The sequence below is a fragment of the Pinus tabuliformis genome, chromosome J (genome assembly GCF_031772625.1).
Source record: "Pinus tabuliformis cultivar Carrire ecotype Pingquan chromosome J, CPIR1, whole genome shotgun sequence".
Classification (NCBI taxonomy): domain Eukaryota; kingdom Viridiplantae; phylum Streptophyta; class Pinopsida; order Pinales; family Pinaceae; genus Pinus; species Pinus tabuliformis.
Genome location: NC_142295.1, coordinates 361986526 through 362058614, shown reverse-complemented (window position 1 = coordinate 362058614; position 72089 = coordinate 361986526). Strand labels below are relative to the sequence as shown.

At 39.6% G+C, this 72089-nt stretch overlaps 1 protein-coding gene across 1 annotated transcript; it reads left to right on the top strand.

The window, feature by feature from the left end:
* Nucleotides 1-28852: 28852 nt before the first annotated feature.
* On the top strand, nt 28853-29978 carry LOC149227241 (uncharacterized). Its single transcript, XM_089380439.1, has 2 exons — nt 28853-28869; nt 29012-29978. The coding sequence occupies exons 1-2, from the start codon at nt 28853-28855 to the stop codon at nt 29976-29978; spliced, it is 984 nt and encodes a 327-aa protein (XP_089236565.1).
* Nucleotides 29979-72089: the final 42111 nt, after the last annotated feature.

Below are 72089 nucleotides of genomic sequence, written 5' to 3'. Positions count from 1 at the left end.
ATAACTATGAAGTTATTATGTGTTTATTAATGAAATTTAAATATTTTTACAAAATTATCATTTTAATGTATATGGTAAAATGCATCTTAATTTATAGCAATTATTTATATCTTATATTTTAATGTGATAGAAGTGTGGATATATGTCAAAAGTAATTATAATATTTTTTTATTCTAGTTTTAATAATAAAAAAAATATTATAAAATTGAATTCAAATAAAATATTTATAAAATATTTTAATTGTAAAATGAGATATGGTTTTTGGCATATTGTGGTGATGAGCCATGGTATTGGCCTATGGTATGGTAACTAAGAGTATTTACAAGTTAATAATATCTATAGCAAAGTGGACATGGATATCCATGGTTAAACATATTGTTATATTGTAAGTTTATTGTAAGTATTAAAGTTTTTATGTGCTTCTTAATTAAATTTAAACATGGTTACAACATTATTATCATATTTTATAAGGTTAAATGGATCTCAACTTATTTTTGTTACTTATATGTTATATATTTTAAGGTAATATGTATATTATGAATTTTTTTATCTAAAAAGTTATTCATAATTTTACTAATAAAAAAATTACAATGTAAAAATTCGATTTTTTATTTTATTTTTATTACTTATAATATTTTATGGACACTACAACATCTTCCCATATTGGGCCCTATATTACTTTTAACCAGCATGTAAATGTTTACCAATCCTTTACTTATTATAAATTAGACATACTAATGTAAATTCAATATATTAAGTCGACATGTATAAATGTTGACAAACTTTCTAACATTACACCAACACATCACCCCTATATACTGAATATTAAGTTATGGAGGGTCTGTCGGTGCAATAATGATGAAGTGAAAGTAAGGTTTTCTATATGTTTCAATATTTGGTTCTATTTAATTTCAATTCTCGCAGCATAGAATTTGAATTGGAATTCAAATAGATTTGTTATATTGACCACATTACCATTATTCAAAATATAAAATATTTAAAATTGAGAATCCATACGTTACCAGTTTCTATTTTTTCTTTTCCAAATAGGTGTCTACCTTAGATGAACCATTGTTTCTAGAGGTGTCTAAAGCATTATCCATTATCCATGCATCTTTCGTTAAACTAAAAGGCAACGGAATGATATAACGACTCATGACTACCTAAAATGAACCATTGTTTCTGGAGGCGTCCAAAGTATTATCCATGCATCTTCCATTAAACTAAAAGGAAACAAAATGATTTAACAACTCATGACTGAGGTGCATAGCTACAAAGCTATTTTGGTTATGTGGAGCTTCACACCAACGAATTCATGGAGTTAAGCTTTGCACCTTTGTGTACGGCATTTTCATTGTCATGGGACCATTATATAATTGGAGGCTTCATCATATTCTTAAACCCACACATCCACTCCCTCAACCTCTACTTTCATGCAAACAACACCAAAGGACCATTGTAAGATCTATGTTTGTGATTCCCCTTTACCATCTCCTCTTCCTCATAAAGAAAACAAACAAAATGCAAGGAACACTCATTAAAAATAAAAGGAAAATAACATAAATTACTCCTTCTAATTTAGAATCTTCATTCAAAACAAAAAGATAAAAAAATAACAAAAATTCCTCTTGCTAATTTGTAATTTCAGGAATCATTACATTGTTTTCCAATAGATTAATTGGAAAATCCACATCTCTATATGCGGTCATTTCAGTTTGATTTCAACTTGACTCGCTACGATGGTTGTTGGAGCTCATGATGGTTCTTAATTTTCACAGATTTTGTGTCACTTTAATATGTGGAGATCACTGAACAAATATGCAGTGACTTGAACATTGTGTGATGTGCAAAAATGATTGTGAAAATAGAGCGTTCTCAAATAATGAGAAAATGCAAATCGAAAGCGATTGTCATTGTGATATGTCATTATGTGGAGTGCAGAAGAAGAAATGATTGCAGAATCGAAGCATTCTCAAATAACGAGAAAACAAGGATCGAAAATAATTTTCATTGCGATATGTCATTGTGCGAAGTGTGGAAGAAGAAACGATTGTGGAAACAGAGCATTCTCAAATAATGAGAAAACATGGATTGAAAATGCTTATCATTGCAATGTCATTGTGCAGAGTGTGGAAGTGCGGAGGAAGCTTTCATTGTGCTTTTTATGCACTCCACACATCCTTAAACAATTAATTAGCAGTAGAGGTAAAGACTATGCTACATTGCAACTATTAATCTTGTTGAACTTCAATGTCATATCTAATTAATAAAATTTAGGTGATTGTCAATTTCATTCTAGAAAGGAATATTTTAGTCATAAATGTGATGGCTCCTTTTTTTTATATTTCTACATTTTAAAATTCTAAAGCCTTCCCCAAATAATATTGTGCACATGGTTATAAGTGCTTACATTCTATACCAATTTTTTATACTTATCTAACAAATGGTCCTTCAAATCTAACTTATCATTAGTCAAGTTGTATATTTTGTACAAACTTGTACATCGTCACCGCACCAGGCCACCACCACATTGTGTTGGGAAGGGTTCCAAGTGTGTTTGTAGACTTCAGATTTGCTTTAGGATCATCAAAATCTATTCGCAGTGTCTGGTGGTTATGAGCAGCTAATTTTATGGATGGTCAAAGCCATTTGGGATGATTTTGTAAGGAGGAATGTGGCTTCCCTTCTTTTTTCTTCTAGGTTATCTAATGTTGAGATTGTGTTTTCCTCCTTCCATGTTGGTTTACTTGAGGTTGTTAAGTTTTCCTTATTGAAGTGTGGCGCTACTCAGTAGGGGATTCTCTATTTTTCTTGCACTATCATATGTCAATGCTTTCTTGCTAGTCCCCAAGATGCTATGTTTGTTGTTCCCGTCTCTCTTACATTTCAGTCTCTCTTGGCTTAAAGGGGTTAGTTTTTTAGTGGGTTTGTTGTATTGTTAATCTTGGTTGATTTCGTGGTAATGTAGCACATAGGATTTGGTTAGCCTATTCTTTCTCTTCTATATGAGAGTCGATCGGAACATCCTCATGGATGTTTGGGATTTTGACAGTTTGTATTGTGGGGGTTCAAAGATGTCTTTCTATTCAATTCTCGGTTTCGGTTACGTATGAGGTCTCGTATTTTTTTTTATGGTTAATTCTAGAGGTGGATTGATTTCAATTGGGGCTCCCTCCATAGGTGTTGGATGATCTTCAATTGGTTTCAACAAGGTTTCGATCTGGTGTTGGTGGTCCACTTCATCTCTTAGGTTAAGATATAGTTATGATTGTAGCTAGGGTTGGTGATATTTTAACTTTAAATTTCCACCTGTATCGGGTTGGTGGAGGAGTTATTGTATATTTATATCATTGGATTTTATTTTTATGGGACTGGATATGTTTATCAGGGAGATCTTTTCACATTGATGTGAATATTTTTCGTCCTTGGGTTGGCTTGTATCTTTGTCACTTTGCCTTTATGCCACATGTACTTGGTCATGTTGGAAGGGATGTGCTAGGAAGGTTAGTATTGGTAGTCGATATGCCCCTTAGTCTCTTTGTTATGATGCCCACATGTATTGATTCTATTGGGTTTTTATATTCTGGGTTGAGTTTTGTCCCTTTCGAACTTCTCCTACAATTGTCTCTCTTGGTGGCTTTATTGGTGATCACTATGGACTACGTGCCTATTGGTTGGGGTGTCGTTGTGTTATGTGTGTCAATTGACATCTAGAGGCAATGGTAGAAAGCTAGCCCTTGGTTGTGGTGTTGGTGTCGTGTCTTCATTTCCTTTTGGAGGGTGCTTCTTCCCTTCTTTTTATTGGCGTTTTTTGGTTATTTTTGTGATTTAGCAGTCCGTTCAGATCGGTTGCTCCATCTCTGGGATCAAGAATTTTGTGGTTATTCTTTTTCATACAGAGGATGTCTAATATGGATACCATCTATGATCTCTCTATAGATTTGGAGAAACTTATTGAGGTGACCATGGATGTAGAGAACGATGTGATATTTAGGGCGGGCCATTGAGTTGAGTTGTTTGTATAGTCAGTCGATGATGATGGAGTTTTTGTGGGTGTTTTTTCTAATGTCGATAATCAACAAGGGCTTTCTAATCTAAAACATCTAGTCTCCACTGAGAGGAAGAAGAAGAAGAAGCTGATTAAATTGAGCGATCAAATACATAGACTCATTTTGGGGATGGATGATTATTGGGACTGAGTGGAAAGGTTGAAACAGAGGGTTTTTTTAGGATGATAGGAGTTCTCCTAGATGTTTGGCCAACAAATGAAGTCCTAGGTTGGAAAGCATTGGTCCTATTTATTGGGCTATAGGCCAAGGGTTAGTATGTTTTTCAATGGTTGGTTCAGTTTCCAATTCTTGAAATTGGAAGATGCATAGAAGATTGGATGAGGAAAGGTTTCTTCACTTTACAGAAGTGGATGGTGGGTTTCGATCCTCTTAAAGAGGTTCCATTGCGGAAACTCTTTTGGGTGAATCTTTTGGGGCTTTCGCTAAAACTCTGGTCCATACCAGCAATCAAGGAGATTGCTAACAAGATTGGTTATTTTTTTTCCTAGAGGAGTGCATCCTGGGTGCTTTAGACAAGAGGATTTCCTGGGTATTGGTTGAGGTTGAATTTACTAGTGGGTTTTCAGATTAGATGGACATTTTATGGGGGAAATTATCATTTTTCCAACAAATTCTTAGGTTGTCATTCGACCGGCCATCTAATTGCTAATTGCCCCCATCGGTTCATGGGCGGTAGGAGTAGGATGAATCGTCATAAGAAAAGTGAGGGATTTTCCCATGCATGCACACATCAAGGAGGTGGTTCTATTAGGACCCCAAGTATGATCATTGATGGCCCCAAAATTACTGGTGCTGACACCTGATGATCACTCTTTATCGACACTTTTCCATATGCATCCTCTATCCCCAGTATTTTCCCCCTTCTGGTGTAATTTGGATGAAGCTAGAGAGCCCTCTTCTAAAGCTATTTTTTCCCTCCCCCATTTATCATCCCTCCATCAATTCCCAACTTGTTTTCTCCTTCATATCAGCATCAACATTGGGACATTAAGGGCATCAAGTAGTTGGCATGTGAGGACTCTCATCTTATATTTGGGTCATTCAAAGGTCTTCCAACTTCACCAATCATAGAGGATTTGGACCTAGAATATTTTTCCTATGATGCGTTGGTGGGTATGGCTCCACTAACCATAAATAAATAAATAAATAAATAAAAATCGATGAAGCAGAAATATTGGCGAGTCCTAATTCAAAGAAGAATATAAGGACTAGGAAAAAGAAGGCCTTTGAATATAAGAAGGTGTCACTTTGTACTAAGCTTTCCTCTAAACTTCAATCAATGTTAATGAGTGATATGGCCTAAGCTCAAACATCCTCATCGGTCCCCTTTCCTAATTTTGGTTCCATCGTCTTTGTGGAAGATGATGATTTGTGGGTCCTTAGAGAACATTTACTCGTAGATATGCATCCCTTATGATTATCATGCCTATCAACATCACGGGCCTGGGGTTGACCCATAAAAGGAGATCCTTGGGGAACATCATAAATCTAAATAAACCTTGTGTTGTACTAGTTTAAGATACTATGGTAGAAAAAGAGAAAGTCATGGATTTTTTATCCTTAATTTTGTACAAATTCCTTGTAGTTTCAAATAGCATATTATAATATGCTAAAACAATTGACTTGAATATACTCTACTCATCAATGGAAACAATAAACAATCGATGAAATCATTAATCATACAAGAGAAAGAATTCAATCACACTTAACGCAATTATTTCTCGGGGAAAACCATAGCTAAAAACCCCTCCTATTTGTATATTGCATTAATAAAAAAATATGAGGAGATTACAATGCTTTTCTCAAACCTGAGCAACCTCTGCACTATATCTATCTATCTCACTGCTTGCCAAACAAGCTCAAGCCAATTCTGCTGCCTAGAAAACTCTTATTTCCTTGCGCAGTTCCCTTGGGAATTATCCCATATTTAATTGGGAGATTCCACAATTATGATTTGTGTAATACTCATAGGCCTTCCTCTGATTTCATGCACCGCTTGTATAATTCGGATGATTATGAAACTGATAGTACATTGTCTTTGAACTCCAATATCAACTAGGTAACTCTCATATATAACATGCATGAGTTATTGATGAGTGAATCATCAGTTAATTGGTTCAACACATGAAGCAACACCCCACTGTCTGACCTCCTACTAGTTCCTCAATCAATTGGACTAGTTTAACTGACTTTAATTCAGTTAAATTGAATTAATTAATCACAACTTAAAATAAACTCAATTAGGGATCCTATAATGTAGGAGACACTCTACATGACTCAAGTTAGATCCTCAACTAAATTTGACTCAGCCAATTAATTCAAATTAACTTAGTTAACTATTACAAGTTGTCATGAGATGTGGAATTACATTTTAATTCCTAATTTAATTCAAGCGAAAAATTAAATTAGGATTTTCTTGTTGCGTTTTCAACACTCCCTCTCAACAAGAAAGGGATTATCTTTTACCCCAACCCTGCCTCTCTGAAATTTAAATTTGCATCTTGACAATTCTTTTATCAAAATATCTACATCTTTCTCCTATGTAGGAATGTACTCCAGCAACATGATTCTCCTCTGCACACAATATCCTATATGGTGATACCGGATGTCAATATGCTTTGACCAATCATGAAAACTTAGATTCTCAGAGAGTTTGATACAACTCGTATTGTAATAGTAAATCATTGTAGGATCCATCTGATAACAAAATAACCCAACAAGGATCTTCCTCATCTAGACAACCTCACAAGTTTCTTGACTAACAACCATGTATTATGCTTCTGTTGAACTCAGTGCAACCGATCTCTTCTTCTTGTTGTAACAAGAAAAAATTATTGACCTAATACTAAATATTCCCCCTGATGTGTTATTCTTGTCGAATGGACTCCCTACCCAATCTGCATATGTGAAGCCTTGAAGCTTCACTCCATCTATCTGTTTATTCCAAAGACCAAATTGAGTGGTGCCTCTGAGGTATCTCAACACATGTTTAGTTTCCTTCCAATAAAGTTTGGTTGGCTTAACCATGGCTTAACTAAGTTGGTGTACTTCAAAACACATATCAGTCGTGTGTTCACCAAATACATAAGTGAACCCATAAGATGTCTATAATTAGTAGCCTCCACTACTTCACCTGAAGTACCATCTTCCTTCCTCCAATTACTTGTTAAAGGAGCCTCTATGGGTTTGTTTCTCTCCATGTGGAACTTCTTTAGTATCTCATTGGCATACTTTCCCTGAGAGACAAACAATTCCTCATCTCCTTGCCATACATCCATACCAAGAAAGTAATGCATAATCCCCAGGTCCTTCATCTTGAATTCTCTTGTAAGATCCTCTTTTCAAGATTTTATCATCTTCTCATCACCTGTTAGAATCAAATCATTGACATATAATACTATAATCAACAATTTTCCTTCAACCACAATATTGTAAAGGTTTGCATCTACTTCATTTTTGGTGAAGCCCTACCCGATGAAATAGCTATCAATTATGGTGTACGAAGCACGAGATGCTTGTTTTAGTCCATACAACACTCGCTTGAGTCTGCACACATGTGACTCTCAATTAAAGGTCTAAAATACTTTCAGATACTCAATATACACCTCTTCCTCAATCATATCGTTGATGAATGTTGTCTTCACATCCATCTAATGTATCTTCCATCCCATCTACCTTGGTAGTGCTAGAATAGATCTAATTGAATAATACCTTTCTAATAGAGAAAATGTCTCATCGTAATCAATTCCCTCCACCTAAGAGAACCCTTGGCCACAAATATGGCCTTGTGTTTCTCCACACTCCCATCTGATGCTTGCTTTACCTTGTAAATCCATCTAGGACTCACCATTGACTTGTCTTTTGGTCTTGGGACCACTTCCCAAATATTTCTTTTGATAATGGAGTCATACTCCCCAACCATGGCAACAAACCATACAGGTTTCTACACTGCTTCCTTGAATGAGGATGGCTCAACCTCTACACCCTCGCTCATATGGGCCATGTAGCTAGTTTACCAATCTAGTGATGTCCTCTGTCTGCGTTATGATGTGGGTGTTCCCACATTCTCTCTAACATCATGCATAAATCTGTCAGCCTCTCTGGTTTGCTTCCTTCCATATTTGGAAGTCTCTGCATGAGTGGGTTCTTCTACTCTCTTCTCCTTTGCATGTGGCTGCTCCATATCATCCTGAGGTTCCTACTTTGGAACTAAAATCTCCTCATTTGCATGTAACCGAAGCTCCTTCTCAAGGGAACATAGCATGTACTTCTCTCGATATAACTTCACATCTCTACGAACTATTGTCGTCTTGTTGGATGGTAGGTACAACCGATAGTTGTGAGGTGTATCAGTGTACCCCACAAATATTCCCAACTCACCTGTTGGATCTAGCTTTTTCCATTCATCCTTGGTAACATGACAGTAGACTGATGAACCAAATATTTTGAAGTGTGCCACATCTGGTTTCTTACCTGAAAAATCTTCTTTTGGTGTACTCATCTCGAGAATTCGATGGGGGATTTTGTTCTGCAAATAAATAGTTGTTTTACATGCTTTAACCCACAAGTGCAATAATAGTCCCTGATCATGTAACACCGCTCGTGTAACTCCCAAATACTTATGTTATTTGTTTCATCCATTCCAATATGTTGTGGGTTATGGGGTGTTATTAACTCCTGTCGAATTCCTTCTAATGCATAGAAGTTTTTGAATTCATTCAACACACATTCTCCACTGTTATCCCTTCTGAGAGCTTTGACTTTCCTGCCAGTATCTTTCTTGACAAGTGCTTTGAATTCACAAAATTTAGCGAACGTCTAATATTTCTTCTCGATGATTAAAATCTAGCACTTACGAGAAAAATAATTAATAAATATTGCATAATACCTATGCTTGTCCTTGGATGTTGTCAAGAATGGTTCACACACATCTAAGTGAACTCTATCAAGGATCGGTTGCACTCGAATTTATTTATCATGAAAGGAATATTTGGTGTACTTCCCGCATGTACACACTTTGCATGTGTCTCTCTGCTCAAGTGTACCCTTGGGAATTCCTGTAAAAAAAATTGCATGATCTTCAAAACTCTATGGTGTAAGTAACCCAATATTCTATGCCGCAACTCACCAATGTCTCGGCTTTGCACCTTCCTTGCTTTTGTGGTCAAATAAACGCAGTCTTCTACATCCAATTTGTAGAGATTCTTCACTTTAACCTTAATCTGCTTTACCTTTCCTAAGGATATGTGACGAAGGAAATCCTTTCCCTTGCTAAATATCACATCGTAGGCACGGTCCTCCAACATGGCAAATGAAACCAAATTCTTCCTCTGTTAAAATTGGCAACCAGGGTAAAACTTCATGTGGGTCATCTTATTCATGGCTAATAATATTTTTATTAGATTCCTCTCGTCGAGAGGTGTAGGATTGATATAAAGATCATCCAATTCCAATAAGTATTCATGGAGATATGAATTTATTTTGATTATGGAATTATTATCAAGCTGACCTACAACTCATGTAGGCTCAGAAGCCCAATAGTTGCATCTATTCACCCACCAACGTTGTGTATAAGTATAAGAGGACTTTTCCTCATTTGGAATCACTCATCTCATCACATCTCTCTCTCTCTACTGCGCAGATATGAGTCTCTTCTCTACTGCGCTGAAATGGGTCTCTCTCTCTCACACATTTGAAGCCGGAAACTGCTGAAATTGAAGCTGCAATTGCAGAAGTAAAGATTGACTTGCGTGGCCTAGAAGATCTCCTCTTTGGAACTGTGCTGTAGGTTCATCTGAACCTCCTTTGAAAGCCACAACTTTTGGTGGTGGAATGAAGTCAATCCGACGAACGGTTTGCAAGATATCGACTGCCCTAGTTTGAAGCCGGAAACTGTTGAAACTGAAGCTGCAACTGCAGAAGTAAAGATTGACTTGCATGGCCTAGAAGATCTCCTCATCTGAATTGCGTTGTAGGTTCATCTAAACCTCCTCTGGAAGCTGAAACTTTTGGTGGTGGAATGAAGTCAATCCGACTATCGGTTTGTGAGATATGGTCTGCCCTAGTTTGATAATGAAGCCGCTAATGCTGATGCTACTGATCTAGGGTTTGCTACTGCTGATATGAATCAGATTTATTGTACTATTTCTCTCTGCTAAATTATTGAAGATAAAAGAAGATTTGATCAAAGGGTCTCCCCACACATTGTGGGGTTTGTCCCTGGCTAGCCGCCACATCTTGTGTCTCTTGTCTTGGCTTGTTTTTTGTCGATTGTTTAATGTTCTATCTGCACTTTACTTTATGTACATGTGATTGCTAATCGGTGGAATATAATAAGAAAAATAAGTAAAATGTTATAAGCATAGAACATACCATAACTTAACATGGTATCAGAGCCAAGGTGAAGACAAAGCCTGAGCAAGAGCAAGAGCAATCATCGAAGAGAAGATTGACAAGGCTATCCTAAAAGAACTATGGGGTCCTCAACACTCTTTCCTGCCGAAGACAAGCTCCGTGAGAAAGCTGAATATCACAGATGGAAGATGTCTATCGATCTAACCCTTGAAGAACAAGGAGTGCTGGACCATGTAAGAGGCAATATTGTTGAGCCTTCATCAAATGCATCTGCTGCTGCCTAGAAAAAATGGAAAAATGGAGAATTCAAAACAAAGAAGATCATCTGGGACTCTATCGACAAGCGCTTGGTGGCCTGCATCTCTGATCTAGACACCTCCAAGGAAATCTACGACAGACTGGTGAGTTTATTTAAAGTTAATGATGCAAATCAAGTTTTGTTTCTTAGAAATAAGTTGAGGGAAATCAAGAAGGGTAAAGATGAAAGTATGCAAGCATACTTCTTAAGAATCACCGAGATCAAGAACGATCTCCTATCTATTGGGGAAACCATTACTGACAGAGAAATGGCACTCACAACTCTCGAAGGATTACCATCTGAATGGTATGTGTTCAGGACTACTCTTCTGAACAATAATGTAATTCCTAGATTCGAGGAATTAATGGCTAGATGCATTCAAGAACAAACAAGGGTAGAAGAGCAGGAAATGCCCTTGCCTAAAGGTCCTCCTGCTGCTTTTTCTTCTCATGCTAAGAAAAGAAATAATTCTGGGTCTAAATCGAAAAGAAAGGTTGGATTTAAGGGTGGAAAAAAAGGACGATGTTTCATTTGCAATAAAGCAGGTCACTATGCAAGGGAATGCCCTGATAGAAAGGACTCTCACCGTGACGATGATCGAAATCCCTCTGATGGCAATCAAAGGAATGACAAATTCAACAGCAAAGGTAAGAGGAGAGCTGGGAATCAAGGAAGAGGACAAGCATTCAAGAAGGCTAGAAATTCCAGGATGTATTAAATGCACCTGACCTCAAAAGGAACCTAGTGTCCATATTGGCAATGGAAGACAGAGGCTACAAGGTAACCTTCAGCAATGGCAAGGTATGTATACGGAAAAATAATGTTAAAGATTCTTTTACTCTTGGGTTTAGTGTTGATTCATTATATCAGGTCAAACTTTGGCATCAGAGGTTTGCCCACCTTCATTACAAAGCTCTACCCGATGTAAGACAGATGGTAACAGGGATGCCCGAATTCCAAGTAGAGAAAGAAGGTGTATGTCCGAGATGTGCCAAAGGAAAGCTCAAAAGGGGACCATTCCCCTCAAGCCAAAGCAAGACCTCCGATATATTATAATTGGTTCACTCAGGCATACCTGAGGTTGGCATTAAGAGGGAGACTACTTCACCACATATTCCTGAGTAGAATGGTGTGGTGGGAAGGAAGAACCGCACAATTATGGAAGCTGTCCGGGCCATGCTACATGATCAAAGTCTTCCTAAGTTTCTATGAGCTGAAGCTGCAAACATTGCCGTATATGTACAAAATCGATGCCCTTATCAAGCATTGGGTTCTAAGACTCCTGAAGAAAAATTCACCAGTAAGAAACCTGATGTTTCTCATTTTAAAATTTTTGGAAGCCCTGTATACTTCATGTGCCGAAAGAGAAAAGAAATAAATTGAGAGCATCTGGAAAGAAGGGAATTTTCATGGGCTATGGTGAAAATACTAAAGGCTATAGAATCTATGTAGCCAGTCAAAGGGAAGTCATAATTAGTCATGATGTCACCTTTGACGAAGATATGGCTCTCAGCAAGGTGATCAATCTTCCGACTTTGAGGAGCTCTCAAGAAGCCAACACCAGGGAACCGAAAGAAAAGGATGATGAATCAATGCCTGATGTAGAATAACCCATGGATCCGATTGATCCTCCTCCATATGAGCCTTCCTCTTCTAGGAAGAGGCATTCATGGCTTAGGGGGATACTTGATGATGAAGGACATGCTTCACCTTGAGGAACCTTCCATCAAAGTAAGAAACTTAACAAGTATCAGGGATACCTGACCATCATGAGCATGATCATAAAAAATGAATCTTCATCATTCTCAGATGTCATCAAGCATTAACTATGGAAGGATGCTATGACCATAGAATATGAGTCTATTATGGAGAATGATGTTTGGGAAGTAGTTCCCAGACCCTAGGACAAGACAATTGTCACTTCTAAATGGCTTTACAAGATAAAGCATCTAGCAGATGAAAGTACGGAAAAGTATAAGGCTCGTTTTGTTGCTTGTGGTTTCTCCCAGAAGGAAGGTATAGACTATGATGTGATATTTGCACCTGTTGCCAGATATATGACACAAGGATGGAACCTACATCAGATGGATGTTAAGACCACATTCTTACATGGTTCTATCAAAGAAGAGGTCTACGTGGAGCAACCCGAAGGATTTGAGATTTATGATCGAAAATATCGTGTATGCAGGTTGAAGAAAGCTCTCTATGGGCTGAAGCAAGCACCCCGAGCATGGTATGAGAGGATCGATAGCTACTTGATGAGGTTGGGATTCACTAGGAGTGAAGCCGATCCTAACCTTTACTTTAAGGTTGAAGATGACAAGCCTCTCATACTGGTGTTGTATGTGGATGACCTCTTTCTAACAGGTGCAAACCCTCTCATTCACAAATGTAAGAGGGAGATGGCTTCTGAATTTGAAATGAAGGACCAAGGACTTGAAGTGTGGCAGAAGCCAAGGGAAATTTTCCTATCTCAAGGAAAATATGTGGTAAATATATTGGAAAGATTCGGTATGATGGACTGTAAGCTTGTGACTACCTCGAGGATCTTAACGTTTAGAAGTTATATGGTAGTGATGTCGGACCAGACTTGGGAAATGCCTCTCAGTTTCGAAAACTCATTCGCATTGATGTTCTTGGTGAACCTCCGTCCGAACATATGTTTTGCAGTTAGCATTGTGAGCTCATATTTGGTTGAGCCTCACTGGATTGATGCCAGGAATCTTCTGATATGTCTTCAGGACACAATCTCTCATGGATTAAGATACACTGCCGGAGATGTGAGACTACTTGGATATACTGATGTTGATTGGGCAGGCAGTGTGGTGGACCGTAAGAGCACTTTCGGGTACTGTTTCACCTTGGGATCTGCTTCGATATCCTAGATGAGCAGGAAGCAGAAGTCGGTGGCTTTGAGCACCGCCGAAGCAGGATATATTGTTGTTAGCATAACCTCGTGTGAGGTAGTCTGGTTGCGAAAGCTCTTCAGTGAGCTGTTTGGATGTACATTGGATACCACTGTGATTCTCTGTAACAACCAGAGGTGGGATTCGATTAATGAGGAATCCCGTGTTAGTCAATTTCTCCAGCATATAGACATCATCTGGGATATGGTATGTCAATGAGAAAGGAAGCTCCATCACATTAAGATGATGTACAGGTTGATACACCTTGTCAAAGCCACGAGGAAAGATCTAATCTATGATTTTCCCAAACGACTTGGAGTCGACAATAAACCCTTGTACAAGGGTCGTGCATGTTGCATACATTGAGCTCTGGGAGCTCTGAGGGCTTGCGGTTCCTACTAGAGCAACATATGACCACAGGGTGACTCACCCTCCCCTGGTGGTGCACACTAGAACAAGATGATTTGCTCTCTTGTGGGTCAAGATGATTCGCTCTCTTGTGGAACAGGATGATTCGCTCTCCTGTGTAGCAGGATGATTAGTTCTCCTGTGAGGCCTGGATTGATGTGTTCTCCATGGCAGCCTGGATTGATGTGTTCTCCATGGCAGCCTGGATTGATGTGTTCTCCATGGCAATTGTAGCAGGATTGATGTGTTCTCCTGTGAGGCCTGGATTGATGTGTTCTCCATGGCAATTGTAGCAGGATTGATGTGTTCTCCTGTGAGGACAAGATTGATTAGTTCTCCTGTCGAGGCATCCTACCCATGCAGTCTGGGACTCATGGGAAGTACCTCTCATCTGATCAATGAGCAGGGAAATGAAGTTAGGGACCATAGTAGTATCGATGGACGCATCGTTGTAACTACCGTACTCCCTACGCTAGGATGAACTCCATTGATCTGGGATCAATGATACTGTTCTGGGACCAGTGGTAGGAGTTGTACCATACTATGACGCTGACTTCAAGTTGGTTGAGACTGGTCTGGGATCAGTGGTACATACTCTGAGACTGACTTTGAGTCAGTGGAGGATGATATTGGTCTGGGACCATTGGAGTTGTACTCACTATGACGCTGACTTTGGGTTGGTTGAGACTGGTCTGGGACCAGTGGTACATACTCTGAGACTGACTTTGAGTCAGTATGATACATCCTCGATCATTTCTTCTTCTTCATAATTCGGACAAAAGCAGAGTAGAACAGAACAATGCAAGAGCAGAGCAGAACAGAACAAAACAGTACAGATCAGTGCAGGGCAGAACAAGACAAAGCAGAACAAGCAAAATAGAGCAGAGTAAGGCAAGGGCCAGGCTGTACAAGGCAGTGCATTTGATGGATGAATACTAACGACCGATAGACAGATTGCAGATGAAGTTCTCCATGGTTGAGAGGGAGCGTTAAAATTGGCAACCAGGGCAAAACTTCATGTGGGTCATCTTATTCATGGCTAATAATATTTTTATTAGATTCATCTCGTCGAGAGGTGTAGGATTGATACAAATATCATCCAATTCCGATAAGTATTCATGGATATATGAATTTATTTTGATTATGGAATTATTATCAAGCCGACCTACAACTCATGTAGGCTCATAAGCCCAACAGTCGCATCTATTCACCCACCAACGTTGTGTATAAATATAAGAGGACTTTTCCTCATTTGGACTCACTCATCTCATCACATCTCTCTCTCTCTCTACTGCGCAGATATGAGTCTCTTCTCTACTGCACTGAAATGGGTCTCTCTCTCTCACACATGTGAAGCTGGAAACTGCTGAATTTGAAGCTGCAACTGCAGAAGTAAAGATTGACTTGCGTGGCCTAGAAGATCTCCTCTTTGGAACTGCTCTGTAGGTTCATCTGAACCTCCTTTGAAAGCTGCAACTTTTGGTGGTGGAATGAAGTCAATCCGACGAACGGTTTGCAAGATATCAACTGCCCTAGTTTGAAGCCGGAAACTGCTGAAACTGAAGCTGCAATTGCAGAAGTAAAGATTGACTTGCGTGGCCTAGAATATCTCCTCATTTTAACTGCGTTGTAGGTTCATCTGAACCTCCTCTGGAAGCCGAAACTTTTGGTGGTGGAATGAAGTCAATCCGACTATCGGTTTGTGAGATATGGTCTGCCCTAGTTTGATAATGAAGCCGCTAATGTTGATGCTACTGATCTAGGGTTTGCTACTGTTGATATGAATTAGATTTATTATACTATTTCTCTCTGCTGAATTATTGAAAATAAAAGAAGATTTGATCAAAGGGTTTCCCCACACATTGTGGGGTTTGTCCCTGGCTAGCCGCCACATCTTGTGTCTCTTGTCTTGGCTTGTTTTCTGTCGATCGTTTAATGTTCTATCTGCACTTTACTTTATGTACATGTGATCGCTAATTGGTGGAATATAATAAGAAAAAGAAGTAAACTGTTATAAGCATAGAACATACCATAACTTAACATCCTCAAACTCGAAACATACATGACAAATTTTAATGTGAGAGGAGCCAAACTCCCTCTGAAAGGTAACAATACCAATCTCGATCACACTATACCTCCCATCATCTCCCATCTCGATGTGCATCTGTAGGTTCTTCTCCTCCAAGTCACTGAAGAACTCTTTTTACTGGTCATATGGAATGAGGCTCCATTATCCAAGTACCACACACTATACATCATCGATGTCACCATGCAAGCGATGAGGGTGAAATCTAACTCAAAATGTGAAGCAAGAGCTTCACCTACTTCTCCTCCTGAGGGTTTCTTACCGGCTTTCTTGTACAGACACTTTGTGGCATAGTGTCCTAGCTCGTGACAGTGAAAACATTTAATCTTCGACATGTCCTTCTTCTTACCACCTTGACTAGAATCTTATTTGGAATGGGATGACTTCCCCTTCCCTTTCTTCTCCTTTCCAGCTAAGGCACATTTCTCCTCATCATCATGCTTGGATGAGGATCCATCTTTGGTGTTCCACCGAATCTCTTCTTGTACCAAGTTGGACCACAATCGCTCCCACTCTGGTAGCTTCTCCCTCCCATTAACTAAGTCTTGGTAGTTGTGTCAACTCTTGGGAAGGCCTAGAAGTGCTAGGCTCACCAGATCATCTTCAACAACCGTAACACTGACACTTCCAAGCTCATCCTGACATTGGGTGAACTTGGTCAAGTACTTCGGTATTGATTCGCCCTTCTCCATCTTGATCTTTTTGAGCTTGTCCTTCAATGCCAACTTCCTGTGGTCACTGTTATTTTGAAACAGGTCTGTCAAGGCCTTCCACATTGCAAATGGAGTTTCTTTACTGTGGAGGTTTGATACAATATGATCTCGAAATCCTTATAGGATAATCCTTCTCATCTTTGCCACACATTTTCTCCACTCTGCCAAATATTGAGCATCAGCTGGCTTAGGAATATATTTGTCTATGAATTTATTAATCTTGTTGTCTTCTAACACTGCCTCCATCCTATCTTTCCAAGCAATATAGTTTGAACTACCTTCAAGGGCATATTCAAGTCTTAATTCGTAGAACGACATCCTATTGGCTTTGAAGTATGATACTACAAATTCGATTTCTCTTGCAAAATACAAACTCATATTCTCCTCTTCAATAGTGATTTCAGCTCTGATACCATGTATAAATTCCTTGTAGATTCAAACTACATATTGTAATATGCTAAAACAATTGATTTGAATATACTCTACTCATCAGTAGAAACAATAAATGATCGATGAAATCACGAAGCATACAAAAGAAATAATTTAATCGCAACATAACATAATTATTTCCTGGGGAAAGACACAACTAAAAACCCCTGCTATCGGTATATTGCATTAATTAGAAAATATGAGAAGATTACAATGCTTTGCTCAAACCCGCACAACCTCTGCACTATCTCTATCTATCTCACTGCTTCGTAGACAAGATCAAGCCAATAATTATCCAATTTTGTTGTCTGCGAAGCTCTATTTCCTTGCGCAGTTCCCTTAGGAATTAGCCCATATTTAATTGAGAAATTCCACAATTATGAATTGTGCAATCCTCATAGGCCTTCATCTGATTGCATGCACCACCTGTGCAATTCAGATGATTATATAATTGGTGGTACATTGTCCCTGAACTCCAATATCAAGTGGGTAACTCTCAGATCTGACATGGATGAGTTATTCATAAGTGAATCATTAGTTAACTAGTTCAACGCATTAAGTAGCATCCCACTGTTTGACCTCCTATTAGTTCCTCCATCGGTTGGAACCAGTTTAAATGACTTTAACGCAGTTAAATTGAATTAATTAATTACAACTAAAAATCAACTCAACAAGGGCTCCTATAATGTAAGAGACATTGTACATGACTCAAGTTAGACCCTCAACTCGAATTAACTGAGCCAACTAAGTCAAATTAACTTAGCTAATTATTACAAGTTGTCATGAGATGTGTAATTACAATTTAATTCCTAATTTAATTCAAGGACAAAATTAAATTAGGATTTTCTTGTTTCATTTTCAACAAATTTGCCCAGAATGGGATGTTTGTGGGATTTTTTCAACGGGTCTTTCAGGAGTCCTAGTAGCAATGTTGATGACACATTTCAGAGGATCATATTGATGATACATTTCAGAGGATCCAATCATTGAATTCGAATTTTGAATATCTATGCTCCATATTGGAAACAAAGACCTATTTGGGAACGCCTGAATGATAGCGGCATATTAGATCTCCCTTCCTTGATCTTGGCTGGCGACATGAACATGGCATTGGATGTTGGCAAGATATGGGGACCTAAGGGAAAAATGGATTGTTTGGAAGGTTTATTCAAGTATTAATTCCCATCAAATTAATGAAAGACATAATCCTGAACCCACTTAGGCCTACATGGCACATGGCAAAATGGTAGAATGTAGGCTTGGCGAGAAGGGAATCCCCAAGAGATTGGACATGTTTTTAGTCCAATCAAACTTGATCGATAGATTGAGAAACCTTTCATCTTGGACTTTAAACTCTTAAATATCAAATCACGACCCCATTTTCTTGGAATGGAAAAGGGAATATACATTTCAATAATATCCTTTAAAATTTAACCAGACTTAGCTACAAGATCCATCCTTTGATGATATGGTATGGGTCTCGTGACTCGATTCGTGTGGCATTACCCATAAATCCAACTTGTAGGCATTATCATTCAAATTAAAAAGGCTAAAGGTTGTGGTTAAGTCGTGGATTAGAAGGAGAAAAAAGGAACTCTTGAAAGAATTTATCTCCAATGACCTATTGGTTAAAAAACTAAACGAACCTAGAGAGGCGGCTTACTTTGTAGAATCTACAGAGAATGCATTATTGTCATTAGAAAAACAGAGGAATAAGATATTGCAAAATCAAGAAGAGGAGTGGCCGTTAAAGACTTGGGCATTATGGGTGGGATAGGGTGACAGGAACACTCGTTTCTTCAATAATTGTGCATCGAAGAGGAAATAGGATAACACTATTTGGCATATCAAGGATGGATTAGGCAACACTATCACTAAAAAATATAGGATATATTGTCAACGGCAGTGGGTTTCTTCAAATAATAAATACATAGCAAAAGAAAATGTTAATTGGACAAATTCGAGGGATTTCGTTAATTTATTTCCCAACATGGTAAACCCTGAGGCGTGTGCTATATTGGAGAGGTTGATTTCATGGGATGCACTGATTGGGGTAGTGAAAAGTTTGGCTAAAGATAAAATCCTCGGCTTGGATGGCTGGCCATCCGTTTTCTTTATACATTTTAAGGGAGTAGTCTACGGAGGCAGTAGAATGGCCCCTTTTCCGGCACCGGCCGGAAAATCGTCCGGCTCCGGCTGCCGGAAATCTCTCCCTCTTCCGCCACCATCTCTCCGCCCGTTCTCCGCCACCCTCCCGGTCCGCCCTGACATTTCCCTGACATTCCTGCCTGACATTCCTGACATTCCTGAGCTGTAATTCCCTCGCGAAGTAATCCCCATTCCCTCCATTATAATAGAACTCCGAAACACTGTCTACTCGTGTTTCCCACAAGCTCTGAAACACTTTCAACTTCACGATTATTTATAATTGTGTTTGAAAGTTCTGAATTGCCCTGTCGTAAACATTCACCGAGGTGTGTATCAATATTGCACTGCAAACCTGAAAACCAAATTTATAGGTGTTATTTGGTTGACCAATTGGTGAGATTAGCATAAAAAAATGGATATAGTAATGCTATTAACGAAGCGCATATTACACCGGATATAGTAATGCCATTAACGATCCTTCCCTTTACCAACGGAGCCTTCGCGTAAATGAACAAACCTGGCTGTGTCTCTGTGCATTCACAAAATTCTGCTCCTACCTCTGCATTTTAGTCCCATTTCATTAAAGAAACTTAAAACTCAGCGTTGTACACTCTTGTATTTTGATGACTCAGTTAAGATTTTTAATAAAGAAATAGTTCTTCGTTTTGGGATTATCAAAACGCTCTGCAGATTTGGTGTTTGACATACTTAGAGATGGCAGGTTTAATTTCTCCTTCAACACTATCTTCAGGGGATTGCCTCAGTTTTTCTCCTCTCTGCAGACAAAATCCTTGTGATTTTTCAACGGTAGCAGGGTTTTTCAGGATCAAGAATGGAGCTGACCTTCACCAGAGGATGAAGAAAGCGCATTTTCGCGTCAGTGGTATCTCTGCAAACACTGATGGTTCTGTGTTTAAAAACAGAATTAGAGGAGCGAGGCCTTCAAAATCTCTGGTTAGCTCAGAGTATAGTTATAGTCCAGGAGCATCGGAGAAGTTGGATTTTGATATTGTCATTATCGGGGCTGGTATCATCGGCTTGACCATTGCTAGGCAGCTTCTACTGGTCAAGCGAGGGAATTACAGCTCAGGAATGTCAGGCAGGAATGTCAGGGCGGACCGGGAGGGTGGCGGAGAACGGGCGGAGAGATGGTGGCGGAAGAGGGAGAGATTTCCGGCAGCCGGAGCCGGACGATTTTCCGGCCGGTGCCGGAAAAGGGGCCATTCTACTGCCTCCGTAGACTACTCCATGGGAATATGCTTGGGAAGCGAGACTCCATTTCCTTCTTTACGGCGATAGGGGCGGACAGTCCATCAGTGGGGTGACACGTGCCAGAAACCGCGAGCAATTTTTTTCAATTCAATTTAAACCATTAATATAATTACATTAAAAAAAAAGGAAAAAAATGTTAAATTTATGTTTACAAGAGTAACAATTCAATTTCAACAATGATTTTTTAATCAAATTTACGATATTTTTAAACAACTTTAATTGTGATATACTTACAAGTTGCTTTTTTAACTCTTTCTACTATTTTCAAAATGAAATATATTAATTTATAAATATACTAAAATTATATATATTTTTACGTGATCACAGCATAACAAACGTTTATGTTTGAAGTATGACATTTCTCTATTTTATCTTATTACCCTACAGAGAAAGCACTGGCTCGTAATTTTTTTTTGTAATTTACATATGATATTCTAAAAATATTAATAAAAAAAATATTTCTGTTTTAGTTATAAATAAATTAATTTAATATTTACTTTAAATAAAATATTTTTATAATTATATATACAATAATAATGGAAATTTAGGCTCGGCCTGGAGTATGCCGTAAAACCGCTTCTGCTTGGCTAAGAGCTCGTCTTCCTCGGACGAAAGGAAACAGGTTAACGGCCCAAGACCCAGAGGCATCTGGCAGGAGTGAGAGCCTGCTCCCGATTACGGACCACCAGCAGGGTTATGTCAGGTGGCGTGGTTTTCCTATTTAACAGTGATGAGTCATCCCAGCATTCGCGGATAGCAGCCAGAGATGGCTGTCCTCACTGTTGGTTTGACACCTGAGTTGATAGGTTTTACCACCTTCGGAAAAAAAAAAAATAATGGAAATTTAGGCAAGATTTTAATAAAAACCGGTAGAAATTTTGAGAAATTCAAGGTCAAGTTCCAAGTTGTTGGGTGCTCCACGGGTTTCTGAATCTATTTCCACTTTCAAAACATGATATTTTAGGAAATGGAGGTTACAGTGGTCAAGTTTCAAGCTTTTGGGTGCTTCAAGAGTTTTTGATGGTATTGAATCCATTACCACTATCAAAAACATGATTTAAGCACTCAAACATATTTTTAAAGAAAAAAAGATATGATTTCGAGGACTTGTTGCCCTCGGCGCAAATTTGCTACCTTGGACAAACTCCCATATATATATATATATATATATATAAAGGGAGAATTTATATTCTAAAAATATGTACTTTTGCATTTTACTATGAGAGAGATGTGTCATTCTTTTCATGCTTAACATGGATTTGACACATGATACACATATAGAAAGAGAGAATCCATCCCAACTTTAGATCTATTATGGGCAAAGAGGGATGAACTCCCTCAAGGTGAAAATTCTTTTAATATCAAAAAAACTTGGGAGTTTGAATATCAAGGGATTTTGATCCCAGTGGATGCATGATGGATTTGGAGTTAAGATGAATTTGCCTAGTCTATCTCATACTTAACATTACTTGGATCTATTGTCATTAGTCATCCTTTTATGAAATTTTGTTTTGCTAGTCTAGTTAACATTTTCTTGACCAAAGATATAATTTAAACTATCATTTAATTCAATTACAAGAAAACGTAATTAATGTTTGAATTCAAAGTAAATGGATTTGCAATAAATTAAGTTAATTATATTATTAATAAAAATTATTTAAAACATAAAAAAATTATATCGTTTCTGGAAGTAATCAAGACTTAATACAACTAGTAAAATTTTTGTGTTAATTCGATTTTTTTTTTGTGTTACTAAATGTGCAATTCACAATCAAATTGCTTTTCATTTAGATATATGAAGAAAAAGGGGAAAACTTCATGAAGGTTAACATGGTATCATCACCCCATTCTTCACATAAGTTAGTTCATTTTCCCAATTTAAACTATTTAAATTATACATTCTCTTCCAACTTTAAATGTGTGATTATTAACAAGCAAACGAGAGAGAGGTTCATTCCTTAACCATGGGTATATTTCTATAACATGGCCCCACAAAACTTAACAACCCACTTTAAATGTGTGGTAATCAACAAGGAAACGAGAGAGGTTCATTCCTTAACCATGGGTATATTTCTATAACATGGCCCCACAAAACGTAACAACCCACTTTAAATGTGTGATAAGAGGTTTATTCCTTAAACATGGGTATATTTCTATAACATGGCCCCACAAAGCATAACAAATTTATTTAATTATGATGCTTGGTGAGCAAAAACAAAGGACAAAAATATCACAGCAATAGTGTAAGAAATGGTGTGAAGATTAGGGTATATAATAAGAAAGACATCTGTTGATAAAAATGAGTTGAAAAATCATGTAGTAAAATAATATAAGAACAAGGGGAATGAGATAAATATAGTTACGTGATTTTAAAATGAAAATTTTAGTCTTAAAAATCTATATTTTTTTAGTCCAAAATATTAATTTTTTGAATATAAAAGTGGTGCTATGCGTAGTTTTTATTTTTTTCATTATTAAAATCACCATCTTTATCAAACATGGCCTTAATGTGTGGTGTTTCTTATTAGTAAAAATAACAATTATTATCTAGATTTACTAAAAAAAGATAGATTGCAACCATAATAGACAAATACAAAACCAAAATATCACTAGAATGTGGCACCTTTAATATTGGAAGCAATATTCACTTGCCTCTTCAAGGTGCCAACCTCTAATTGAGTAGAGCTCTAGTTACAAATAACTTCACAATATGTCTTTTATATTGCTTTTACATCTTTATATAGTATTTTCTACCTCGTAGGAACACTTTGATAAAGAACTCTAGTAGGTAGAAACTTCTAGTAAGCCTTCTTCCATTTATTTCTTTCACATTATTACATAGGCCTTAGTTACTAGAGGTGGCATCAATACATCAACATAAATAGGAACATATCTCTCTACTCGGGAGGCTAGGGAGGTTAGGACCATAACACTTGCCTCCCCCCCACCCCCCATTAAAAAACAACATGTCCTTAAGGCTAGAGAAGAGGGAATTGTTGAAGAATTGTTTCTGGCACCCATGTGGCATTCTTGGGTTGTGTATCCTTCCTTTGTATTAGGACCTCCTCGATAGTGCACAAGCAAAGACGATTCTATCTTTTGTAAATGACAACCTCAAATGAGGGAAAATTTGAAGGATGTAAATTTATCTTAAAGTTTAGAAACATGGGCGAACATTCATAGTCCTTAATATCCAAGCTATACAATGTTTAGTGAAATATTTGTAGAAATATTCAAATTTCTAATGATTTTATATAGCCTTTATAAAATTTTAGTGATTTCTGAAATAAAACATTTTTATCATATAAAATTAGGCCAATTGTTTTTAGAAAAAATGGAAATTAGCATATCTTTGGATATTAACAAATGGGTCTTCTTATAAGTATGCATAATGTGTACTTGTTGGATGTGGAATTTAATTCCGGATCCAACTAGTGTGTACACTTGAAATCTGATTAAACATATAAGGGGATAAGCCAAAAACACATTTTAAAAAAATAGTTTTCTTCTTTTCCTTCCAAAATATTTACATGTATAACTTTTTAAATTTAAAGGATTTTGATTGGTTTACATGTTATGTACATGAGACACTTTTAGGTTGAAATTAAAATGAAATGAATTTTAACCAATAAATTAAATTATAGTTAGTATATATATATATATAGATACGAAATCAATAAATAAAATTTTAATAATAAATTAAAATGATTATATATATATTTTTTAAAGGAATATTTTCAAGGTGAAGTAAATAAAGCAACTCCATTTTTAATATTTATATATTTTTAAAGGAATATATTCAACCTCTTTCATGGATATATCTGCCAAGAACACCTTCTCTTTAAAATATATATATCCATACATTACACAAAATGTAAAACTTTCTAGACAATCTTCTTCATAAAAACATTTTCACTACAATAAGACATTATTATTGTCATTGGGTAGGATTGGATACTCCAATTAAAAAAATACTTGAATTTACCAACCAGTACAACCTAAATTGAGTCACTAGATTCTAAACCTTAACACTAACTTGAATTCAATATTTTTACTTTAATTTAGTTATATTTAAACTAAGTGGTAGGTATTATTTATAAAAATAATATCTACTACACACACACATATATATAAACATGGAACAAGATTCTTATCTATGGAGATTTACCCCCACTTTACCATGGATATTCTTAATGTGTAAATATACTCCATTACAATGCCATGTGCCAATACCAGAGCTTATCGCTACCTCATGCCTAAAAAACCATAACTCATTTCATATGAAACTTGTTGATATGATCACATTTTTTTTAATTAACCAATTTAATTAAAAAAATGAAGAGCATAACTATTTTGTAGATAAATCTCAACCTTTGATTTGTGTACACTACTAAAACTATTCTAAAATATTACGTGGAAGTTAAATTCCTACCATCCACCTAATAACTATTGATAATTAAATTAAAAATTTGGAAGTCCTATTCCAAAATAGATATGCCTATCAACATAATTAATGTTTATGATTTCAAAATAATTAACTTTATTATGTTATTAATAAAACTTATTTACAATAAGTTAATTATATTGTTAATAAAATTTGTAAAAATTAATATGATACGTAAATATGAAATTATTACCATTAATACAAAGAAAGATTTACAAAATAGATATACAATCTTTCTTATGAAAATGATTACAATTTATCTTTGGTTTTATCATTGTTAATGTTTTCCATAATTTCAAATTTGAATATTTGTTATAAGTGAAGCATACTAATTGTAATAGAGGAAGAAATCAAACCTCCATAAAATACACATTGGTGATAGAGGAAGAAGTCAAACCTCCATAAAATACACATGGGTGGTTGAAGTAACATTTGAATCTACACATAACTAATTACCAAACATAGCATAACATATTCCTTAATCACAAAAAAATTAAAAATGATTTTGTTTCAAAGTCAAACCTCCATAAGATACACATTGGTGGTTGAAGTAACATTTGAATCTACACATAACTAATTACCAAACATAGCATAACATATTCCTTAATCACAACAAATTAAAAATGATTTAGTTTCAACACATATCAGTGTTAATCAAATCATTTATGTGTTTTTTCTTATATTCCCCCACTCTTATTATGCTTTCTCTCATATTTCTCTGCACCCCCACCCTCATGAGGGTGGGGTGCGAGGAAATGTGGGTGAGAGTTGGGGGAAATGTGGGTGGGGGTTAGAGGGAAATATGAAAGAAAAATATTAGGGGTGGGGGGAAATATGAGAGAAAACATATTACCATTTATTTGTTTAGTGGATGCACTTGGGAAAATAGTTCCATAGGAGAAATTTTTCTCCCAAACATAGGCAACAACTCATGTAGATGTAATTCTCGTGTTGGGCAATGAAACAACAAGGTGAAGTCATTAGCTTTAGTCTTTCTTACTTAGATCAGTTTCTAAATATCACAAATGAGGAATTAGCATCCCAATCCTTTCCCAATCACAACTGCGCCACTCGACCAAAATCTCTTTCTCCTCAACCTATAGGACATAAGAAATGGGATCCTCTTCTTTGTTAAGAAGTTCCTTAAGTTACCATCATGTCCTTGTAGTGCTCAACTTAGAACTGTAAGCTAGCCAAGGAATCTTCACTGGTGGCCACAAAGGATTTTAGTTGTGATCAATGGCTTAGTCTATATTTTTTCATGGTTGCAACATATGGTAGCATAGGGAAAAGTAGAATAATCCTAATTTTGACAATTAAGAATTCTCAAGCTAGATCCCCTTCACTCCTTAGCATAGGAAACCTTAGCACAAGCTTGCAAGAATAAATACTTCCAAAGATTGAGTGGATCCCTTCTCAAAAGTTCGCATGAATTCCTTAGTTGCATGGGTAGCATGTGCCCTCCCATGAAGCTTTGAAAAACAAAACATGGGACATATAAAACAAGAGGATAGGAAGGCTTGGAATAATGAGACTTGGGTAGTAGAAATAAAACATTAAGATTCACTCTACTTTTCCACTCATTGGTTCATTATGCACATTATGTTTAGAAGAAACTATAGCCCCAAGTCACCTTATTATTATTATTTTATTGTAGGCCAAATAAAAACCAACAATAGAGTACTTACATAACTTACCATAAGCTTATGATACCTATCCCACTAGGGCTTGGCTTATCCTCAAGCACATGAAGCATTAAAACACTCAAACCTATCTAGAGTTCATATATGTTATTACATTGAACATTCACCACCAATCTTAGCATCTAACCAATACAAGTCTTCATGATTATAACAATGTGCTATTATTTATATTTCTTCATCTCATCTTTGACGAGCAAACTCTTATTATTGAATTTTTCCTTCAAATTTTTCTTTATCATTTGATTAATTAGAAGTAAACTCATCTATGAATCAAGGACATATGACACTTCATTTATTGTTCTCTTGCATCTTCATTACTTAGTGAAATTAAGGCATCTCCATCTCCTTCTTCTTGAACTTCAAAAAAATTTCATCTTCAAAGTTAGGTCCATATTCTCCAAACCAATCTCTTCACTAACCATATGTTCAAATATGCTCAAACCTTTCTAATATACATCTTTTACTGTCAATTTTTACTAACAAGAAAGTTAAGTACACCTCATTCCCATTGTGCTTCTTTTGAACCTTTTCACAACATATTGTCCAACGTAGAATGGGAGAAGAAATGTGACTAGTTTGATAAAACACAATGCATAATCTTAATATAGAACAAGAAAGCACATCATACTTAAAATAGGAAGCATGTAAACAATGTTAGCGTTGAGAACGAAGTGGAGTGCGTGAGAAAAAAAAAAAAACAATGTGTAGACAAAATTAATATAACCATGAACAAGAACATGTGGTATACATATGATAAGAAAAAAACCATGAACATATTAAAAAATAAAACAACTAAAAGAAAATGCAGAGTTGTAAAATAAAGAAAATTAAGTGAATAATTATTGGAAAAGGTATTGAGATAGATGAAACTAAATAGTTAATGTTGAAGAATATATAAGATGATAATAATTATAGTTTGATTGTTAAATGTATTATTAGAGTCAAAGTAGAGAATGGACCAAATCTAAGTAATAAAAAAGTAGAGAATGGACCAAAGCTAAGTAATAAAATATTAGGAAGAGTCAAGTTTGTAATGTTTATTTAAACATTTTCTTTACTTGAGTAGTAAAGAAAAGTGGGTAGGTTATATTCTAAGCCAATTCTTTATAACTATCTAAACAAATCGTCCTTCAAATCTAACTTATCATTAATCAAAGTTGTATATTTTGTTCAAACTTGTACGTCGTCAGCCCACCAAGGCACCACATTGTGTTGGGAAGGTTTCCATATGTGTTCATAGACTTTAGAATCATCAAAATCTATTGGCATCGAAAAGAACACCAAAATAAAATAAAATAATGGTCTCATGGAATCGTGACGGCATTTCATAAATATTAGGAGTATGAGATGGACAACCGTGACATTCAGTAAAGAAAGGGGATGATGTTTCACAAGGCACGTAACACCACATATGTTAAGACCCGTGTACTATTCTTTTAAATCAATTAGTATGTATGGGGAGTCTGTACTCGTTGCCTTGTCATAACTTCCATAATTTTGCCCACGTGGCTATGGGCATTTTGACGTGGCCACCATAAGCTATGGGCGTTTTGACGTGGTCACGTTTATGTTTTAAGTGTCACATTTTTCTATTTTATCTTATTATCATAATCCTATGATCATACAAAGAAAGAATTAACTCGCTAATTTTTTTATACTTAACATAATTGAAATGTAATATTTAAAAAATATTAATTAAAAAAACAATTTTAATTATAAATAAAATAATTTAATCTTTATTTTAAATAAAATATTATATTTTTATGAAATATTTTAAAAATATGTTATTTTTGCATTTTATTAGGAGGGAGGTGTTTTTTTTTTTTTTTCCTTGTTCCTTGCTTAACATGGATTTCACACACCGTCAAAACGCTGTGGGAATTATCTCAATGGGAAAACAACAACTGGCAGAGCTGGGGAAATCTTGAGGTGCCATCGCATCTGTCCAAAGAATACTCCAACCTCCTCACCCACTTAAAAGGCAAAGCTCCATTAAACATCAGCAAAGCAGACGCACAGGGATGGGGATCGATCCCAGGTAAGTACACAGTCTCGCAGGGCTACAAACAGCTCACTCAGCATCCGAACGTGCCGCCTGATCCGAGGCCTTGGCAGGGGATCTGGTCCCATTCAATGATCCCCAAGATAGATATCTTTTGATGGCTTCTTTGCCACCACAGGATATTCACTGAAGACAGACTTCGCAAAAGAGGCGTTAACGGTCCCTCACGCTGCTCGTTGTGCGAAGACCATGAAGAAACAGTCGCTCATTTGATGCTCTCCTGCAAATTCGCAGCTGCTCTTTGGAAGGAGGCGTTAAGTCCCCTGAACTCTGACTTCACTCCTCCTAATCATTGCTCAGACCTGTTTGCAAATTGGATGCGCATGTATCCTGGTGGCACTCAGAACCTTCATATCAAAACCGCCTGGCTCGCCCTTCCTAAAATTACCTGCTGGCACATTTGGTTGGAACGAAACCAAAGGATTTTTAATGATAAAAAGAGCGATCCTAAAATAATCTGGATTAAAATCAAAAGTCACCTGAAGGACTGTGTGGGAGATCAGTTAGACAGGGAAGATCTTAGCGATCAAGACGCAGCTTGGGGAGATTCTCTGGGCCTCCAGTTCGTTGACAAAGTCAGGCTTCCTCCTCCCCTAAAGCATTGGCAAATCCGTCTCAAGACTGAAGAACTCGTTGAGTTATGCAAAAAGAAGGCAAGAAAAACTCTCTTCTTTGACGGTGCCGCAAAGGGCAATCCCGGCAGTTCTGGAGCAGGTGGTGTCATTAAAAATGCAGATGGCAGAATCGAATCTAGATATGCTTGGGGAGTGGGCTTCAACTCCAGCATTCAAGCTGAAGCCTTGGCTCTCCTCCAGGGACTCAAGATGCTCATCTCTCTGGGCATCAAAGATGCAATTATTTTTGGGGACTCCCAGTCCATAATTAAGGCCATGGTGGATAAATCCTCTCCCTCAGATTTAAGATTATCAAGACTCCTGAGCAGAATTAGAGTCCTGACAAACACTTTCCAGAATCTGGAGTTCCTTCATGTTAAGAGAGAAAACAATAAAGAAGCTGATGTTGAAGCCAACAAAGCGGTGCTTCTCCCCCCTGGAGCGCTCCTAAGAGATGGAGACGAAGGCTAGGACCCCATCCCTTAAATAGCCTGTTTAAATGTTTTACTGCCTTTTAATGAAGCAGTTTGTTTGTATCAGCAATTTAGGAAAGATAGATAAAGTTACAAGAACTACAGCTAGTAAAAATCGTAGGCTCAATGGAGGGGAAGTCAATTGGATCCTGATAGAAGAGAAATCTGATCTTTGTGCACCTCTTTGTAATCTGAATTATGGCTTTCCAGCCAAGAATTAATACGTCAACCTACTCGTTTCCGTGAAAAAAAATATGGATTTCACACATGACAAGCATATATAAAAAGAGAGAGAGAATTCATTTCAATTGTAGATTTATTATGGGTAAAGAGGGATGAATTCTTTTAAGGAGAAAATTATTTTAATATTGAAAAAACTAGAATAGAGGTTTGATATCAAGGGATTTGATCCTTGTGGATGCATAATGGATTTGGCGTTAAGATGAATTTATCTAGTGTATCTCATACTTAACCTTACTTGGATCTATTCTTATTAGTCATCATTTTATGAAGTTTTGTTTTGTTATTCTAGTTACCATTTTCTTAACATAAGATATAATTTATACTATCATTTATATAGGAAAACATAATTAATGTTTAACATCAAAATAAATGGGTTTGCAATAAATTAAGTTAATTATATTATTAATAAAATTTGTTTAAAACATAAGTAAATTATATTGTTTCTGGAAGTTATAAGTGCTTAGTACAATTGGTAAATAATTTTGCGTTAATTCAATCTTTTGGGGTTACTAATTGTGCAATTCACATTTGATTTTCTTTCCATTTAGAAATCTGAAGAAGAAGGAGAGAATTTCATGAAGGTTGACATTGTATCATCACCCCCATTCTTCACATAAGTTAGTTCCTTTTCCTAATTTAAACTATTTAAATTATGCATTCCCTTCATACTTTAAATGTGTGGTAATCGACAAACAAACGAGAGAGAGGTTTATTCCTTAATCATTGGTTCTATAACATGGCCCCATAAAGCATAACAAAGTTATTTAATTATGCTCCCTTGGTGAGCAAAAACAAAGGACAAAAATATGACATCAATAGTGTAAGAAATGGTTTGAAGATTAGGGTGTATAATAAGAAAGGTGTTTGTTGGATAAAAATGAGTTGAAAATTCATGTAGTAAAATAATATAAGAACAAGAGTAAGGAGTTAAACATAGTTATTGGCTCAACTAGAAATATGATTTCAAAATGATAATTTTAGCCTGTAAAACTTATATTTTTTAGCTCAAAACACCAATCCCTTGAATATAAAAGTGGTGTTATTGGTAGCTCCATTTTTTTCATTGTTAAAATTACCACCTTTATCAAACATGGCATTAAAATAATAAATATTATCTAGATTTACTACAGAAAAAGATAGATTGCAACCACAATAGACAAATAAAGAACCATAATATCACTAGAATGTTATACCATTAATATTGAAAGCAATGATCACTTACCTCTTCAAGGGGTCAACCTCTAATTGAGTAGAGCTCCACTTACAAATAACTTCACAAGATGTCTTTTATATTACTTCTACATCTTTATATAGTACTTTCTACCTCGTAGGAACACTCTAGAGAAGGAACTTTCTAGTAGGTAGATCCTTCTGGTAAGCCTTCTTCCATTTATTTCTTTCACATTATTACATAGGCCTTACTTACTAGAGGTGGCCTCCATACATCACTATATATAGGAACATGTTGTAGTGGTTGCAACACCCTCCAAAATTTTGGCCTGCATGCAATTTTAGAGCCCCACTTGAGTTTTTACTTGATGTTTGCAAACACGCAGGCTCACCCTATGGGCTCGTGTTGAGTCTTTGCACCCTCTTTGCTTGACTGTTCAATGGACAACTTTTTGCACTTTGGTCACAATGTCATGCTTGCAACCATGTTTTGGTCGTGCACAAGGCCTCTGCTTCGTGTGTGTAGGTTGTATTTAGTGTGTGAACATCCGTCGTTCTCACACACGAAGTTGTATGCACTGTCGATCAAGTGTCGTCACGGTCATTCAACGATCTATCACAAGCGTCGCACTTGTCACTCACACCGTCGGTCATTCATGTTGAGCATATGTTATCTTGATGGTTTGAGGCATCTTGTCATCAAGTCATGTTGAGTGTGTGTTTGCAAGGTTGTGTATGCATAAATTCACTTGCTCACACACTTAGTCATTTTATTGAAGTTCTGACGACTAGATCACCCTCTAACAGCCAGACCTCCACCTAGAGCCGACTCGACTGATTGTCACCCAGAACAACGCAGAAGTGTCCAACAATCCATTTCAAGTTGTGTTGCCTGCAAGCTGATCAATCAACCCTCTTGCTGGTTAACCGGAGAGTTTGACCATGCAGTGACACCGGGACTCACTCCCCTATAAAAAATTCACAGAAGTTGCAGACCTTCCCTGCTCCGCTGATCAAGGAAACTGCGTAGATAGGACGAACAGACACCTAGTGCCCATCCCTATCTCCCTCAGAAAATTGCATAGTTTGCCTAGCTAGCCACCTAGTCAGCCAATCGACTGCTCACCCAGAAAACTGCACAGATTTCATGAGCAAGCCCTCTATAGCCCAGCAACCCGCTCAACTCAGAAAATGCACAGAGGTGATCAGCAGGTCAACCTCCCAGTAATTGTGCAATTTTTCTCTCCATTAGCTCCCGTAGCCCACTGCCAGCTCCATCTAGGAACTGTGTAGTTTTTTTTGCCAAGCCACTTCGCAGTCCACTACCAACTCCCTCCAGAAATTGCGTAGATTTGTTTGCCAAGCCTTCCCACAACCTACACTGCTTCCCTCCAGAAATTGCGCAAATATGTCCTCTAACCAAGTCAGATCCCACAGACACTCACTGCCGATCCAAATTTCCCATCTCAACCTCACAGTGACTTTTGCACAATTTTCAATTGCAGTTACCTAGAGCTCACATCCCAGCTTGAAACTCGCTCCGTGGAGTTCCATGGCCTTGTCTTGCCTCCCAGTCATCTGCATCTAAAAGCGAACGATCATGCATCATGGTAGACTAGGAGGTTTATGGATTTGATGTCGTCTTGTCATGAGTGATTACAGATACAAGTACGTGAATAGACATGACGCGATGACGGATGGGATGAACAAGGAGAATACATGCAAAAGGATGTGTTCGTGAATGAATGAACAAACAATGCATGCGAGGAGATGTGTTCACGAACAAATGATGCATGCGAGGAGATGTGTTCACGAAAAAATGATGCATGCGAGGAGATGTGTTCACGAACAAATGATGCATGTGAGGAGATGTGTTCGCGAATGGACAATCATGCGAAGATGTGTTCATAGACGGATGGACGAACGAACATGCAAGGAGATATTTTTTCAAAAGGGGGGACATGTCAATCATGCCAAAGTACAACTAAGGAGCAACATGCACATGCAACATCAAGCAAACCCAATGACCATCGAGGACTCCACACACCTTGCCATGCGGAGGTGAAGGTATGATAGACCAAGAGGACATCCATCACTCAACAACACTGCAGCTCGACATGCACACTAGTAGCATCACGAACATACGAGCATTGTTGTATTGAGTCATGTCGGCCACATCACTATTGTGGGTCATACTATTGTCAATCGATGTATTGTAACATGGAAGTCTAAGAGACCCACTTGTAATCTGAAGAGTCATGTAAAGTTGAAGAGTCGTGAAAGTCAAACAATCACAAGGGAAGTCGAATGGTCACAAGGGCCACCTTTACTCTTGGCTATAAATAGCCCTCATTTGTAAATGCAAAGGACTTTTCACCTTGGCTCCCCTCATGTGTCTTTGAGAGTCTGGAGTCTTTTCTTTGAGGAGCGAGCAGTGGCTCCAACGCCCTTCTTACGGGGTTAATGATGTATGGTGTAACGATGTGTCTTGGAACTTTCGCTTAATTCAGAATCTTGATAACAGGTCAGCACATTTTCTCACATGTATTGTAATTGTTTGTAAGAATAATCTTGGAACACATGTAATGCATGTTTCTTTAACCTGTGTTAAAACAACTGAACTACTTTGGTTTCTCTAATACATATACTTATGAAAATGTGTTGTATAACTTGTTAACATTGTCTTGCCCACGTGGGCTACCTCACGGGACATCAGACAAAACCTTTCCATAATATTTCTATAATGACCATCACACTCGTGTGGACTGCTCCGTTGAGTGTTTTATGTGTTATCCCTCTTGTGTGTTGTGATTGCTGCATTCATGTGGAATACTCCTCCAGAAGCTACACATGTCCTGTTGTGTTGTGTGTCTCTGAAAGAGTTGTGATTCTTCCCTTTCAACTAGAAAATCACTTCCACCCTCTCTCTCTCTGTTGAAAGAACCTTAACAAAAGTAATAGTAGCACTCACCAGGCACGCGAACCTCAAAGACAAAGCAAACCACTCTCATGTGATGACGAGTAAGAGCTAAGGAAAATCTTTAAGGCAAATGGAAATCGGGCCATCATACTAGATGGGACTCCTACACCAAACAGTGTGAGGTATAGTTGGGACTTCATGTCGGGGAGATCCCCTGAATGTTGGCAGGTCCATCACCGTCAACATTTTTGGTGCTAGAAGGAGGGTCGCTAGTTGTTTATGGTTGAATGTCCTCTCACACCCACTCATCAATCATCTAGTCAAGGTAGTAACTTGCACTCCATCTCACCTACCCGCAACTCTGAAGTTGGTTACTCCTAACCTCCCATATGTGAACACGGAATTTCTTATCGGCACCTTCGCTCCATCCATCCCATCACCCGTCAGTTCGCGAAAGCAGTCCAGGAATACAACATCTTCCATATGTGTCGAGAAAGCCAAAAACCACTCCCACAGGGGTTGTTGTATCATCAGCGGAAGAAGCAGCTCTTGCCACACTTGAAGGTCTAACAGAAGCTATTGAGAACGGAGAGGAACCTCCTATTTTCTGACAGGGAGAATGAGACACCCTCGTGATCTTGGGCTCAGACTCTGGTACAAGAGGCAGAGGGGAAGGCAGTGGAGGAGGTGGAGGCAGAGAAGAACAAACAGACTTACAGTCGGAACTGTCAGACTCTGAAGAAGAGGAGGAGGATGAAGAAGAAGGAGACATGGCTAACCAAAACTTGGAATGGATGACTTAGGGACCATTGGCTCTCCCGGGTGATTTGCATAGGATGTCAAAGCGCTCGGAGAGAATGATCACAAAGTTTGACCCTGACAACACAGTGAAGGCAGAAGATCACTTGGATAACTTCTACCTACAGCTGCAGACACTCGAGGTATGGTATGATGATGTTGCATGTATATTGTTTCTGTGTACCTTGGACAGTTGTGCAATAGTATGGTATCACATCCTTCCTGTCAACTCCATCCATAACTGGGGTACATTCAAATGCATGTTTCTAGAAAAATTTGTTGATGACAAGACCCCAACCATGTTTCTCAAAGAGTTGGGAAGCCTAAAGATGGAGGGGAAAGAAAAGGTAAAATATTTCAATCAAAGGTTTTTGCACATATTGAATAATTTTGTAGTGTACACAAAGCCTCATGACTCCATCACTATCAACTACTACACGTCTGCATTGCCAACCAGCATTGCACAATTCATTAAGCGAGCTACGAAACCAACTCTATTAGAAAACTGTGAAGAGGTAGTTGTTGTTGAAAAATATCTATGCATGATTGGAGTCATCAAGGATGATGAACCAATGAAGGAATCTAGAGATGCAAGCAGGAAGCCCTAGGATGCGGTGAGAAAGGGTAGAGACAAGGAAATAAGTGATGTTGAAACCCTCACTCGCTTTGTCAAGAACTTGACAATGGAAGTGTCTGAGCTCAAATAATGAACAATGGACACATTTGCGAGCAACCGACTACCCAGACAACAATAAGGAAGCATGTCATCAGGCAACAACTGCTGCCTGGCTAAAACTATGTAGAGCTTAAACTCATTATTCCATTTAGAATGGTGTGCGAATGATGAATTTTTCTCATTCCATGAAGACAATCACCGTGAAGGGTCTTGTTCAGATTGGAAATGAGTTTCAGGATCAATATGCAATTGTTCACTAAACGTAGTGAGTAGTATGGAGGAAAAATCATGAGATGTGAACGATTATGAAGATGCTACACTTGATGAGACCCCAAGCATTGGGCGAGTGATTAACATGTGTCAGTGCGTGCAAGCAGCACAGAAGACAAGCACCGAGAAGCATCCCCCCAAGTAGAATGATCGTTACAATCTCAGAATTAAAGGGGCTCCCCCTACAATTGGGGAAATGGAACAAAAGCTTGAACTTTTGAGGAGGTTTGATCCACTAGCCATCCAATAGCCGAAAACACAAAGTAAGCCCAGGAAGACAACGATAGACAAGAGTACTTCCAAGAGAAGAAAGCTGTATAACACTTCGCTGAACAACATGAACATCAGTCCGACCTTGAACATCCCGGTGAGTCTACCTGCCCTTGATTACAATATTATGGAATATATGAAGAAGAATTGTGCGAACATCAGTTTGTTCAAGTTGGTTAAGATTTAAGGACAATGGGACATCTTTTTGCGTGCACTGGGGCAGTCATCTATATACAACACAACCTCTACCAACAAGGGAGAAAGCACATCTCACGGATCACTCACAACTTTCCTAAACACACTCTAGATGGAATAAGTGAACTATGTTTTCCCTCCATTATTGTTATCATTCGAAATATTCAACTGTAATGTTCACAATTGTTTGGTTGATTTTGGCGTGTCAGCCAATGTCATGCCACTCTCCATTTCTAAGAAGATCAATGCGTAATGGAGCAAGACATCCATGTAGATCATCCAACTTGATCACACATGCGTGCCAGCCATTGGTGAACTTTGTGACATGATCATCAGACTATCCCATGACGGTCGAGTTCACGAGTGCATAAACATTGTTGTTGTGGACATACCAGAAGCATATGGCTTACTACTCAGTAGAGACTGGTCTAGCAAGCTAAATGGATACTTTGCTATAGATTGGTCACACTTGTGGCTTCCGTACAAGGGAAAAAATAATCAAATCTAGGTGTTATCTGAAAGATACATGAACCACAATGTCACTCCCATCAATGGTGAGAAAGAACTGTTAGCCTTAGCAGAGCTCATGTTTGGGAACTACCTCTTGGAAACAACGTTGGGGTGTTATCTCACACAACCAACTTCAACTCCACCATATATGCAGTTGGGTCTCCTTCCTTGCCCAACTTATGGAAATGAAACCTATACAGTGCATTGTAACAGTAGTAGTAGTAGCAGTAGAGACAACAGTAGCAGTATAGAAAGTGCGTTGAACGGTTCGTGTAAAGACAAGTTGTGGACCATGTATTTTGACGGATGGAAAACACAGGATAGATCTGGAGCCCGGTGTGCCTTGGTCGAACCAAATAACAAAAAACACCTGATTTCAAGCCACTTGGAGTTCAAGTGCACAAAGAACATTATTGAATATGAGGCACTCATGTTGGGCTTGCAAAAAGCCATTGACCTCAATGTGGTCGTGCTCAAAGTGGTAGGTGATTCGGAAATAGTGGTACGACAGGTGCATAACACCATTCACTATTTATCACCTCATCTCAAAAGTTACCAGTAGTAGGTATGGTGACTAATCTCTAACTTCCAAGTAATTAATATCATTGTTGTGCCAAAAATGTGTATTGTAGTTGTCGATGCCTGTCACACGGAATCAGTCAAGGGTGCGGACACAACTGACCTTCCTAGAAGTCTAAGACATTCTAATGACAAACAAAACAAACTGGAGCTATCCTTCTCTAAACATACATTATGATATGAGAAATCAAGTGTTTCGTTCTTACCTTTGTCCAAACGCTGTTGTAGAAGTCCAAGCTTTGTTGATCTGGATGAGCTCCTCCTTTTCTCCAAAACCTGCAATCACCAACAGTCAAACAATTAAATAGCACCTGATTATAACATAAAACAAAGCATATTCAACACATAGACCAAGGAGTACATGAAATAACCCATAAACAACAAGTTATTGAGAAGAATGGACCAATTTGCATTAAAGGTAATCAAAAGGAACCATTACAACCTGAGCCTTGGTGTTGTGCAAGCTCCTTCCAGGGTCCACAAGAGTCTTCCTCTACTTTGACAAAGCTCACCCACTTCCAAATAGAGCAAGTAAAGATGGCAATCTCTCCTCACAAGCTTCTAAATGGGAGTCCTAATTCCTGCAGCATTTACCCTTAGAAATCTATAGCTTTCAACCTTCTTCCTTCTGGCCTAATGCCTGTATTTATAGTGCTCAAGAGGAAGTTAATCAGGTCCACCATCAATGGGATAGTCCCCTCTTTGGATGGGATCACTCCCTTATTGATGGGATAAGTTCCTCTTTGATAGGAGTGCATGAACCATCTGGAGGCGCTCAATACACATCAAACAACCTTCTAGAATGCTCTAGAAATGACCACAAGTAAGTTTTTGAAGATAAAACTTGTGCATTTTAACCTTTTCAGAGGGACGCACCTGCCCCTTTAGATACAGAGCGTCCTTGGACGTAGACCTTATGAACAATAGGTGCGTACCCGCAGGCAAGGTTTGAGAGAACCTGCGTACCCAGAGATAAACATATTTATAAAGACTTTCTCTCTTTCTTGGAGTTTGACATGAATAGCAGAGGCATAAGACTTGCTCAAGAGGGTAGTATGACTGTTGATAGAGCCATACCAACTGTAAATAGCCATGGTGACATTTTTAGTGTAACAGATTGCCCCCTAAAGTGCGAAGCCTGGAATAGATTAGGGTTTTGTATTATCTAGGAAGGGTGAAGCGCTTTATCATTTCGAGGATTATCTCGTGGAGAACCTGGTTGGAACCTGTAATTTTCAACACAAAATACATGGATAAGATTATATCATCACTGAGGTAGGCATTCCCATACTCAGATAAAAACTTTAACTAACAGACTAACTACTCTGATACAGGAATGATTTTGCAGTACATCATAATCATAGACTTTTGTAGACACAGTATGGGCGCAGCCATCTGTTTATGGTTAGTCTACTTAGATAATGAATAGAAAACTCCTCGCAGCCTGGATGTTAAAGATTTGATCCTGGGTCTTCATTCCTACTTCTCGAATTGGTACGATTCTATCCATGTGAATAAATGAGTCGATGTCGAACATGGTAGAAACCACTTGATTACTAGTCAATGATGTGAACTGTTAACAAGCGTGAGAGAGACCACCAGTAATGTCAATGGTTCTCAAAGTACCCAGTACAATCCATGAGATGTGAATGAATGAGTTGATGTCGAACATTTCACGGAATCCTTCGATCGAAAGTCAATGATGTAAACTGACGTCAAAGGTGAGAAACCTGCCATTGATGCATGCAGACTTCAAGGCACTGACGATTTCTAAGTCATCTCTCTAGATAATGTGCTGATGTCGATAGAAAGTGACCCGTTGCGGGCAAGCCCACAACACGAAATCATTGTTCAAGTTGGAGAAATATTGCTGTAAGGACTGACTCAGGGATGGTCAAATGGATGACAAGTATTTTGCAGATGAAAGTTTTGTTTGCAAACCTCTTGGACACATAACGACACGACAGATGGTTTGGTGCTAAATAACTCAAAGTTAATCCCCGAAACCAGGTTGAAGACTTTCAAAAGTGGTTTGATTGACTGTGAGGTAAAAGATTTCCCAACCCAAGTGAATGAAAAGTGTCGTGTCCAAGAGTGGTAATAAAGTTTCTTCTGAGACAAAAGGTAACAAATAGGCTCATTCTTCTCTTTTTCCCCCACCATTTCTGGCAAGTACCTCTTTATTTTTTAACAAGCTTGAGGAGGATAACATATGCTTGATTATAAGCTCATCGTTCGGATGAGTCCAACCCAGTTTTGATTCGAACCCTAGGAAGGAGTGGTTCGTTCCTGTTTGTAATTGAACAGGTCCTTTACTGTGAAATGTTTAACGAGCCCAGTATAGGAGAAACTCGGCGTTTTTCAATTTTAGAGAGTCTGAAAAACTTAAGAAAACTCCAAGTTGAACTTTTTCGTAAATTTGTGTCCCTCAAGCCCGAAAAAGTATAAAATAATACCTGGGGGAACCGCTTGATCTTGCGACCAAGGAGTACTTTCATAATTAGTGTCACTGACCTGAAAAGCAAAAAGCGATCAAGGACACGTCATTTTATTTCCGTATCGAGTTTGAAACAACAAAAACACGGCAATCTTTTCCTGATTTTACGGTCAGAAAAGAGCTATAAGGGGACCGTCTTTTAATTCCGTTTTAACGAGTGTAAAAGAAACGCTCGGCAATCTTTTCATGTTTTAGGAGTCAGAAAAGGGCTTAAAAGATGACTCTGATATTTTGTTTGTGAAAAAATGAAAATTTTTCCTCTAAGTCCCTTTGTCCTGCACAAAAGCGACACATTACTCATACCTGTTTAAGATAGGCAAAAATTCATCGAAAAACATCTTTCCATGGTGAAAAATGAACAAATTCATCCAAAAAACCTATAAAAAGACTTTTTACCATGTCATTTTTACCGTTTGACTGTTGAGGTTGAAAAAGGAGCTTTTGACAAGAAACTTCCCGTGGTCGCTGCGGAAAATCCGACCGTTAGAATCGAACGCCGTCTCTTCCAGGTATTTCACAACATCCTCCTTGTCAATTTCATCCGTTTAGAATTTTGTTTTAGGTTTCATTTTTGATTTTTGGGGGGTTTTGGGTTTTGGAAACCGCCCTGCGGGGGACGCAGGTTTCCTAAAGGCTGGCCTGCGTCCCCCGACTTTTTCCTACACAGGGAAAAGGTCGGGGGACGCAGGTTACCTTCAGGCCACCTGCGTCCCGGCGCACTGTGCGCCAAACACGGGGTGCGTCCTCCGCAAAACGCGGATTTTGAAACCCCAAACTCCCAAACTAACCATTGAAATTTCCCAAAATTTATTTTAATGCCTGTTTGTTCATGTGTAGGGCACTTATCATGCTGGATTGGAGAGAAAGAGAGCATGAGGAGGTTGATGAAGCTGCAATCAATCATCAACCTTCCCTCGATGCCCTAAGAGGATGTGGATTATACAAATATTGGGCCATACCCGGTATGAGAGCTCAGGTAAGATTCTTGGAGTGGCTGGTCGAGAGATGGAATGTTCAAGAGCAATGCTTTTATATCGGCGGGCAACAACTCGAGATAGAGCCTGCTGACATTTACTTTCTCACTGGCTTGCCGAATAGAGGTGAGCAACTCAATCTGGCTGGGACTAGGCCGGGTGGCCAATCCCTTGATAGTCTCCGAGCAGATTGGTGCCTACCTGATCGAGAGCATAAGAAAGGCATAGAGATCAAATATGTCTCTCAGCGTGAACTCATGGTCTTAGCTTTCACTGTGACCAGGATTTGTGGCTCAGCCACTTTACATATTGCTACTGGGTCTCAATTCGGATGGCAATTGATTGTCTCCAAGGCACCATTTTCAACTGGTGTGATGCGTTGTTGGCTAACTTGAAAACCCAACTGACCAAGGCAAAGACCGGGAGACTAAAGACCTTTGGATATGGGCCTATAGTCATGAGCTTTGCCTTAGAGAGGATTCCAATGCTGAACCCTCAGCATCTCACTGTTGATATTTCGGGTCCTCAGCAGCCAAAGCTGGTACGATGGGTGGCGGTGATGGCCCGACATTCGGACGAGGGTGCGGTAGTTGTTCGATTCACTGACAGTTATTTTCACTGGTTAGAGGACCAGGTGTTTGCGATTCAGGACTTTCCGTATGCCGGAATAGATTTTTGAGGTGATCCGGACATGGTTCTTCCACAGGGAGAACAATGGGATGACAGAGGTACTTTATTTTTCATGAGTTTTCAAATTATGTATTTTTTTTTTTTATATATATCGTCTCAAAACTGACAGTAGAATTTTCAAAATGCAGATGTTGGTCCACAGCGTCCAGCCAACCTCCGGCCTTTCGAGAGGAGACATCCAGTTGCACCAGTACCGGCTCCACAGGACGCGGCGGCTGCAGAGGTACTAACTGAGTTGGAGCATGATCTACAGCGTCTGACGGCGGATATACCAGAGACTACTATGGATGATATTCCTATCAGACTTCAGCGCTACGTAGTCGCGGTCCCTAGACCGTTGAGGAGATTTTTGCGCAAGGTAGCCCGTGCAGTGGTGTCGTATAGGGAGCACCACCAGTGACTGGCTAGTCACTTTGTAGACACATGTGACATTTTGACTTTTTGTACTTATCATTTTGCCGATCATAAGGTGTTTTTCAACCTATGATCGAAGACGATGTATATTTTTTGACACACTCCTATTTATATATATATCACTATTACCGGCTTATCTTGTTTAACATGTATGAGGAAATGTTTTTTAAATTTGCTTGCATGATTATCGTAAATGTCTGTCCAACACTCGAGAAGCAATTGCATCTGCTAATGTATTTAAGGACCTTGGAATATGCTGATATTCAATGTAATCAAATTCACGTTCCAAGAGACGCACTCTCAAAAACAACCTTAATAACACAGGATTTCTAATGGCATAAACTCTATTAAGCTGTAATACAACAAGTTCAGAATCTAACCTCACTATCAAACGTCGAATTCCAAATGAAATAGATTCGGATAATAATTCAACCACTGCACTGTATTCTGAAATGTTATTCGTTGTTTGACTGAGGCTTACCCCATGCATAGAAACTAACTCGTCAGAGGGTGAATAGATAATCCAAGCTGCGGAAGAGATATTCCGTGTACTACGACAAGCGCCATCAGCAAATCCAATGTATGTTTGGAGGGGCGTCGACATCTACAATATCAAGAGCAAAACCAAGATAAGCCAGAATAACGACGAAAAACACACTCACTAAGCTAAGCACACTGACTAACTAACAATCATACTAGCTAGAAAGAAAACCTAACCTAACTAAAAATTCTCCATACCCACCATTTAAGCATAATACCTCTTTAGGTAAAGTCCATTTCTGGGTTTATCCAAAGAGTCCCCATCAAAATCTACCAGCTCATAAGCCACTTTTGCTAGCTTTCGCTTTACAATATAGGGTCCATGCCACATAGGAACGAATTTTCCAGCACCTAGCTTATCGTTAGCTTGATCATATAAGAGCACTAGGTCTCCCTCCGAAAAACTTCGAGGGGTCACATTTCTATCATACTGAGCTTTCATTCGCTTCGCGTGAGTCTCGATTGCCAATGCAGCGTCACGTCGAGTCTCATCTAATTTAGCTAAGTACAATAAACGTTTCTCCTCTTCGGAAGTAGCTGGAAGTAATTCGACAGCCATTTGAAGTGATGGGATTTCACATTCAATGGGTAACACTGCTTCTAAGCCATAAACTAGCTGGAAAGGAGTGAACCCTGTTGAGGTTTTCACTGAGGTTCGGTATGCCCATAGCGCCGAAAATAACATGTTGTGCCAATTCGATCGATGAATACCAATGGTTCGTCGGATCATGATAACCAGAACTTTGTTGATAGACTCAACCAAACCGTTGGCTTGCGGATAATAAGGAGTAGAGCTGTCATGGCGCAAACCAAGCTGGCTTGTAAGTTCAGTCATCATGGTGTTTCGAAAATGGCTCCCATGGTCAGTAATAATTGCTTGTGGGACACCAAACCTAGTTATTATATGATTGAATATGAAAACTGCAGCTGTTTTGCCGCTTGCGTCGAATGTAGGCATCGCCTCGGCCCATTTAGTGAAATAATCAACCGCGAGGATGATATACGCATGCCCCCCGGCCGAGTGAGGGTTACAAGTAATAAAGTCGATACCCCATTTGGCGAATGGACCAACGGCAATTATAGGGTGGAGAGGAGCAGGTGGTGCGCGCATCTTTCGATCAAACACTTGGCAGTTGTGGCACTTCCAGACTGCAATGATACAATCTTTAAACATAGATGGCCAGAAGTAACCAGCGCGCAACACCTTCTGAGCTGTGGCATACCCAGACATATGACCGCCACATGCTCCAGAGTGACAATCATTCAAAACTCTCTCAGCCTCTTCGTGAGTTAGACAACGTCGAAAAACTAAGTCTGGCCCCCGGCGATAAAGTGTATCTCCAATAATTTTGTATTGCTGGGATTGAAACCTAATTTTTCGACGTTCTGCTTTTGAAGCTTCAGGCCGAAAGGTTTGGGTTTGGAGATAGATGATTATATCCCCGAACCACGGATCTAAAGTACTGATAAGAAACAAAGATTCGTCCGCAATGGACTCTTCTGCCACAGTCTCTGTGTCAGTACGCGGGAAATCACACATCAATTCCGCAAAAACTAAGGATTTCTTAGACTTGGACTTCTCGAACTCCAAGTCGAACTCTTGCAGGATAACGATCCATTTAGAGTACTTGCCCCCTAGCAATTGTTTTGTCAAAATGTAAATCATAGGGTTGCAATCCGAAATAACTGTAGTTTTACGGAGAAGAATGTAGTGACGAAAACGCTGGACAGCTTGAACGGCTGCCAGGGCCAATTTCTCCACATGCGAATATTTTAGCTCAGTGGGATTTAAGGTTTGACTGAGATAATATATCACATGTTCCGCTCCGAATTCATCTTCTTGAACTAACACCATTCCAATGGTGGAATGTGAAGCTGCGAGGTATAAGAAGTAGTCCTGGTTGTAGTTGGGAGGATGCAACAACGGTGCATGGGTCAACGCGTGTTTAAGTGCATCAAAAGATTGTTGGGCAATCTCGTCCCAAAAGAATTGAACGTTTTGTTTCAACAACCGTGTAAAACCTTTAGTGACCTCGGCGTAGTTTGGGATGAATCAACGTAAAAAGTTCGCTTTCCCCTGCAAACTTTGGAGTTGGCGCAAACTCGAAGGAGGAGGCAATTTGATGATCGCCTCGACTTTCGAGGGATCGACGCGAATGCCGGCTTTTGAAACAACAAATCCCAGCAATCGACCTGTTTCTATACAGAAAACACACTTGTGGGGATTCAACCGAATTCGATAATGCCTACACCTCATAAAGATTGCTCGTAGGTGGTCAAGGTGATCAGCTCGTCGTAAAGAATGAGCAGGCAAATCATCGAGATACGGTTGCACAATGTGCTTGATGTCGTGAAATGCATAAGACATCGCCCGTTGAAAAGTGGCCCCGGCATTCTTAAGCCCAAAAGGTAATTTGCAATAAGCAAATGTCCCCCATGGACAAATGAATGTCGTTTTTGGTTGGTCGGCAGGTAGAATATTGATTTGATTATAGCCCGAAAAACCATCCATGAAGGAAAACATTTCACTTCCGGCACAATCATCAATAATTTGATCGATATAAGGCGTAGGATAGTTGTCTTTTGGACAAGCTCGATTGATATCCCTATAGTCGATACAGATTCTTATTGTTCCTTGTTTCTTATTGACCGAAACAATATTCGATACCCAATCCGTTAACGGGATCGGATAAATGAAACCTGCTTTCAACAGCTTTTCGACTTCTGCTTTAATCGCAGCCGCTTTTCGAGGGTGAATCTGACGCAACCGTTGCCGGATGGGTTTAGCATCCGGGTAGGTTTTGATTTCATGAACAACAATGGCAGGATCGATTCCCGGCATTTCCTCGTAAGACCATGCAAACACATCGCGGAATTCTTGGAATAGGGCCTTGTAAGTTTGGATTTCTTCTTCTGTACATGCGGCACCTATATGAATGTTCTCCTCAATTCCGGGCTTCACTGAAATATCAATGGGAATAGTACGAGAAATATTTCCTAAATTCAACTCTGAATCAGAATGTTTCGTTGGATCCTGAGCGTCTTTGACATATTCAGCGGTAAAGATAGATGAAAAATCATTTTCAAATGCATCATCCTTAGGTAAAAACGAAGATCTGTGATGGAGATCTTCCCATGGTAGATCGTCTACACTTAGGATTTCGCGAAGTTGTTCGTCAGATGACACGACTTCGGGAAACGCTATCCGTTCTAAGGTTGAGGTGAAAAGTGATTCTTCACTGACCACATTCATTTGGTCGACCTCGGTTGAATGAAAGTCGGTAAAAGACATGAGAGCTTCATAAGCAATTTCATATGGACTCAAAGGCATAGCATTACCGAATGAGTCTATCTCAGAGTCAGATGGGACATACCAAGGATCATCATAAATAATGTTTTCTGATGTAATCATATGAATTGTTGCAAACGAAGGTTCTACGCTGAGTGGAGGGAGAGGAAAAGTTCCCAGTAAACCGGAATCCTTAACTAAACCTACACCAACGTCCCTATAAGGGATTGTCGTCTTACCGACATGCTGGATACTCTCTGAAGAGGCTGGGTCGGATGAAAAGTATGTCAGCTGATCAATAGTCACGATCTTACCGTTATGTGGAAACTTAATTACTCTGAAGACCGATGAAACGACCGCTGTCATAGCATATGACCAACTTCGACCCAAAAGAAGGTTGTAGTCTAGAGGGGCATCAACCACTTCCACATCCAGACTAACGGTTTTACCTTCTACCCCTATAGGCAATTCCTGTAGAATACCAAACGGACGGAACCCACGGCCATCAAAGGCCTTAAGGATGGTGGGGGATTGGTTCAACGAAGGAGAACCAAGGGATCTCCAACATTGAATTGACATAATACACGTAGAAGCTCCCTCATCAATCACAGTTCTATGAATAGGCCTGTTTTTGACTATCACTGGAATTTGGAAAGCCATTTGATGGGGGAGTCGTGGTGTACTATTTTCTAGATCGAAGATCATTAGATTCGGATCCTGAACGTCAACAGCTCCTATAGCCGACAAAAGCAATTTTCGTTGTGCTGGGCATGATTGCAGCACTTCTAACGCCGACATTGCTGAGGGTGAAACAGCTAAGTCCTCAACAATGTTGTAATTCTGGGCCGCTCTCGCATGTGGATTGAAAGCAGACCTTCGAAGTACACCCTTGGCGGGCGGTTTAATTACTAAGTCTGGGTTAGGTTTCTCGATCTGTAGTGGATCGGAACCAGGAGCTGAGGTTGATGGGTTAGAGTGAGAAGATTCTGCTTCCTTACCATCAACAGGATTCTTACTACCATAATCTTGCGATCGAGTCGCAATCCTCACATGAGACATCATCAAAATGGGTTCTTCACTGGCATTCGAGGAAGAACCTATCATCTTATTCTCCTGCTCCGGAAATGGATTTTTTAACACAGCAGGAGTGGGAGAACCTTTGACTATTTTCACTACCTCGGCCCGATGAGGGCAATCTCTCGTAAAATGATCCTCTTCACAAATAAGACAAGGATATCGAGGTTTGCGCTTTTCGTCATTGGTTTCCGACTTTTCAGTTTTCTCCTTCGGAGCCTTGTCTGCTTTAGCCTTCTTCTTTCCTTTCTTCTTTCCACCGTTTTTTGATTTGGCCGTAGATGACTCTACAGCGTGAATATCGGCGGTAAGTTCAGGAGAAGACTCTCCTGTCGGGGAATCGGGCAAAGTGATAATAGGAGTAGTTGAAGCCTTGGAAGACTTCTTCTTGCTCTTTGTATTCACGATACCAATCATACCATCAGCGGCATGAGATCCCGAAGGAGCAGCAGCGATTTGGTTCGACTTTGGAAGATCCGGAATCTTCTCGTGTAATGTACCCGACTGCGTGTAAACTAAGTCAAGGTATTGTGCCTGAGCAATGACTTGCTCCTCAGTAACTACTCCGGCCTTAGCTACATCTTCAGTAATTCTTGGTAATAATGATTTAACAAACCATTCAGCTAAGATTTGGTCCGGGATAAAAACTTTCACTAGCCTTCTTCGACGTCTCCACTCATGAATGTGATCTGAAATATACGTGGAGGTTGATTGTTTTAGTGAAGTTAATAACTCCGTACCGTTATCGTATCTGACCGGTAACTGAAAGTGAGTTAAGAACGAGGTAGCTAACTGGCTAAAATTGTAAAAAGAGGCCCGTGGTAACTCAATGTACCACTTGGCCGCGAGACCAATGAGTGTACGCTGGAAAAGACGTAAGCGGATCGAATCATCCGAGATGGAATTTGAAGCACACCAGAGGTGGTAAGTCATCACGTGATTGGACGGATCCTCTCCAGACTTACCTTCGAACTTGGGTATATCGCTGGGCAACTTATTTGGCATTGGCGGCCAGAACGGAAGATATTGAATTGGATCGTTCGTTAGGCGCGTCAAGTCTGGTAAATCCAAAGTTGCGATAAACGGTAACTGCCGGTTAGGATCTCTAAAACTCTGGGTCACAATACCGGCCCCAGGAGGAGGATATCCAGGATAACTAGGAACAGGAGTCGCATTTGGGATATTATATCCTCCTGGAAAACCAGGATTAACCGGACCGTACTGGGGTTGCTGAGGTTGTTGATAAGTGTACCCAGGATACGGTTGATACTGGTAAACCGGTTGTTGGACAGCTTGCCCAGGTTGATACTGTCCCTGGTACGGAGGTTGAACAAATTGAGGTTGAGTAGTAACAACCGTACTTATACCAGGTTGGCCTACAGGCATCTGGACTGTGGTTTGAATCGTAGATCCAGACAACGGTACAGATGTCTGAGGAGTGGTTACAGAGACAGTAGAAACCGGAGCCGTCGATACTCCAGAAGTAAGTATGGTAGATGTGGCGGTAGTTGCAGCAGCCGTTTGAGATGGAGTACTAGGTGCAATTGGCGGCTGAGTAACTACCGAAGTTACAGAGGTCTGAACACTTGACTGGACAGGTTGCGGTTGCTGGGGTGGACCAGAAACTACAGGTTGTCCTGCTTGAGGTACCGACTGTATACTTGGCTGCAACATCTGTTGACCCTGTGACGGATCCCACACTAACATTCCAGGGTATTGACCCATAACAGGTTGAGGGTACTGAGATCCATAGCCGGATTGAGGATAGGATTGATAATTGTAAGGGGCAGTCCCCATACCTTGACCATATGATTGACCTTGAGGTGGTTGATAACCTTGACCTGAGTATTGACCTTGAGGTTGATAACCTTGAGGTAAATACGGGTACTGGGGTTGACCTTGACCTTGAGGTTGGTATCCTTGAGGTTGATACCCTTGGGGTTGATACCCTTGGGGTTTCCATCCTTGAGGTTGCCATCCTTGAGGTTGATATTGATACTGAGGTTGACCTTGGGGTACATATTGAGGCTGGGGTTGACCTTGAGGTATGTATTGCCCCATAGGAGCGTACTGACCTTGAGGTTGCCCCCCAGACACGAATGAAGTACCTTGAGGTTGCCCCCCAGGCATTAATGAAGGCTGCCCCCCAGGCGGTAATTGGCCACCTTGAGGTTGGGTAACGGGAACTGAACCTGACATCATGTAAATGTCTCCTACACCCAATGGTACATTACCACTGTTTCCAACTAATAACCCATGATCAACGGGTTGAGGAGATGCTCCCGCAAAGGTACCAGAAAGAGATTGATACCCAGTAGGAACAGAAGGACCGCCATGTAAAAAAGATTCAGGACTTTGTGTAAACACAGATGACTGACCAGACATATTTACAGGAGTATGAATACCTCCAGGTGGAAAAGGAGTACGAGGTGTGGAAAAACCTAGCCCAAAGTTGTCTAAATAATTGGTTAACGAAAGGTACCAAGTAGTACTTCTAGGAGGACTGTAAAAGATAGATTCACGCTCCCTTAGATCAAGGGTAATTTGATCTTCAGGATCAGAGACGCCTATTTCTTCCTCTGGAACAAGTTCTTCAATAGCAATCAAACCAACAGGAAGATTTTCGGTGATAATTCTTTCTATTCTCGGTGAATCAGGAACACTAGGAGTCGGAGTAACAGGTTCAGATATTTCTGGTTCTTCGCCTGTATCACTAGCAGACGAAAAACTACCAACAAGCTCAGAAACTGTAACAGCTTCGGGATTATAACCTGTCTCTAAACTTTGGTAATCTGGATGGACTACCAAGGAAGATTCTCCTTCTTCAGGTGAACCTACTCTACTGCCACTAGGAGGAGTTACAAGGACCTTTAAACCTTCTAAATGATTGGACTCGTCTTGAGGAGGTTCTCCCCTAAGTTTACGGGATCTTCTCAACAATTCGGCCACAGAAACAACTTCAGGAGACTGGCCCCGAATTCTACGGGACTGTCTCGGTAATTCCGCCACAGCTAAAAACTTTTAACTACTACACACGAAAACAAAATAAAATTTCAAATCAAACCACCTAAAGTCTCTAAAGAACCAAACAAATTTGAATCACACGCCTAAAGAATCTAGGGCGTCAAACCAAACACAAACAGTATTCTTCCGGACCAAAAACGCTAGTTGGTGATTAGGCCCAACCTCGCTGGATTCAGTACAGAAATGGCGGGTGGAACAGTTACGCCGACAACCTGCTTAATGAATAGACTGGACCAAGTTCCTCCACTTTAACCGTCTCGAGTGAAGTGAACCCCCCAGAAAATCCAAGTGAGTATAGCCGACGTCTGCTCCAGGTACAGTGGGACCTTCCCTCCACCGTCACCTTGGGTAGAATCCTAAAGATTATGGTCACTAAGGTTACCAACGGCCACAAGTACACCTGGGGGAACAGTCTAAACTCCGACAGCACGCAAGGGCAGAGTAGCAAGCTCAATCCCCTTACCGGCTCCTTGACAGTAATCCAAGGTTTACCGATAAGTGACCCCTGGCTCCTCGACAATGGTTAATCCGAGGTTTACCGTTTGTAATACGTACTGTCTGGCGTCGTTCCCAACGAGGGGGGAATGATCCCCTCACTGGTTCGGAAACGAGCTCGTGCTTCTCCTTTAAGAGGAGCTTTCCCAGAGTGTAAATGTAACAATTGGATTTGATTCTATCACAAGATCGACTACTTGTTTGGTTTTTCTGTCTTGGAGAGTTAATTACTCACCTACTCCAAGACACTAGCCTGATCTAAATTGATGCTTCAGAGCCCTAGTAAATAAAAGTTACTACTTCAATTTTACTTTAAGCGTTACTTTTATGGTTGTTCTTTAAAGTCACAAGGTAATGGAAGTGAAACCAATGGTGTGTAGACTCGACTCCAACCACTACAAAGATGCACCTAAGATGATTTATGCTACTTTGTTTTTTCAATGAAATTCTTAACTAAGAGAGTTGAGAGAATGCAATTTTTAGAGAAAACAACTTCCTTAGAAAAGACAATCAAAGAAACAATTCTCTTTTTCTTTTCGAGCACACAAACATAACCACTCTTTACTTGCACGAAAAACTCTTTTTCTTTCAAAACTTTCAAAGCTACTTGAAACAAAACTTTTTCAAAGGAGATGTTTTTGTATTTTCTCTTTTTAATAAAGCACGTAAACCTACCTTTAACAAAAAACAATCTCAAAAGCTACAAAACTATGAAAACTTGACTCACAAGCAAATCAAAAGAGAGATTACTCTAAGCAAACCTAACAAGGCAAAAGCTCACAAAGATGATTCTAGGATGTTTTACTTGATCAAAATCAAATCAAGGACCAGCCAATGCAGAATCAAAAGACTAGTCAAAACAAAACTCAAATCTTTTTGTTCTTTTGTAAAATGGAATTCAATACTTAAACAACAAGCACTTCGAAATTGGCCCAAAAGACAACTTGATGGTAAGTTGCTCCTACAGGTAGACTTTATGATAGGTCTGACTTCTTAGAATGTTGACAAAACCAGAGAGATCTAAGGCTTGACAACTCCTACCGCTAAAGTCACTACAAGACCTACTCAAAAATCAAACCCTAGGGCTTACACTTCGACGAAATCCACTAAAACACTCAATGCTATTGAAACCAGTTCAGGTGAAGATTCTGGGAAAGGGAATAATGAATCTGGGCAGAAGAAACTAAGAAAAAACAAAATCTAAGAGCAAAAAAGGCAAAAAGTGGAATTTTCTCAAATTTTGGCAGGGGACGCAGGCAACCCGTTAGAACAGGTGCGGGCCCGCTCTGTGCACACAGCAAAAGTGCGTCCAGGGACGCACTGTGCAGCACTCAGAGGGTGCGTCCTACTGAAAAACTCAAGAAAACCCAAAATAAAACTAATCCTAAGCTAACCCACCCAGAGACAAGGTCACAGAGCCAAAACCAGAAAAATAAACCAATTTTCTCAAAGCAAAGTTCACACAAAAGAAAAGACTCTTCTCATCAATGGAATCTATCCCCAGCGGAGTCGCCAATTTGTCACACGGAATCAGTCAAGGGTGCGGACACAACTGACCTTCCTAGAAGTCTAAGACATTCTAATGACAAACAAAACAAACTGGAGCTATCCTTCTCTAAACATACATTATGATATGAGAAATCAAGTGTTTCGTTCTTACCTTTGTCCAAATGCTGTTGTAGAAGTCCAAGCTTTGTTGATCTGGATGAGCTCCTCCTTTTCTCCAAAACCTGCAATCACCAACAGTCAAACAATTAAATAGCACCTGATTATAACATAAAACAAAGCATATTCAACACATAGACCAAGGAGTACATGAAATAACCCATAAACAACAAGTTATTGAGAAGAATGGACCAATTTGCATTAAAGGTAATCAAAAGGAACCATTACAACCTGAGCCTTGGTGTTGTGCAAGCTCCTTCCAGGGTCCACAAGAGTCTTCCTCTACTTTGACAAAGCTCACCCACTTCCAAATAGAACAAGTAAAGATGGCAATCTCTCCTCACAAGCTTCTAAATGGGAGTCCTAATTCCTGCAGCATTTACCCTTAGAAATCTATAGCTTTCAACCTTCTTCCTTCTGGCCTAATGCCTGTATTTATAGTGCTCAAGAGGAAGTTAATTAGGTCCACCATCAATGGGATAGTCCCCTTTTTGGATGGGATCACTCCCTTATTGATGGGATAAGTTCCTCTTTGATAGGAGTGCATGAACCATCTGGAAGCGCTCAATACACATCAAACAACCTTCTAGAATGCTCTAGAAATGACCACAAGTAAGTTTTTGAAGATAAAACTTGCGCATTTTAACCTTTTCAGAGGGACTTACCTGCCCCTTTAGATACAGAGCGTCCTTGGACGCAGACCTTATGAACAATAGGTGCGTACCCGCAGGCAAGGTTTGAGAGAACCTGCGTACCCAGAGATAAACATATTTATAAAGACTTTCTCTCTTTCTTGGAGTTTGACATGAATAGCAGAGGCATAAGACTTGCTCAAGAGGGTAGTATGACTACTGATAGAGCCATACCAACTGTAAATAGCCATGGTGACATTTTTAGTGTAACAATGCCTTGGCAAATGCAGTTTCTAGCATGTCATCGCTTAGGGATAGATTTACTGTTGAAATTTTGTATAAGCCTTCTATCCCTGATAAAATAACTAAGCTACACATTTTTGGTGATAATCAACAGACACTACACTTCATGGACAACGTTGATGCCTTCAAGGATGCAGTAGCTGATGAAGATGAGCACGAGTAGCCCCTGCAAGCTGTAGCTAATGGCAAGAAAGGAAACCTCATCCTCAAAGGTACAATTTCTCTCAACATGATCTATGACTTGCAGAACACTGTCAATGGTTAAGAAACAACAAAACCCACAGTTCCACCATGAGGAACAAACGTATAAACCTGGGAACAGACCACAATCTGAAGTTAGCCAATCTCCGTACGTACTACACACTGTAGCAGCGGCAAGCCTTTGTCCGCTTGTTCAAACAATATCAAGATGTGTCCGTGTGGGCATATGATGACCTGAGTACATATGACACGTGAATAATCCAACACAGGATTCCAAGCAAAGAAGGAGCCAAGCCATTGCAACAAAAACTAGGTAAAACACATATGTCGCTTGAACCCCTTATACAGAAAGAATTGACTAAGTTGTTGGATGTTCAGATCACTTACAAAATTTGTTATTTTACATGGGTTTATAATTTAAGATCTGTACGTAAGAAATCCAGGGAAATATGCTTATGAGTTGATTTCATAAACCTAAACTGTTCCCGGAACAAAAAAAACTACCCCGTGCCATCATTGGAACCAATGTTACATGCAGTATCTGAAGTAGGAATGTTGTCTTCATCTAAAGGTCTTTTGGGATACCACTAGGTTCCGACAGGGGAACCTGATAATCTGATACTGGGTCATGAGAAGCTTGGCCCTCACATGTACCATCTGCAATCACTTGACGGGAGGATTGACAATCTTCCTATCAACGACCAAGATCTCAAGCACTATTTTCAATAGGTCGGGCCACTCCCCGCGCCATGTACATAGTCTGCTTACTGCTTATTGCTTGTTTTTGTTTTGTGCTTTTGCTTACCACTTTTGTTTCGTTTTGTTTTTTTTGCTTATTATCAAGTTATTTTAGTTTTGTAAATAAGTTTTTCCCTCTACTGAGTTCCGGCTTTTGAATGAGTACGTGGCTGAGATCTGACGATACTTGTGACACTACAACACTTGTTTAGTCTTGTGTCCGTTTTCTCTATGCTTGGTTATAACCTTCGGCCGATGAAGTCTTGAAGGAAAATATGAACCGTCTGCAAGGGAAGCTTGGGTCCAACCATGAACTTATGTCTACATTGGGAAACCCCATGCCTGTACTCAATCTTCTGCTCTGTGTGTTCAAGCTCACCCAACTAGTAGAAATGGAGAAGGGGAAAATCTAAACGAGCAAACCTATGTTAAAGGTATTACATGCTTCTTTGAAGGAACAACATCTTTTGTTATCAATAATTCAGGATCCCTCTTCCACCTAAATAAGTTCCTATGCACAGTCCTCTTGAAAAAATACAAAGGTGAAAGAAGAGAAAGGCTTCCTATGCAAAGAGGTGAAGCATGCAACTCCACCGGGGTACTAACCAGGTTCATTGGCAGTGGAGAAATGTGTGTGTTCTTGTGTGACTCCACCGGGGTATTGTCCAGGCCTGCTGGCAGTGGAGCAACACCAGAGATGAAAAATTATACTTTGAAATTTTTAAACTCAAGAGCCAAACTACCCTTCTCGATTTTGAAACACTGTGATCAAGCTCAAACTTTTTGTTGTGTTTGACTGAGTTGGAAAAGGGTGAACCATGTTTATCCATGGGGTAAGTGGGGAAGCCGAAGTAACCCACACAATGATTCAATACTCCCTGAAAGACCAAGGCCATGTGCTGTCAATGAACTAAAACAGAGAAGTTGGAATTCTACCAGTGTGTCACCAAGTGTTGTAGCGGCTACAAGACCCTCCAAATTTTTGGCCCACATCCAATTTCGGAGCCTCCCTTGAGTTTTTACTTGATGTTTTCAAACACGCAAGCTCACCCTGTGGGCTCGTGTTGAGTCTTTGCACCCTCTTTGCGTGACTATTCAACGAACAACTTTTTGCATGTTGGTCACAATGTCATGCTTGCAACCATGTTCTAGTCATGCACAAGGTCTCTACTTCATGTGTGAAGGTTGTATTTGCTATGTGAACATTTGTCGCGCTCACACATGAAGTTGTATGAGCTATCATGCAAGCATCATCACGGTCGTTCAACGATCTATCACAAGCATCGTGCTTGTCACTCACACCTCTGGTCAGTCATATTGAGCATATGTTGTCTTGATGGTTTGAGGCATCTTGTCATCAAGTCATGTCGGGTGTGTGTTTGCAAGGTCACGTATGTACAAATTCACTCGCTCACAAACTTAGTCATTTTGCTGAAGTTCTGATGACCGGATCACCCTCTAATAGCTGAACCTCCACCCAAAGTCGACTCGACTGACTCTCACCCTGAGCAACACAAGTGTCCAACAAGCCATTTCAAGTTGCGCTACCCATAAGCTAATCGATAAACCCTCCAGTTAGTCAATCGAAGAGTTTGACTGGGTAGTGACCCTGGGACTCACTCCCCTCAAAAATTTTGTAGAAGCTGCAGACCTTTCTTTCTCTGCTGACTGAGGAAACTATGTAAACAGGCCGGATAGACACCTAGTTCATGTCCCTGTCTCCCTCAGAAAATTGCACAGTTTTCCCAGCTAGCCACCCAGTCAATCGGTTGGCTGCTCACCTAGAAAACTAAGCATATTTCATGAGCAAGCCCTCTGCAGCCCAAAAGCCCGCTCAGCTCAGAAACTACGTAGAGATGAGAAGCAGGTCAGCCTCCTAGAAACTGCATAGTTTTTCTTTCAAGCAGCTCCTGCTGCAGCTCCCTCCAGGAACTACGTAGTTTTTCTGCCAAGCCACTCTCCAGTTCGCTGCTAGCTCCCTCCAAAAATTGTGCAGTTTCATCTGTCAAGCCTTCCCGCAACCCACACTGTTTCCCTTCAGAAATTGTCTAGATCTGTCCTCCAACCGATCTAGATCCCACGGACAATCACTGTCAATCCAGATTTCCCATATCAGCCTCCCAGTGACTTTTGTGCAATTTTCACTAGTAGTGCTTGGAGCTTGCATCCCAGCTTGAAACTTGCCCCGTACAATTTAGTGGCCTTGTCCTCCCTCCCAGTCACCTGCATCCAAAAGTGAACGATCATGCATCATGGTAGACTAGGAGGTTTATGGATTTGATGTCGTCTTGTCATGATTGATTGTAGATACAGGTACATGAATAGACATAATGCGGCAACGGATGGGATGAACAAGGAGAGTACATGCAAAAGGATGTGTTCATGAATGGACGAACAAACAATGGATGCAAGGAGATGTGTTCATGAAAAAAAGATGCATGTGAGGAGACGTTTTCGCGAATGGATGACCATGCGAAGATGTGTTCACGGACAGAAGGACGAACGAACATGCGAGGACATACTTTCGCGAACGGACGGACATGTCAAGCATGCCAAAGTATAACAAAGGAGAAATGCGCACATGAAAAATCAAGAGAACCCAATGAACCGAGGAATCCACACACCTTGCCATGTGGAGGTGAAGTTGTGATACACCAAGAGAACATTCATCACTTAGCAGCATTGTAGATCGACATGTGCACCAACAAAAACATGAACATTATAGCACTGTCGTGTCGAGTCGTGTCATGAGTCATGTCGGCCACATCACTACTGTGGGCCATACTGTTGTGAATCAATGTGATGTAACATGGAATTCCAAGAGACCCACTTGTAATCTGAAGAGTCATGTAAAGTTGAAGAGTCATGAAAGTCAAACAGTCATGAGGGAAGTCTAATAGTCACAAGGGCCAGTTTTACCCTTGGCTATAAATAGCCCTCATTTGTAAATGCAAAGGACTGTTCACCTTGGCCCCCCTCACATGGCCTTGAGAGTTTGGAGTTTTTTCTTTGAGGAGCGAGCAACGGCTCCAATGCCCCTCTTACAGGGTTACTGATGTATGGTGTAACGACGTGCCTTGGAACTTTCACTTCATTCAGAAGCCTGATAACAGGCCAACACGTTTTCTCACATGTATTGTAATTGTTTGTAAGAGTAATCTTGGAACATTTTTAATGCATGTTGCTTTAACCTATGTTAAAACAATTGAACTACTTATGTTTCTCTAATACATATACTTATGAAAATTTGTTTTATAAGTTGTTAACCTTGTCTTGCCTGCGTGAGCTTCCTCACTGGACATCAGATAAAACCTTTCCATAAACTTCCTATAACGACCATCACACTTGCGTGGACTGATTCATTGAGTGTTGTACATGCTATCCCTCTTGTGTGTTGTGACTTCCGCATCCGTGTGGACTAGTCCTCCAGAAGTTGCGCATATCCTGTTGTGTTGTGTGTTGCTGATAGAGTTGGGATTCTTCTCTTTTTGACTAGAGACTCACTTACACCCTCTCTCTCTCTCTTGTGAAAGAACCTTGACGAAAGTAATACTATCACTCACTAGGCACGCAAACCTCAAAGACAAAGCAGACCACTCTCATGTGCTGACAAGGAAGAGCTAAGGAAAATCTTTAAGACAAATGGCAATCGAGCCATCATACAGGAGGGGACTCCTACACAAAATGATGTGAGGTCTAGTTGGAACTTCATATCGGGGAGATCCCCTAAACATTGGCGGGTCCATCATTTTCAACAGAACATATCTCTATACTCGGGAGGCTATGGATGTTAGGACCGTAACATGCCCCCCCCCCCACCGCACCCTCTATTAAAAAACAACATGTCCTTAAGGCTAGAGATGAGGGAATTGTTGAAGGATAGTTTTTGGTTCCCATGTGGCATTCTTTAGTTGTGTATCCTTCCTTTATATTAGGATCTCTTGGATAGATCACTAGAAGAGACGACTCTCTCTTTTGTAAATGGAAGCCTCAATGAAGGAAAATTTGAAGGATGTAAATTTATCTTAAAGTTTAGAAACTTGGGTGAATCTTCCTAGTCCTTAATATCCAAACTATAAAATGTTTGGTGATATTTTTGTAAAAAAATTCAAATTTCTAATGATTTTATCTAGTCTCTATAAAATTTTAGTGATTTTTAAAATTAAACAAATTTATCCTATAAAATTGGGCAATTTTTTTATAGGAAAAATGGAAATTAGCAAATCTCTTTTTTGGAAAAAGAATGGAAAAGTAACCCCTATGAAAATGTTAGCCCCTAAATTTTTTCCTACATCTAATTCAAGAAGACTAGTTTGAACATGATAAATAGATCAAGAAACTTTCTTTAAGTAGGAAATAAGGATGTTACTTGGTATGCACATAATAAGATGATCGTGCGTGCCACTGAAGAGTGGGAGGCCTTGGGGGGTTTCAAAGACTAACTGGTGTTTGGCCAAGACTAATTTCATTTTAAGATGGATAAATTGAGAAGGGGTTTCAAATGCTTAAATGGCATGGAATTTGGAAATAATCGTAGAATGCCCTATTTTAAGAAGTTTTTCCATGTAGTTTGAAATTATAAGCTTTAGAGAACCTGTTGTGATTCCTAGAAGGTGTAATGATTCTCTCTCTAATGGAAACATATGTATAACTCTTAGAAATCCATAACGATTGGGCCTAGTGTCCTTAACAATTCAACACCGAAAACAATTCCACACCCACCCCATTTCAACATAAAAAATGTGGGGTTTCAAGGAATAGTTACCAATTTGGAGCCACATATTTTTATAATAATAACCACATTTCATGGAACATCCACTAGAAATCATGATCTAGAAGGTAATCACATGGATATAACAGTGTGTTTCTTAGTCTATCTAGTGGTGAATAAGACTAGAGGTGCTACCACTATTAATGAAGATAATGACTTTATGGCGCTTGATGTAACTAATAAATTTAAGGGTTTGGGGAGTTGAAATACCAAGCAATACATTCAAGGAGATTTTGTGTTCCACATTTGCTTGATCAAAGGGAGGAATGTCATCAACTCATTGAGGAAGAGTTTTTAGGACGTATAACATCCACATCATCCTATGAAATGTCTTATGAAATGGCCATATAGAGATTTTCTTGCTTACATTTATGCCCGAGAAAATATTTCTCATTACAATTGTAGCTAAGACCTTTAAGTTGGTTCTTTTCCATTTCAGCATGTGTTACTTTGTGTATCTTGAGAGGGGGAGTAGGAGGAGGGAGATCACCAGAGCAAGGATGGAGAATAATGAATGGCTTTCTTATTTGGGCATTCATGAACTTTTAGGATTCCTTGGCTCCTTGAGAGGTTCTAGCCAAGTAGTAGAGAGAGCCATTAAGACTTCTTAATGTACTTCTTCCTTCATACCACTAATAAAGTATTTGTCGAAGAAGGTATCCAACATGTATTTGGTGGAGAAAGCAAACTCATGTTCAAAATTAAATATGAACTCTTCAAAGTGTACCAGAATGTTTAATATTTTTTAGGGAGCCTAAATAATCAGTGTCTCATTCAAAACATTCATAGAGATCTACAATAACTTAAATCTAAGCAATATGACCCTAGCAGGATTTCTTATGCTATCGTCACTTTTTTGAGTGCTTGATATATAAATACAAAATTGTTATAGCCCAATTTCTTAACCTCGTGTATGCAATATAAATGCCTTTAGAAAATAAATATGGGTTGAGTTAAGGGGCACCAATTCCAGAGGTTGAGGAGGGTGATTTCTTAGGATTCCTAGGTTTACTTACTTTAGGAAAAATTTGAGTTATGTGACATCCATTGAAGGCTAGTTGTTGTGCTTTAATTACCTAGTGTTCCTCTAATTTATGGGGCTAAATTAGAAGTACGAGAACCATAGTTTCCTTGGGAGGTGGGGCAAGCAAACAAGACTAATGAGCCTCATCATTGGGTAATTATATGGGCCTTAATTCATCTCCTAGCTTAGTCAAACCAACTATTCTCATAACTTATTGCATACTTTTGATTATATTTTTTTATGAGATGAGTTATAGTTGGATATTTTGCTTTGTGGTCTAATGTGCATTTAATGCATGATTAAAGGATAAAAGAAAGGAATTTTGGCAAAGTCCTTGGTAAAAACTCGAATGGGACAAGGGAGAGGAATTATAGGAGGTAAATCCTCCTCATTTATTACCCCTCCATTCGAATATTCCTCCATCAGATCAGAGTGCAAACAGCCAAATCATGAGGACTAGAAGGAAGCCGAGCAAGTGAAAGACAAAGCACTAGTTTATCTCGAGTTTGGGAGTCGAGCCTCACTTATTTTAAGGAAATCATTGGAGGCTTCAGATTTATAAGTAGAGAGGCCTAGGAGCTCCACAGGATTCGGATTTTTTTATTGTAAAACTATACTCTATTTTAGAGCTACAAGACTTGTGACACTTATGTAATCCATTGTTTTGATAATAAGAATGAGTTTTGTTTTGGGCCAGCACTAAGTTAACTCAGAGGGCTGAAGCTCTTGGGTTAGGGCCCAAACCTAGTAGCAAAGGCTCCTCTTTATTGTACATGTATGCTATCATAGATTCATAATTTCATTGTTCATTTGCTTAGTAGCTGCATTTCCATTACATCACTGTAGATTAGAGTGGTTGTATGTTATTTTTTTTCCATTTGTACCTTCTTTTAGATAGCAGGTTAGCAAGGAGAAAAAGGATCACCATAAGGTTGTCAGCAGGTGCCTCGGTCTCACTTCCTCCCTCTGGGACCATGACTTGAGGAAGGGACCCTTCAGCAGCCCCCAAAACACAGATTTCTAGTTCTTGCATGAGATTTGGAGTTTGTTGTCTTGATTCAACATTTAGTTCATTTCATTGTCATATTTTTCCATTACTCCATTTTTTCAATAATATCTCACTCATGCTTTCATTCCCTTCAACACTCTCTTCATGCATAATATAGGCAATTGATTCATGCTTTTCTAGTTTATGAAAATATATCTTGTTACATAGTTCTTGGAAAACACACATGTTTTAAGCACAACAGGTACTTCAGGAGGAGACCCAGACTTCATCACCAACAACCACCTTCCACTTCATCCACCCTAACCATCTCTTGTTCCACCATCACCCTCACTAGTTTTTTTGTCATTTTTTTTTATTGGAATTCCCCTAGATACATTGAGTGAATCTAGCCATCTCTGATCTTGGATATTGACTCCCGAATGTTCCTAGACATTCTAACACCCCATCCCACTCATCACACACCTTTTCCAAGCTCCCCAACACCTCCAACACCTCACAACTAGCTCTTGGACGTATCCTATAGGTTTCCTGTAATTCCTATAGGATCATCCTCTAAGTTTCTAGTACATCCTATAGGTTTTTATGAAATTGTCTGTTTTAGGCCAAATTGATGGAGAACCTTTAGGAAGTCATAAAAGGCCTTCTAGGACCCTTCCACACCATCCAACCACTCCATAAGCCTTGTAGCCATCCTCAATCACCTTCCATCCACCTGTCACATCCACAAGAACAATTAATTTGCATACTTGATTTTGCCAAAAAAAAAAAAAAAACAGATTTAGTTTAGTTTTCTTGCTTACACATTAGTACGGTTTGATGCTCTTTACTTCTATAGCTTAGATAGCAGCATTAGGTTAATGTTGATTTAGAAATTCTGCTTAGCATAGTTGTTTAAATGATTGATTAGGGTATGGTGTGATTTAGCATTACATGTTGTTTTCTTCATTATTGTAGTAGAGTAGCTCTCTTAGAATAGATTTTCTCTTCTTCCATCAAAGAATCAAGATTCTTCTAACTCTATAGAAGTCTGGCTTGGAACCCCTGGGGTCTCTCACCGGATGAACAGTGACAACAGGCAGGACCTTCACTTTTACTTATGCATATAGCACTGTCACCTCCAAGTTTTTACGAACCCTGGGTTGATAAGTAAATCTGGTAGCCCAGGAGTTGCAGCATCCTTGCTGCAATACTGGTGCTCATCACTTTTTGGCGCCGTTGCTGGGGAGGTGTCTGAGTAGAATGTGATTACTGCTTTCTTTTCTTCTATTTCTTGTCTTCAATTTTCTACCATTAGTTTATTTATGCAAAAGTAATCTAGTAGCTTCCTTTCTTTCATTTTTCATTATCTGCTTTCCTTTCCATTCTGCAAGTAGAATTTCAATTCAGCAAGTAGCTTTTTCATTCTGTTAGTGATTTTCATTCAATCAACAATTTCATTTCTACAAAGTACTTTCCATCCTTATTTTTTTTTACAAAAACCAACCCAAAAAAATTTCCTTTCATGCCTCGTAGGAATAGGGACAATTAAGGAAATTTTTTTCCAAATACCCCCACTGCATCCAACAACCAACCTTCTCTCTTCTTTGGCGGCTATGAACTGGAGGAACCTTTAGGTCAGAAACTTGACATATTTGAAGAACCTATAGGGAAAGAAGAAGAAGAAGAGGAACCCATTCCTACTGAACCAATCGATGAAAACTGAAATGATAGAGGGAACAAAGAGAGAGTTGAGGGTGCCTTCCCCATTAGGGAAACCAACAGGGACATTAAGATGAAGAATATAAGTCCCTCTGCCTTGCCTCATTTCCATGGCTTGACCACAGAGGACCTTGACACTTTCCTATTTTAGTTTTTTGTTATATGCTAAACCTATGAATATATAGATGATGAGAAAAGGTAAAAACTATTTCCATCTACCCTTAAGGATGCAACATTGTGCTGGTTCATGCGTTTACCTGGAGATAGCATCACAACTTGGGCCCATATGCAACTGGATTTTAACAACAAATATCGGGACTACTGTAGGTCAAAGGATACTAAAGAAGAAATTTTCAGGATGACCATGGGCTAAGATGAATCCTTAGAAGACTACGAAGAAAGATTCCATCTCAGCTACAAAAGGGCCAGGTGCACACTTGAACATGAGTCCCTAAAGCTAGTCCTGCTCAGGGGAATAAGAGAAGACCTTCTAGATACCTTACACTTGTTAGCAAGAAGAGACATCTATCAATTACCCTTTGAGGATATCAAGATTTTCTTTAGAAACCATTATAGGGTAGTGAGGAAAAAGGGTAGGAGTAGTCAACCTATGGCCAATACATCATCTTCCAACTCATCCATTAAGGGTGAAATTGGAAATATGTTGTAAGATTTCAAAAGTGAGATGCTATAAACCCTTGCCTTGCAATTGGACACCATGAACATCAAAAGGAAGCAAGAGGAAGTAGAGAGAGCCTTGGCCATCTTTTGTCCTAGATGCACCAGGAGGCATCCTAGGAATGAATGTCCATTGAACTGTATTGAAATTTGCTCGGTCTGTGAAGAAAACCAATCCATATACAAGTGCCCTTCTTCACCAGGACTCAAAGCTGCATATCAAGGAGTTGAAGGGGTCACTAAGAAGCTTTGCTACATCAACCAAAGGAGACCTCATCGGCCTAGACCATACCAGCAGGGCATGCAAGGGTCATCCCATGCATATTAAAACCCCAACCAAAACATAACTATACCTTCTTGGGGACCCCTTGCTCATCCTTCCTCGTCTACACCCCCTCCTTGGTCCTATACATCTCAATATCATTCCCAGCCAGCCAGCCAGTCATATCAACCTTATGCTCCACCACAACCTCAGTGGAATACACCACTCTAGGGGTGGAGGCCCCAATACAACCATGCTCTAGCTCTATTGCCTCCACCAGCTGCCCAACCACAACTCCTACACTCTGCTCCACCCAAGCAACCCAGATGCCTGCCTAGCCAAATCCGAATCTAAACAATTGGCAGGCTCAACAAGTATACCATGGAGAGACATCATATCCAACTTATGATGTAGAAATCCAGGAGATCAACCTAAGATCTAGGAGAATTCTCCTGGATAACCAACCTCCCCCTCAACATGGGGAGGTTGAGGAAGAAAGAGAGGAAAGCGACCTTAAAGTAAATCCACCCTTTCCTGAGAGATTAGCCCAACCACTTTAGCCTACCCCTGAAGAAACTGAACTTATGGGAGAATTGAAAAATCTATGTGTAAAGATCCCCCTTCTACAGGCAATAAAAGATGTTCTCATTTACAATAAGTTGATTAAGGAGAAATGCTTCAAGCATCCAGGAAGAAGAAAAAGGGATGCCCCTACCATTAATGTCATTAGGCAGTTGTCCAAATTAATGTTGGGGTAGGTAATATGTTCGAAATATTTGGACACTAGAAGCCCTGTAGTAGATGTGCACCTCAATGGCACCATTGTAACACACACTCTGATTGATCTTGGGGCCGCCATTAATGTTATGACCAAGGACACCATGCTCAAGCTCAACCTCCAAGGGTCATTGAGGAAGACCACAATAGTTCTATCACTTGAAAACCATTCTCTAGCCTCCACTGAGGGAATTGTGGAGGATGTGATGGTCTCCATTGACTCTTGGGAATACCCTGTAGATTTTCTAGTTCTCCGGCCTAAGGCTAAGCTTACTGGTTACCCTCTCATCCTTGGGAGGCCATGGTTGGCCACAGTCGATGCTTACATTAGCTACAGAGATGGGAATATGACCATCAAGAACGGGCATATGTCCAAGAAGTTAGTCCTATACCCTCCTACTCAACCTTCTCTAGAGCATGATTTACCTTTATGGTTGGAGGAGGAGGAAGAAGATGAGGTTTATTCTACCCAACTTTATGCTTTAGAAGCAACCATAGGAGGAGGATAGCAAGATGAGGATGACTTGGTTGAACACTTGCTCCAAAGCCTAACACCTAGTTCATTAACATTAGAAGAAGAAGTAAGGGAAACCCAGAACAATCATCCAATTAACTTATGCTTGGCCAATTCCAACCCACTCTGTGTCAAAACTATAGAATTCGGTCCAAAGAAAACCTTGAAAATTAATCCATCTCTTTCTACTCTTGAAGAGGAAAAGCTATGCAACATGTTAAAAGAAAACCTAGAAGCCTTCACTTGGAGTTAAAAGGAAATGAAGGGAGTACACCCCTCAGTGTGTACTCACCACATATACATCAAAGAAGGTTGCAAGCTAGTTCAGAAACCACAAAGGAGGATGAATCCAGCTCTTAAATATATAGTCAAAGAAGAACTGCAAAAACTACTAGATGCAGGATTCATTTACCCTATCTCTGATAGTGAGTGGGTCTCCCCTTTAGTGTTAGTTCCCAAGAAAAATGGTAAGTGGAAGATTTGTGTCAATTACAGGGATTTTAACAAAGCCACAAAGAAGGATCGTTTTCCCCTACCCTTCATTGACCAAGTGCTAGACGACCTGGCAAGGAAAAAGTTTTTTTCTTTCCTAGATGGATTCAGTGGGTACAACCAAATCGAAATCTGCCCGGAAGACCAAGATAAGACCACATTCACCTGTCCTTGGGGTACTTTTTCCTATAGGGTCCTTCCTTTTGGCCTATGCAATGCTCCTACCAATTTCCAAAGAGCAGTCTTGAGTATTTTTTCTGAATTAGTACATGATGTAGTGGAAATTTATATGGATGATTTTACACCTTATGGATATGATTTTCAAGAAGCCATGACTAACCTAGGCAAAGTACTACACAAATGCATTGAAATGAACCTGCCTTTCAGTCCTGAAAAATGTGAATTATTAATGATTGAAGGGACCATGCTAGGTCATTCAATATCTCAGCGAGGACTAGAGGTGGACCCAAGCAAAATAGCCATCATCCAAAGGGTCCCACCTCCACAAAAGTAGAGAGATGTTAGGAGCTTCTTGGGGTTAGCTGGATACCAGCGAAGATTCATAAAGGACTTCAGCAAGTTGGCCTCTCCTTTATTTGGGTTGTTGGCTAAAGATTCTGAGTTTATATGGTAAAAAATATGTCAAGAGGCCTTAGACATTCTAAAGGGTAAGTTAACCACTGCACCAATTCTTCGAGGCCCAAACTGGGCCCTCCCCTTTCATATTCATGTTGATGCCTCACACAAATCCATAGGAGCAGCCCTGGGATAGGTAGAGGAGAAAATGACCTATGCCATCTATTTTAACAGTAAGAACTTGTCAAAGGCTGAGCTAAATTATATTGTGACCGAAAAGGAACTCCTGGTTGTTGTGCATTCATTAAACAAATTTAGGCATTACATTACTGGCTATCAAACATTTGTGCATACTGACCATGCTGCAATCAAATATTTAATGAAAAAATCAAATGTGAATGCTTGAATTATAAGACGGTTTCTTTTATTACAACACTTTGTTCTAACCATTGTTGATAAGCCTGGTAAGGAAAATGTTGTTGGAGACTTTTTATCTAGGGTGAATTTTCTTGCAGGTGAAGAAGAAATGGTGGATGACCAGTTACCAGATGAGCACTTGTTTGCTATTTCAATTCTCTCCCCATGGTTTGCTGATATAGAAAACTATTTGGTATCAACATACTTCCCACCAAACTTGCCCTCCAAAGAAAAGAGAAAGATAGTCAGGAAAAGTGCCCCCTTCACCTAGATTGGGAGCAATCTTTTCAAACTTGGCCCAAATCAAATATTGAGAAGGTGTGTAAGGGAAGAGGAAGTTTTTGACATCCTTCTAACTTGTCATGATGGGCCTTGTGGAGGTCACTTTGCAGCAAGGAGGACAATATTCAAAGTGTTACAAGCAGGCTATTATTGGCCCACTCTCCATGAGGATGTAAAAAACTACACTAGTGAGTGTGATTTTGTGCGAGGGGATGGGAAAGCCTACTCCAAGAGATGAAATTCCCCTACAAACTCAAGTGAATTTCAAGCCATTTGAAAAGTGGGGCATGGACTTCATTGGGCCTATCAACCCTCCTTCAAAGCAAAAACAGTGCATTATTGTGTGCACTAATTATTTTACTAAGTGGGAAGAAACCAAGGCAATCAAGGCAACAACAGAAGAAAAGGTGGTTGAGTTCCTAAGGGAGAATGTATTCTACAAATTTGGGTACCCTAGAGAGCTAGTTACAAACCAAGGTAGCCAATTTACCTCCAAAATGATTGAAGAACTTCTCAGCCATCATAAAATCAAGCATAGGACCTCCACCCCCTATCATCCAAAAGCTAATGGTCAAGTGGAGGTGACCAACAGGGCACTGGAGGGCATCTTAACCAAGGCAGTGAGCGGCAGTAGGAAGAATTAGGCAAACAGACTAGTTGAGGCCACCTGGGCCTATAATACCACATGAAAGACCATCATTGGATTTACACCCTATGATCTGGTCTATGGGAAAAAGGCCTTGCTGTCCGTTGAGTTTGAATATAACACATTGAGGATGGCAACCCAACTAGATTTGGACCTCAGTCATGCATAGAAAGAGAGATTGTTTCAATTGAATGGCTTGGATGAATTCAGAATGCAGGCCCTCCTACATACAGAGATAGTTCAGCTTCAGAGAAAGATCTGGCATGATAAACATATTAAGGAGAAGCAATTTTAGGAGGGCGATTTGGCATTGTTATATGATTCTAGTTATAAAGACTTCAAGGGCAAGCTAAGGAAAAGATGGCTTGGACCTTGTGTTGTGGAAATATGCCATGATAATGGTTCAGTGCAAATCAAAACTATAGATGAAGAAGCCATTCCATTTCTTATTAATGGGAAATGATTGAAAATGTACAAGAGACCTTTATCAAAACAACAGTTCATTGACAATATCAATAAAACAATGATGATGGTGGAGCAAGTTCCAACTCCTCCCTCATCAAGTCACTGAAAAAGAAAAAAGGAATAAGGACTTAGGTGAAAAACTCCATGAGGCACCTGAGTCCCATCTTTGGGTTAAAAACCTTGCAAGGCGGCCCAATGATGAAAAAAAATAGAAAAAAGAATAAGAAGATCCCTGGGTGAAAACCTCCCTTGAGGTGCCTAGGGCAAACAACTAGGGTGAAAACCTCTCTAAGGCAACCTAGTTTTTTTTCGAAAAAAATAAAAAGGAGAGAGAGAAAAAGATAAAATTGTTATTTGCAGGTGGGCGAGAAAGATAGTCAAGGAACAAAAAGAGGATCCAAAGGGAACCCTGCCTCACACATATTCATCTCCCCCACAACTCACCATGCATCCCTCCATCATTTCTATCATTTTTCCACTCCATTGCTTCGATTTATGTGAAGACTGTGTTTTCTACAGGATCCCATATATTCCTACAGGATCCCCTAAAAACCTATAGGATGATCCTGTAGGAATTATAGTGGCCTGGAAAACCTATAGGAAGAAATCCGAGGGCACATGGTAGGTGTGTTGGGTCCCTAAGATTCATCCTAGGATTGATCTAACACCTCACCTCATCCACCATCATCATCCTTGCACTCACCATTCAAAACAAGAAAGATCAATTTCAACAGTTTCTGCCAGTCATTGAAAAAAAAAAACAAAGAGGAGTAAGAGAATTACCTAAGTGTCCTTTGCTCTACACACACTCCTACTCCCTCTTTCCATTCATGGAATCATCCTAACAGCCCTAGCCAACAACATGATTAAAGAATTCTGAGGGAGAAGCAGCTACAAGACATCCTGTAGGAAATCCTATAGTAGCCTATCCCACATAATGCCAATCAACAGCTACAAGTCTTCACTAGGATGATCGAGGAGCTCAACAGCAACAACAACATTAGATCTTTAGTCACAGATACCTGCAAAAGCCAAGAAATCATTAACAGACAACAAGAGGAGGAAGGAGAATGGAATGTAGCAAATAAACAACGCAGTACCTTTGATCTTCGATAACTGCAGCATGGCATCAAAACCACTGGTAAGTATCCCGCTCACTCACTCATATGCATCATTTAATCAAAAGTTGTAAGGGTTACAAGATAGTTGGTTTATAAGTGAAAAGGTGGCAAGTTAACTTGGCCACCTTCGTTCAGTCAGCACATGCAAAACCGGGTGTCGTCTCAGACATGGCTGCAGTCAAATCAGAGACAGAGGAGGAGTAGGACAAGAAGTGGTAAGCTACGGATCTATGAGGTGGGAGCTGATTACGAGGAGTGGGAAATGATGAGGTGGTAGTGGGGACCAATGCTCGAAAAATGGCAACGTACCTCTGTTGCGAGCACACCACCTCACCCCGAAACACCATAAAGGTAAATAAAACATTGTTCGCATGCATTCATGCATTCCACCTCCTCGAAACTCCCTCACTCAAGTTTCTCTCATAACTCTGGCCACCCATCGAAAGCAAGGATCCATGATTTTGTATAGGAATTCCTACAGGATACTGTCTATAGGATACAATCTATAGGATCAGTCTACAGGATACACAGAGGCAGTCTACAGGATAGGTAGAGAAGAGTTCAAGAGGGGATACCACGAGAATTGTCCATTGCCACCATTCTAAAGAGTTAGGCTCTAAAATTCCATCCTCATTTACAAGAAAATGAACTATAAATACTCTAAAATCTAGTGAATTTAAGAAGTGTGAAGGGTATTACATACACAGTCAACTCTGTTTTCCTCCGGAATTAAAAAAATTTGTGTCAACCCTCTCATTTTCTCCTCAAGTCTCACAAGGAAGATGATAGGAGGGCTTAATAGGAGAGAGCCCACAAACACTATGAGGATACAAAAACACCCCCAGGTGCTTCAAATCTTTACAAGACACAACTAGATGGGGTTTTTCGAAAAATTTACAGGGTATGTTGATGAGGTGGCTCAAGAATTTTCTCACTACCTCACTCCACACAACATAATCCATGCCACTTTTTTAGTTAGAGGCCTCACTATAGATCTCACCCTAGAGCTCATCAGTAGGGTCACCACCCTTCCCTTGGGAATTCCATGGAGAAAAGAAGACAAAGGAGACAGTCAGGTGGCAAGCAAGGAAATTCTTTTTAGAAGGTGAACAACCCACAGAGGATAAAAATGGAGTAAGAAGGGACAGTCTGCCATACCCATGGAGTGAGGTAGGCTACCAACTCATCAAATATATCTCATGTGAGGGTAGATATAGTGTTGTTTATGGCTACCATTTCAAGATCCTTGAAGAATTAATATTTGGGGTAGAAACACCAGTACACCAAAGACTTAGCATACCCTTTTTCTTGATGCAATCACTCATAGACTCCAACAACAAAGTAAAGGAAGGGAATTCCCAATAATTGGCTCACCATGTGTTGATTAGGATCCTCATTAAGGATGCCCTCCAAAACCTCAGAATACCTATAACATGGTCAGTCTTTAGAGACTTTCCAGTAGAGGATGACATCAAAACCATCACTTATGATGTTAGTCCTTCTGTCAGTGAGGAGGAGGAAAAACAGGAAGAAGAAGATACAGAGCTAGATAAGGATGAGATGGATGAAGAAGAAGCTGACACAGAGGAACATGATGAAGCAGAAGAAGAAGAGGGAGAAGAGAAGGAGGATGATGATGAAATAGAGGAGGAAACTAAGGAAGGAACTAATGGAGATGAGGAAGAACCACAAGAGGAAGAAGATAGGAAAAACAGAGAGGAAGAAGGCATTGAAACAGAAGGGAAAGAAAACAAGGAGGAGTCACCTAGGGTGTCTCCAGAGGCCACTAAGAGGGAGGCAACAGCTTCCCTCACTGCTCTCAGCACCCCAGTCAAGAAAAAAGAAAAAAGGAGGCAAACCCCCCTATATTTCAGAACAAGAAAGAGCACAAGAATCAAACAAGGGAAGCCACAAATATCAACAAAAATTCCTATTGAGATTGAAGATTCCCCTACTCAAAGAGAAAAAATGCCTTCCCCTAAGTCACCAATCACATATGTAAGGAGGCCTAATACTAAATCAACTTCCTCAAAGGGTAAGGCAATCCTACAGGATCCATAGCAAATCCTACAGGATCCACAACAAAACCTACAGGAAGCAAAAATAGTCCTACAGGATACTCTGCTGAAACTACAGGAAGCATAGAAATTGGAAAGAAAGGTAGGGGAGCAGTAAGAAAATAAATAAGAAGACCCAAAGACAAAGGAACCAAGCCCCCAATCTAACCTGGAATCCTATTACCGGTTTATTGAAGGAGGTAGGGTAATACCTCAAAAATTTTCCATCCCATTGTTTTTCGAACTTGAGAAGGAAAGGGCCAGAACCCATCGATGGATGAAAATTGCCAAGGCAAAAGGGGTAGAAGACATTGGGAACATGGAAGAGAAACTCAAAGAAATGGGCAAAGAGCTAAGTGGCTTAAGGGACAGAGAAGCAATAATGAGAGATCAACTTGAGAGGGAAAATGCATGGCTGAGGGGACAACTGCAGGAAAGGGAGAACCAACTAGCATGTATGGCCAGCCTCTCCTTGGAGGCCATCTAGTGTAGGATGCCAACTAAATCCTATGCTATTTACCTCAAATAACAATGGTTGTAGTTTCAGATTAAAACACTAGCACCAGATTAAAACACTAGCACAAAGGGGCACCATGCCATTTCAAGACTACAGGCAGTTTATTGATCTTTGTGATCAAAGTACACTAGAAGATGGGGACAACATGGCTGAGTTTTATTTGCACAACATGGCCTTAACATATATGAATGTTTGGAATCCTAATGCCAAGCTAGGATATCTACAATTAATGGCTTTGGCATTATGGATGAACCATGAGGAGTTAAGGGCTGCAGAGATGAAAAGAATATTGGCCAGAGAGCAAAATGAACCTTTTTTCATCAGAGTTGAACAATAAAATCCCATGGCCCTAATCAACACCCATAATTTGATTTCAAATGACCCTCAGCTGACACCTAGATATATTGTTGCCCAAGAGAAAGAAATTTTACATTTTGAGGATATGTTTAGGCTACTAGGAGATGATAGTATACATGCCCACCTAAGAAGATGGAACACACTGCCACACAACTTGAAGATCAGAGAATATCACTCCCCTCAAAGGTTGAGAGAGGCACTCAATAGGGCACCTATGTATAAGAAATCAATGCAAAGGTTGAAGGTCAATTGGATAGGCCTAAATCTTAATTCACCACT